This window comes from Aquarana catesbeiana, linkage group LG05 (genome assembly GCF_042186555.1).
Source record: "Aquarana catesbeiana isolate 2022-GZ linkage group LG05, ASM4218655v1, whole genome shotgun sequence".
Taxonomy (NCBI): Eukaryota; Metazoa; Chordata; class Amphibia; order Anura; family Ranidae; genus Aquarana; species Aquarana catesbeiana.
Genome location: NC_133328.1, coordinates 16,434,436 through 16,506,524, shown reverse-complemented (window position 1 = coordinate 16,506,524; position 72,089 = coordinate 16,434,436). Strand labels below are relative to the sequence as shown.

The following is a 72,089-nucleotide window of genomic DNA, read 5'->3' as shown; positions in this document are numbered from 1 at the left end:
GTATAGGATTGTGAACCAAGGATGGCTCGCCCCTGGATTCAGTAGTACTGCAAGAAACTACTGTGCAGCCTGCCAAATCTGTCTCCTGAATAACCCAGGATAGAGAGTAAAAACCCCACGAAAATACCAGGTTCTGGCCCAATTCCCCTTTCAGAGACTGCAAATTGACTACATACAAATGCCTAAGAGCGGCCTTTGAATTTGTCCTCGTGTGTATCGATTTATTTTCAGGTTGGCCCGAAAGCTATCCAGTAAAATCAGCTATAGCAAAAGCCACAGCCAAGAAACTGATCACTGAGTTAATACCTAAGTTTGGTCTTCCTGAAACAATAGAATCAGATAGGGGGATACACTTTACAGGAGAAATCATGCAGAATGTGATGACCATGTTAGGGGTTCAACAAAGTTTCCACACCCCTTACCACCCACAGAGTTCAGGGTCAGTGGAAAGAGTAAATGGGACAATAAAGTTGAAAATACAAAAAGCTATGCAAGAGTTAAACAAGCCATGGCCAGAATGCCTGCCTTTGGTTTTGTTCTTCATAAGATACACTCCAACAGGGAAAACAGGATTATCCCCATATGAAATACTTTTTGGGAATGCACCTAGATTAGGTCTATACTTTCTACAGAGTATGCAATTACAATGTGATAGTTTGACTGCATATGTGATACAATTACAACAACGTCTAACTAAGATCCACAAAAGTGTGTATTCTTCTCTTCCAGACCCTAACTCAATAGCAGGTACACATACACTGCTACCAGGAGATTATGTATATGTTAAGAAACACACCAGAAAGACATTGGAACCTAGATTTGAAGGTCCTTATCAAGTGCTTTTGACCACAGCCACTTCAGTGAAATTGGAAGGAAAAGCAGCCTGGATCCACGCATCACACTGCAAAAAGAGTCTTGAACCGAAAGAAACAGAATGAAGATCCTTCTAACTATGATAATAGTGCTTGAATGTTTTCAAATGTTTGTTTATACATGGACTCCGGGTATCAATGTAACAGTTCATGAAAATAGTACTGATCTTAGATGGGTAAATCAGGATAAGAGTATAACACAATATCATTACTACGAATGGTATTTTGTATCAGTAAAGAAATGGGAAAACACAACAGGAGGATATATACAATGGCAACATTATGGTTTCAATATAAAGATAGAAGACACTCTACCCACCATCTTCGAATCCTCTGTATTAACTCCTATTCCTAGATCTTGCATAAATGTTTCGGTATTACAACAGAAAACAAAAATCAAATTTAATGTAACTTTTCCCCAGCTACCAGAATGTAGGTATCGCCGAGAATGGTATGATACAGTTCTGGGAGCTGCAGGAACTGGAATGGGAATAATGAATGAAATACAGATGGAAATGATACAAAATAAGTGGAAACGTGCAGGAAGTCACATAGCTGATAGTTTAATAATTACAAGCAAATGGTTACCTACAACATTCGAAACACAAATTAGCTAGGTACAATTAACTAAATATCTCAATATTATGGTTAATCACACAGCACTAGTTAGTCTGGAGTTGTGGAAAGCAAATTAGGAGTTCATAAACATTACTCAATGTGCTTTTTCTACACTATCTTATCACATTCAAATTAATAAAGCTCGAGATGAGCTACGATTAGGGAATTATCGCACTTGGATGAACTATTTCAAGGGTTTAAATTTAGAAAGTACATGGTTTGAAGTACCAGGAAAATAAGTTGAATGTGAGGAAAGATGGTGTGCTGGAAGGTTTGATGTATACAAAGTGGAGGAGGTCCAGGTAATGTGTAAGTTAATAGTGATGCTACTCCAGATAGGAAATAATCTACCTGAATTTTGGTATTCTGAGATTTATGGACACTATGTAGATACACAAAACATGACTCATGATCTAAGTTTATGTGTTAAAACTAATAAGGGAATAGTCTGTGGAAGAAGTTCTCCAGTCTATGAACTTTGCTTATTGAAACATCAATCTAACATATGTAAGTTTTAGAGATTACCAGCAGGTGTAGGAAACAGATTTATGGAGATAGGACCACAACATATTTGTTTAGTCACAAATGATCAGGAAACTATGGAAAGTTTAAATAAAACGGCCCCTTTTTCAGGATGCGTAAAGAATGTTAAAATGCTTAAATGGCAAAATGACACTTTCCTTTTTGAACCAGATGCACATAGAATATTTAATCTAGAATGGACGGTAGATAATCTTACTGATACTACTCCTTTTTATAATATCATTAGAGCCCTTACGGCAAATCTTAAATGAGTCCGAAATACTTAGAAAACACATAGAGACACAAGAACATACCCTTCAAAATAATCTAATATCTGCGGTTATAGATAAAGGGAAATTAATACATTTATCCTCACAAATAAGAGATGAAACAACACATCATTGGTATGATGTATTTGCTGGATGGTCACCCACTGCTACGGCAATTTTTAATTTGCTCAATCCGATACTTATTCTAATTTTAGTTTTTGTACTGCTTACTGTGATAAACTGTTGCTTATATAGGAAGATTAAGGCACGAACAGACAGAATGGAAAGAGAAAGGTATTAGGAACTCTAATGACAAAAAGGGTAACTTGACATCACCCCTATTCTATTCTCTTTGCTTATAAGATGCAGGTATGGATTTGAGGGATGAGGGTAAATAAAGAAGACTTATCCTCCTCTGACAACCCGCGGTCAGGGATAGCACTCTTTGAAGTATCGGCTGTTCACTTGTTTGCAAGGACCCAGAATCGTGGAGGGGATGATGTCAAAGGGGGAAAATGATAAGGTTGGAAATAATAGGTTAGAGTTCTACTTAAAATAGATTTTAATTTCTCTACATAATGTGTGCGTGTCAGTATATGTTGCAATAGTAGCTTAAGTTTTTCCAGATGTGTAAGTCTAGCGTCATGTATGTTGAAATTATACTGCTTGTTACCTTATATGGAAATTTGCTCAAACTGATGCTTCTGTAACCAGTCTATAAAAAGCCCCAATAAAGAGCCGACAGGTTCAGTTGACAGTACGGGACCTTTAAGGCTCGGATCTGATATACAGAAACCTATATTCTGTGTCTTATTTCTTTGATAGCTAAATTTGGCAAAGCAATATAAACTAGAAGCAGTTAAGTTGAAAACTGCACCTAACAATGGCATGCTAAAATAATAAAGCACCCTGGTGTTATAAGTGTACCTTTTTTTTTTTTTTTTGTGCTCAGTTTCAATATTTACAATATAACCCTTCTGTATTGTCATAGCTGGTCAAGAATTAACTTTTTTTACAGACACAATCTCTCGCACAGTAATTTGAAATTAAGGAGCACTTTACTCCCTCCACGAGGGGAGGGAGTGAGGTAAACTGCAGGCTTTAATCTCCCTGTGATGGTTTCACGCACTTATTTATTTTTTGCTCAGTCATACTTAGCTATTTTTCTGCTTCTCAAATATTTGTTAAACATTTAGATCACACTTGCGTCTGGTCTAATTCTCTTTTGCTAGACCCATCAGTGATATGGCTATTGGATCACCTTTACCTGAAGTTGCAGCTCCAACTGTTTGGTTCCTATGAGTCCGACCGAGGGTTGTCCCCGAGCAGGCGGCCCAGATGTAGCACAGTCTCCCAGACAATGTTGTCCAGTGGTACCTGAGACGGTGCAGTAATCCAAGACGCCGGCTCCGGTCCAATCCCCATGGGCCATATAGTGCAATGTCACCTGGTATTTTACATATTTATCTGCTTAATACATCGGCTAGCAAGGTGTTGGCTGCCTTACAGAGCGAAGCCATAAGACAATTAAACCAAGTATCTCTTTAAGCTTTTCTAAGGTTTCCTGCTTCTCTGCCAGCTTCCAATCTGTCACTGATAGGCAAGCAGGCTGCAACACGATAGGTTTATAGGTTGGACTTGATGGACTTGTGTCTTTTTTCAACCTCACCTACTATGTAACTATGTAACGAGTTTTACAGGCACACAGAACATGAGATGTGAAGAAAGATGTTTGCTGGTTATTTAAACTCCTATTATCAACCCATACCTTTTTTGATCTTTGGGTCCTAACAATTTAAGTTTATCCACCAAATCCTGACACTTTTACAGTTAGTTTACTATTGAATCCAAACTTCCCTATAAAGCCCTGTGTCCTTAAAGAGGAGTTCCAGTCTCCCACTTGGCACATTAGGAACACAGCAGCCTCATAAGCAGGCACAAAACATTCTTTTACAGAGACTATTCCCCATTGTCAGCGCCAGACGTGTCTCTCATTTACCTATAAAACACTGAGATAGTGACCCTCGGCCCACGGTAACAATGGGAATACAAGAAGAGTAAAAATATCATCACTCCCCACACTATAGGGAGAATCAAAAAATAATTAACTTGTCTCTGCAGTACTGTTGTTTTTTTTTTTTCTTTTCAATAAGGTTACAGCATCAACAGAAAGGTTAAACATGAGAAAGGAGAAACTAAACACACAGAAGAAAGTTAGTCTTGCGATCTTTCTAGATCACTTAAGCGCTTACATCATCGGGCAATCCACCTCCGACGACGACATCAGGCATTCACCCTCTGATGTTCGGTATACCTCAAATCTTTTTTTTTATCTGTCCTGGACAGTGGGTAACGCAATTTTTTACCTTAGACAACGCTCCCAAGTGTCTCTGTCTTCGCACACTGGATTGTTAAGATATTATACAATCAATACCAGTGTCGGCAATTACAACACATTAAACCAGAATCAAACAGAAAGAGAAGAAAAGACTCTTAGAGAGAATTAAGAATAAGTTAAATGATCTTACCTCTCAAACACCAGGAGGACTGGATCACGAAGTTCGGAACCAGACAGTGGATCTGGGTCTCAGGCCCCCGCCCCTATTTCACCACTAACGTTGAGTGGGGGGACCTTTAATTCTCAGGAGCTTTGAGGTCCAATACTCACCAAAGTTTTTGTCGGGACCATCTGACCCAAAATGCACCTATTGGTTCCGGCTCGGAGGACCAAAAATGTTAGGAATACTCTCCTCTTATGATTAGTCGAACTCCAGATGTATTGAAAAGCAGACAATTTATTTCAGATGTGTCACACAAATGGATGATGCTTACAGGCCAAAAGATGCAGTAAGAATCATACAAAGAGATGTACATCCCCCCTCCTAATACCTACAATAATATAGCTATAACGCTTCTATTGGCTGAGGAAACACAGATAGTGTGCCTGGTACAAAATGGTACTTTATTTCGCTAATTAGTGTTTCCTGTACATTCTTGTTCTACCATATATGGTTAAGCCTAATCATCCTACAACTTACTATGGAGTTAGTTAAAGCAAACGATATAGCAAGTTAATACAACAATGTGCTCAGAAGTCATCTTAAGAAAAGTCTCAGGGTTTTTGTTTTTCTAATAGTTTTTCTAATAGTCACACAATAAACATGTAAAACTTTTCTAACACCCTCCTTACATCAGGTGCACCCAGCAGAGTCCCTCCTTACATCAGGTGCCCCCAGCAGAGTCCCTCCTTACATCAGGTGCCCCCAGCGGAGTCCTTCCTTACATCAGGTACCCCCAGCGGAGTCCCTCCTTACATCTGTGTCCCCATTAGCGGAGTCCCTCCTTACATCTGTGTTCCCATCAGCGGAGCCCTTCCTTACATCTGTGTCCCCGTCAGAGGAGCCCCTCCTTACATCTGTGTCCCTGTCAGCAGAGTCCTCCTTACATCTTTGTCCCCGTCAGTGGAGTCCCTCCTTACATCTGTGTCCCCATTAGTGGAGTCCCTATTTACATCTATGTCCCTCGGAAGGTGTTCGGCTCGATGGATTGTGCCACAAAGCAGCTCCAGACCCTGCCAATGAAGCGCCGCGTCTGCAATCTCGTGATTGCATAGAGGTGGCACTTCCCATAGTGCACTGTGTCCGGGGCCATATTTAAAAATGTTTTTTTTTTTTTTGTGACTGCCTGGGTTTCTGTTCTTACTACAGATGGTTCGTGAAGAATTTCTCTCATTGCTTGGCCCTTGAATGAGATGTTGTAGAAGCAAACAGATGGAGAGCCACTTAAAAACCCCTAAAGGAGGAGACAGAAGGCCAAAGGAATCTATCCAGGACCAGTGGACCGTGAAGTGTGAGAGGTCCTTTGAGAAGCTGAAAGGGAGTTTGGTCGAAGCTCCAGTACTGGCCTATGCTGACCCCTTGAAGCCTTATGAATTACATGTGGATGCCAGTAGAGACGGTATTGGGGGAGTGTTGTATCAAGAATCTGAAGGGAAACTCCGCCCAGTAACATATGTGAGTTGCTGCCTTACCCCCCTGAGAAGAATTATCTGGTGCACAAGTTGGAATTCTTGGCTCTCAAGTGGACTGTAGTGGACAAACTTCGAGATTACCTGTATGAAGCCACCTTTGTGGTGAAACAGGATAACAATCCCATGACCTATTTGTTATCCTCTGCTTTGCTGGAAGCCACTGGACATCAGTTTGAAATATCGGGCAGGAGTGGGAAATAGAGATGCTGATGCCCTCTCCCGAAGACCACACGCCACCCATAATGATCAAAGAAGTTGGTTTAATTTACCTCCAGGGGTACGAGCGGTGTGCAAAGGTGTGGAGTATAAGCACAGGGGGGGGGGCAATAGGAGCTAAAGCTGTGGGGGTCACCCCTGGGGGATTACCGAAACATTATTGCAACCTGACCCAAGTACGTAGCCAAGAATTGCCTCAGCTGACTAAGGAAGACATGAGAAGAGACCAGTGGGAGATCCACTAGGAAGTCTAATAATTAAATCACTTTCGACCAAAGACCCTCGGATATTGATGGATAGTCCCATTGAGGGCACCAAGATGATTCACAGAGAATGGGAGAGGATGAAGATATAAGAAGGGATCCTATATCTAAGAGGCCCCTCTGAAGAGGATGAAGGTGTAAGCCAAATGTTCCTTCTGGAAAAACATTGCTTGACTGTACTAACCGCACGTTATGATGACCATGGTCACTTAGGCCCAGATAGAACTTTCAAATTAGTCAAGGACCGATTCTATTGGCCAAACATGAGGACTGAAGTGGAAAATTACTGTTGTTCTTGCGGCAGGTGTATCCAGAGGAAGACTCTGCCAGGCAGGGCTGCCCCCCTGGGTCACTTACAAAGTCAGGGACCTATGGAGTTGGTGTACATTGATTTTCTGTGCCTGGAACCTGATCTGAGCGGTAACAGTAATGTCCTGGTTGTGACAGATCATTTCAACCGATATGCCCAAGCCTTCCCCACCAGGGATCAAAAAGCCAGCACAGTGGCAAAGACTTTAGTAGAGAAGTTCTTTGTTCCCCATTACGGGCTCCCTCAGCATTTAAACTCAGATCAAGGCCGGGACTTTGAAAGTAGATTAGTCCGCAGACTTTGTGAACTTTTGAACATAAAAAAATCGAGAATTACTCCTTGCCACTCTCAAGGTGATCCACAGCCTGAGCGGTTTAACCGTACCCCCCTGATGCTAGGAACTCTCCCACTAGAGAAAAAACAGCATTGGGGAGACCTCATTGCTTAAATAGTCCACGCCTATAATAGTACCTCAAATGATGCTACCGGATACTCTCCTTACAGACTGATGTCTGGGAGAGAGGCTCCCTTACCAGTAGATCTAGCATTTGGGCCTTCCACTGACCATACCCCTCAAGCCTCCTTGAAGGGCTATGTGGATAGGCTAAGGAAGAATTTGAAAGTAGCCTACGAAAGAGCAAAGGAAGCCTCTCACATCAGAGAGCAAACTAACAAAAGGAACTTTGATCTTAAAGTGAGGGTGCAGGATCTGCAACCTGATGATCGGGTGTTGTTACGCAATCTAGGAGTGCCAGGGAAACATAAATTATCAGATCAATGGCATTCACAACCCTACATTGTTTGCCAACGACTACCAGGATTCCCGGTATATCAGATCAGACAAGAAGGGAAGACTGGGCCATTAAAAACTTGGCATCGGAACCACCTATTGCCTATTTCAGAGGCTGTATGGGTACCCTCTGTCCCACATTCCAAGCCATCTCAGCCTCCAGTACTGAGGTCTTAGAAAAGAACACCATGTACCCCTACCTTCCAAGAAGAGGAAAAAGATGATGAGGAAGTACCGTTAGATTGGTTGTGGGTCCACTCAGTGGGAGATGATCCTTTAGATCCTGCAGTTGAACCAGAAGACTGTTTAGAGGCAGGTCCTCGCCTGCCTGATACTGAGGCCATAGCTTCTGGCCTGCTGTTGGAAGCTGAAGAAGTCAAGCTGGACTTCAGTGAAGTACCTGCTCCAGTCGGTGCGCCCCTCCCTCACATTGAAAGAACTGAAGGAGAGGTGACCAGAATCTGTAATTGAACCAGAACCTGTAACTGAACCAGAACTTGAAATGGAACCCGAGTTAGAAACAGAGCCTGAACCAAAAGCTGGATGTAGCCAATTGGAGACAGAACAGGAACCTGACTCTGTGGAAGACATGTCCTCTCAACTGAGACGGGAAATATGTCCCCCAAAGAGGTTTACCTATGAGACCCTTGGAGAAAGCTCTGATGAACTCATACCCACTACTCATCGGCCCACACAAGCACATGCCTCCCTTACTGAATCTGTGGTAGGGGATGACCTTAATCCACCCTTGATCTATGACCTTGACACTACTTGGTGGGACACAGATCTACTTTTGGCCTGTCCTAAACTCAATGTGATTTCATCCTCTACTGATGTATATAGTTTATTATCAGAGGATCCTTTATTAAGCTAGTTATTAGCTGTTACCACCTCTAGATTAGTAGACAAATGACTGACTAGCTCATGCAGTAAAGCGATTGGGTCCTGCCCTGTCTTTGGGGACCAAAGATTTTCAAGCAGGGGGAGGATGTAGTGATGTGAACTGTTACCAGAAAGTTTCATACCTTCCAGTGTTCTGAACATTGTTTGTCCCCATGATTATTCGGCAGCCAGTGACCTCATACCTGTGCGGCTGCAGAGTGCATGATGGGGTGTATAGTCCTTCTGGAATCTTCTGCGATACATTCCTGCACCCTGAGTAGGGATGAGCTGAACACCCCCCAGTTCGGTTTGCACCAGGACCTGCGAACGGACCGAAAGTTTGCACGAACTTTAGAACCCCATTAAAGTCTATGGGACTCAAACGTTCCAAATCAAAAGTGCTAATTTTAAAGGCTAATATGTTATTGCCCTAAAAAGGGTTTGGGGACCCGGGTCCTGCCCCAGGGGACATGTATCAATGCAAAAAAAGTTTCAAAAACTGAAGTTTTTTCGGGAGCAGTGATTTTAATGATGTTTAAAGTGAAAAAAAAAGTGAGGTGATAAGGTCTCATACTTAGACATCAACCACTAAGTAAAAAAAATGCACTTGGTACATCAAAGATGTGATTGAAGTCATCTCTCACTGGGAAATTGGCGTTATGGGTAGATCCCAATGAGGTAGTCTCACCCGGGAGCTGAAGGTGGGACTAGCTGCCAAATGGAAAGTACTCCAAAAGAATGGTAAAGGGGCCAGGAACTATAGCGGCACAGGCTATATCTGTATAAGAATTTGAAAAAAAAGGGGGCTTGTTACCCATTGTCCTGAAGAAGTGAACTTTGTTGCACAAAATGCGTAGAGAGGAGATGTATTAGTGTCTGTTAAATACCATACATTTTTTGTGTTTTTTTTTTTACATGTTATACGTGTAAATTTAAATAATAAAGATGTAAAATAAGGTAGTTTTTTTTTTATATATTTTTGTTACTGTGGTACTTTATTTTGACCCTTCAAAAGTCCCATGGGCACTTGTTTTTTATGTAAAAAGTATAATATCCCAATTTTTTTTTTCCCTAATCATACAGCTCTGTGTTTTGTGATGTGTATATTACTGCATGTAGGGACAATGAGAAGTATACGGAATCAGCTGCCGGCACATTGGGCTGAAGAAACCCAGAAGAAGGATTCGGAGTCTCCGAAAAGTGACCGTTATTTAGAGTTATTTTTTTAACTGAGTCCATTGAGATCTGAAATTGCACTCCATGTGTTTTAACCACTTCCACCCCTTAGGATGTAGTTAGGTGGAAGTGGTTATATCTGGATCATGGTTGCAGTTGCCTTTTTAGCAGGAAAATGCTGATTTAACATGTATGTGAAAAAATGTCAAAATTGGCCTGGTAGGGAAGCGGTTATTTTTTCTCATTTAAACCCCTTATGTGATAGTATGGGCAGGTGACAGGTTCTCTTTCTCCTGTTAGACCCCCAATGTCTCCCTTGCAGCTAATCCAGTACACATAATGGACTGTATAGAGTGCAGTGGTCAGGAACGGGTCATATACAGTTTGGTGTACAGGGGGAGTACTAGGTGCCCCCAATGCCTGGCACCAAAGCTTGGCCCCTTTTCTCCCCAGTCCTGAGACTACACCCTGCTGCACTTCGCTGGTGCCGACTTCTGTCCTCACTGCTGTTCAGGGAATACATGAAATGGATGTTAGTATACAAAAATGTCAGGCACCTGTCTGGACTGAAGGACCCCCCAGCTTCTCCCTGACAACTGCCCTATGTGGGGAGGAACCCAGCAGAAGGAGCAGAATATGCAACCAATCCTGAATACGTGGGAGGAGCCCAGCAGAAGGAGCAGAGAGTGCAACCAATCCTGAACATATGGGAGGAGCCCAGCAGAAGGAGCAGAGAGTGCCATCAAACCTGGACAAGTGGGAGGAGCCCAGCAGAAGAAGCAGAGAGAGCAACCAATCCTGAACAAGTGGGAGGAGCTCAGCAGAAGGAACAGAGGGTGCAACCAATCCTGAACACGAGGGAGGAACCTAGCAGAAGGAGCAGAGAGTGCAACCAATTCTGAACACGTAGGAGGAGCCCAGCAGAAGGAGCAGAGAGTGCAACCAATCCTGAACATGTGGGAGGAGCCCAGCAGAAGGAGCAGAGAGTGCAACCAATCCTGAACATGTGGGAGGAGCACAGCAAAAGGAGCAGAGAGTGCAACCAATCCTGAACATGTGGGAGGGGCCCAGCAGGAGCAGAAAGTGTACCCAATCCTGAACATGTGGGAGGAGCCATCCATGGTAACCTCAGCAGAGGGTGCTCCACACATCCTTCACAAGTGGACAGCAGGATCCAGGTATTCATCACCACTGACCCCAGTACCCACCTCTCCACCCAGCTGCCCCCCAAATACCCCCTTTCCACCCTACTACTCCCCAACTAACCCCCTCTCCACCCCACTGCCCCTCCCCAACTACGCCCTCTCCATCCAATTACCCCACTGTCCACCTGACTACGCCCTCAGTCTACCCCACTGCCCTCCTGTCTATTTCACTGCCCCAATTATCCCTATTATACCATACTGCCCCCCAACTACCCCCTCTCCACACCACTGCCCCCAACTACCCCCTTCTCCACTCCACTACCCCCAACCATCCCCTTTTCCACCCCACTACCCCCCCAACCACCCCCTCTGCACCACACTATCACCTTCACCCCTCTTCCCCCCCCAACTTCCCCCCTGTCCACCCTACTACCAACCAGTCCACCCCACTGCCCAACCATCCCCTTTTCCACCCCACTACCCCCCCAACCACCCCCTCTGCACCACACTATCACCTCCACCCCTCTGCCCCCCCCAACTTCCCCCTGTCCACCCTACTACCAACCAGTCCACCCCACTGCCCCCAACTATCGTCCTCTCTATCTTGCTGCTCTCCAACTACCTCCTGTTCACTCCACTGCCCCTGTCCACCTTACTGCCCTCCAACTACCCCCCTGCCCCCCCTCCACTGCCCACCAGTCCACCCCACTCCCTCCAACTACCTCCCGTTCACTCCACTGCCCCTGTCCACCTTACTGCCCTCCAACTACCCCCCTGCCCCCCCTCCACTGCCACCAGTCCACCCCACTCCCTCCAACTACCTCCCGTTCACTCCACTGCCCCTGTCCACCTTACTGCCCTCCAACTACCCCCCTGCCCCCCCCTCCACTGCCCACCAGTCCACCCCACTCCTCCCAACTACCTCCCTGACCAAACCTATTGTCACCGCATTAATCTCTAGTTCCACCATTGTCCCTTTGTTCTACTGCTGAGCACCAGTGACCAGCTATCCTACCACTGAGCACCAGTGTCCCCCTCCTCTCCACTGACCACCTCTGGCGCTCCCTTGCTCCTCGTTGAGCACAAATGTTCTCTCTTTATTCTACTAAGTAACAATGTCTCACATTTCACTCCAGTGTTTACCAATGGTTTTGTTTTACCACTGATAACAATAGCAGACATTTTTTTCCCCCACTGACCAGAAATTTCAGGCATTTTTCCCACCATTGACCACAGACAGCATTTTTCCTGTACAGTGGCTGATCACTATGATAGCCAATCAAGGGCTCTCATAGTGATCAGGAACTGGTCCCGTGGTGCCCAATCATTAGTAGCGGATCAGGAGCTCAGTCTCTCTGCATGATGCACACTGTGCAGAACGCTGTTAGCACAAACACAGCCACGCATGTATGTGGCCCCACAGATAAAGACTCACTTCCTTGAGGCTGCATATATGTGTACACCCGTGGCCAAAAGTTTTGAGAATGATACAAATATTAATTTTCACAAAGTCTGCTGCTTCAGTGTTTTTAGATCTTTTTGTCAGTTGTTACTATGGTATACTGAGGCATAATTACAAGCATTTCATAAGTGTCAAAGGCTTTTATTGACAACTACATGATGTTTATGCAAAGAGTCAATATTTTCAGTGATAACCCTTCATTTTTCAAGACCTCTGCAGTTCGCTCTTGAGGATTGACCACAAGTTCTCAATGGGATTAAGGTCTGGGGAGTTTCCTGGCCATGGACCCAAAATTTCCATGTTTTGTTCCCCAAGCTACTGAAGGCCCGTACACACGATTCGAAAATTGGATGGAAAAATTTATACGACGAGCTGTCTGCCAATTTTTGGATCGTTAGTATGGTGCTTTCGACAGCCGATTTTCCTTTTTCATCAGACAAAAGCTAGATGTGCAAAATATAAAATTTTTGTCGGATGTAAACTCAACGTCTGATTTTCGTTTCATTAGTACGTTTTTTGTACGAACAAAATCGTAAGAGCAAGATTACGCATGCTCAGAAACGAAAGAATACATACAAAACTATTCAACACACTTCTGACATTGTAATCTGACGAACTAAAATTTTCGTATTGTGAGTAACCTGTTCAATTTTGACATGAGACTAGCATGCCACAAAAAACGAATGTTCGGTCGTATGAAAATCTAAGCGTGTGTACGAGGCTTAAGTTATCACATTTGCCTTATGGCAAGGTGCTCCATCATGCTGGAAAAGGCATTGTTCCTCACCAAACTTTCTTTGGATGGTTGGGAGAAGTTGCTCTCGGAGGATGTTGTTGGACCATTCTTTATTCATGGCGGTGTTCTTAGACACAATAGTGAGTGAGCCCACTCCCTTGGCTGAGAAGTAATCCAAAACATGAATGGTCTCAGGATGCTTTACTGTTGGCATGACACAGGACTGATTGTAGCGCTCACCTTTTCTTCTCCGGACAAGGTTTTTCCCGGATGCCCCAAACAATCGGAAAGGGGATTCATCAGAGAAAATGACTTTACCCCAGTCCTCAGCAGTTCAATCCCTGTACCTTTTGCAGAATATCAGTCTGTCCCTGATGTTTTGACTATAGAGAAGTGGCTTCTTTAATGCCCTTCTTGACACCAGGCCATCCTCCAAAAGTCTTTTCCTCACTGTGTGTGCCAATGTCCTCACACCTGCCTGCTGCCATTCCTGAGCGAGCTCTGCACTGGTGGTGCCCCGCTGCTGAATCAACTGTAGGTGACGGTCCAGGTTCTTGCTGGACTTTCTTGGGCGCCCAGAAGCCTTCTTCACAAATACAGTGGAAATGTTTTTAATGGGAATAAGTTCATGGCAAAGAGGGACTTTGCAATTAATTGCAATTCATCTGACGGAGGCAGCAGACAAATTAATATTTGTGTCATTCTCAAAACTTTTGGCCACAGCAGTACAGTGTGTGGGAAGCGGTTAAGAGAGCAAACACAATTTTGAAGTATCTTCAAACACAATTTGTCAAGTCTTTCTACTGAGAAATTTTGTTTATAAGAACATTTGTTTGAAAATCTACTAGTGTATATGGCCAGCTTTACTCTTCAATGAAACACAGACATAAATAATTGTATCCAGTGAAGTCCTGTATTATCTGACAGATCCAACCATGCTGATTGGTCCCCTCCAATAGCTGAGAGATGTCAACAAAGAACCTTCTTGTTATTTTGTACTTTGGTGAAAATGTTGGGATCGATCTTTGACCACCTGATCTCAATTAGCACATTTAAATCTCCAGGCTAAGTCGGTTCCTTTTTTGGTGGGACCAAAGGAAAAGCCCTTTTCACCTCTTTATTAAAGCTGCTTTACCGGGAAGCAATGAACAGTTTTGGCCTGTTATTTGGGACAGATAAAGGACAGCATTAGGTCCACCATGTGCTCTATAATGATCTTCTTTGGATGGATGTGTTTTGGCAGGTAGTGGCAGGAGGTCATCTGCCAGGCGTCCAGTATGGTAACTGGAAGTCCTGAAAACACGGCCCTCATTGCCGTGTCCAGCTGCAGGGATAACCAGTCGCTGCCATGGATAAACAGAAACCCCGTGTTCCCAGACTTAATTATGACCTTGGTCCTTGGACTTCGCTCCAGTAGCCGGGCCACAGCATCGCGGATAATGATCATCCTTCTCAAATATACATCGACCGGGAAGAAGATAAAATGAGCCAGGCAGTTTATAACGATCACCAATCCGTCGTCTCCTCCTCCCATGCCATCCAGCTCATTGGCGATGTACTTCAGTTCCTGCAGCCGGGTGCGTTTCATGCTAAGGGGTCTCTGGTGTGCCCGCCATTGCAAAAGAAAACCATGTTCTGTATCCGTGGCCAGCAGGGGGCCGGGGGTGTAACTCACATGGAGGTCCACCCTCTGAAGAGCTGCAACCAATACCAAAAGGAAAAACATTATAAAAAAAACAGGATTATAATTATATAGATTATAGTAAAAATTAAATTCTTGTGCAACTTATGTAGAGTTGAGAATCCCTGATGCTGCGGAACCATGATATTTGGTGTCCCTCGAAACTAATATTACACAGTTACATTGACCCAGCTTGGAAAAATGTACAGTGCAAGTATTCATACCCCTTGAAATTTTCCACATTTTGTCATGTTACAAACAAAAATGTAAATGTATTTTATCGGGATTTTATGTGATAGACCAACACAAAGTGGCACATAATTGGGAAGTGAAAGGAAAATGATAAATGGTTTTCATTTTTTTTTACAAATAAATATATGAAAAGTGTGTATTCAGCCCCCTTTACTCTGATATCCCTAACTAAAATCTTGTGGAACCACTTGCCTTCAGAAGTCACCTAATTAAAAATAGAGTCCACCTGTGTGTAATTTTAATCTCAGTATAAATACAGCTGTTCTGTGAAGCCCTCAGAGGTTTTTTAGAGAACCTTAGTGAACAAACAGCATCATGAAGGCCAAGGGACACACCAGACAGGTCAGGGATAAAGTTGTGGAGACATTTAAAGCAGGGTTGGGTTAAAAAAAAAAAAAAAAAGCTTTGAACATCTCACGGACCACTGTTCAATCCATCATCAAAATGGAAAGAGTATGGCACAACTGCAAACCTACCAAGACATGGCCGTCCACCTAAACTGACAGGCCAGGAAAGGAGAGCATTAATTGGAGAAGCAGCCAAGAGGTCCATGGTAACTCTGGAGGAGCTGCAGAGATCCACAGCTCAGGTGGGAAAATCTGTCCACAGGACAACTATTAGTCGTGTTCTCCACAAATCTGGCCTTTATGGAAGAGTGGAGAAAGCCATTGTTGAAAGAAATCCATAAGAAGTCCCGTTTGCAGTTTGTGAGAAGCCATGTGGAGGACACAGCAAACATGTGGAAGAAGGTGCTCTGGTCAGATGAGACCAAAATTGAACTTTTTGATCTAAAAGCAAAACGCTATGTGTGGCGGAAAACTAACACTGCACATCACCCTGAACACACCATCCCCACCGTGAAACATGGAGGTGGCAGCATCATGTTGTGGGGATGTTTTTCTTCAGCAGGGACAGGGAAGCTGGTCAGAGATGATGGGAAGATGGATGGAGCCAAATACAGGACAATCTTAGAAGAAAACCTGTTATGCCCCGTACACACGGTCGGAATTTCCGATAACAAATGTTCGATGGGAGCTTGTTGTCGGAAATTCCGACCGTGTGCAGGCTCCATTGGACATTTTCCATCGGAATTTCGGACAAACAAAATTTAAGATCTGGATCTCAAATTTTCCAACAATAAAATCTGTTGTTGGAAATTCCGATCGTGTGTACACAATTCCGACGCACAAAATTCCACGCATGCTCGGAATCAAGCAGAAGAGCCGCACTGGCTATTGAACTTCAATTTACTCGGCTCGTTGTACGTTACTGCATTCTTGACGTTCGGAATTTCCAACAAGATTTGTGTGATGTGGTGTATGCAAGACAAGTTTGAGCCAACATCCGTCGGAAAAAAAACATGGATTTTGTTGTTGGAATGTGCGATCGTGTGTACGGGGCATTAGAGTCTGCAAAAAACTTGAGACTGGGGCATGGGTTCACCTTCCAGCAAGACAATGACCCTAAACATACAGTTAGAGCTACAATGGAATGGTTTAGATCAAAGCATATTCATGTGTTAGAATGGCCCAGTCGAAATCCAGACCTAAATCCAATTGAGAATCTGTGGCAAGACTTGAAAATTGCTGTTCACAGACGCTCTCCATCCAATCTGACAGAGCTTGAGATAATTTGCAGAGAAGAATGGGCAAAAATGTCCCTCTCTAGATGTGCAAAGCTGGTAGAGACATCCCCAAAAAGACTTGCAGCTGTAATTCCAGTGAAAGGCGGTTCTACAAAGTAGAGGGGCTTTATATAAATGCACATCACACTTTTCACATATTATTATTATACAGGATTTATATAGCGCCAACAGTTTGCGCAGCACTTTACAATGTAAAAGGAGACAATACACCAACAGTACAACTCAAAACAAGAGGGTTAGAGGAGTCCTGCTCCTGTGAGCTTAGGAGGGGGATGTGAAATAAAAGATAGGGATTGTGAGGGATGAACTGATGAGGGGAGTGGAAGATTCGGTTGTTAGCTGGGGGCAGGATAGGCCTCCCTGTAGAGATGAGTTTACAGGGATCGCCTAAAAGTGGACAGAGTAGGAGATAACCAGACAGATTGGGGTAGTGAGTTCCAGACTGGATGGGAGTGGCTCTGGAGAAGTCCTGAAAACGAACATGGAAGGAGGAGACAAGGGAACTAGAGAGCAGAAGGTCTTGAAAATTTTTTTTAAAAAATTGTAAAACTATTTATCATTTTCCTTCCACTTCACAATTATGTGCCACTTTGTGTTGGTCTATCACATAAAACCCCAAAATACATTTACGTTTTTTGGTTGTAACAGGACAAAATGTGGAAAATTTCAATGGGTATGAATACTTTTTCAAGGCACTGTATATCGCTATCATATCTCCTCTCAAACGTCTCTTCTCCAGGGAGAATACGTTTAATCTTTGTAGTCGTTCCTCGTTAGTCATGTGCATTCGTTTTCATCCGAATGCATTTTCGTCCGAATTTCAGGTATTTTCGTTATCGTTTTTTAACAAACGATAACGTGAGTGCAGAACACGAAAACCGAAAGATCCGACATAAACAAATGCTTTATTTTCGTTTTCATTGCGACAACAGTTCAATATAGATAGGAGATTCGACATGATGATGACAATAACAATCTGTGTCTATCGAACCTGTGGTTGAATGTGCCTAACCTTAACTCTATTAGTCCAAGATTATTCGACATAGAGAGAAAAGATTCGACATAGAGAGAAAAGATTCGACATAGAGAGAAAAGATCTCTGCTGGAATTGGGTGGGGGAAGTAAAATAAAAATAATGATGATAATGAATGTTATTGGCCGATTGTAACCAGAGAGGAGGGGCAGTAAAATAGCTAGAACGAAGTACACACGTACAGCCAACTTACTTTCACTTACGATTTGCTAGCAGAGAGAGACACACACACTGAATCATTTCAGAAGACAGTCAATCTTAGCTGGTCCGTTTGTCAGAGAACCTGAATTATTTAGCATTTAAGCATAAGCACAGCAGCAGAACAATAGTGAAGCAAGCTACAGTTCAACTTCACTTTTTCATAATAATCTGCAGCTATTGTGTTAGTGTTGTGAACTTGATAGTGATACTAGTGTTGCTAGTGTTGTGATAGAATCAGAGGCTGCCCGTGTTGTGGGGGGGAGATTTATTATTATAGATTCTATATTATAATGCCATATCAATATCTGACACAAAGTCGGATGCCCGCGCTCGCCATTGCACTTGGAGATTGAGAAACGAATGTGAAAGTTGGCTGACTGTTGGGGTAGAGTAGACCATTCAACATGAACGACGAAGGTTCGACAATGCAACGAAAAATGTACAAACGTCGAATCTGTGGCTTATGGTGTCTGTCGAAAGTTCTAAGAAGATTCGACGGAGCAGCTAAACCGTACGACGCTGCAATCGTACATTTCCGGACAAATGCATCCGCCCATAGGCTATAGAAAAATTCTAATGTTGGTTGACTAGTAAAATATTTAATAAATATAATTATCACTAGTCATACAACATTAGAATTCTACTACAGCTAGCTTGTAGGCGAAAAATTCGACCGGAAATGTACACGTACAGTTTAGCTGCTCCGTCAAATCTTCTTTGAACATTCGACAGACACCATAAGCCTTCAATGACAGATTCGACCTTAATTAATTTGGATTTTCGGACGAATGCAATTTTTAACGAAAAACGAAATGAATAAAAACGAATTTCGGGAGTAACTAAATAAATTTACTTTTCGGACGAAAACAAAATTCTGAAACAAAATATTTCAGTGTGCACATGTCTATTCCTCATAGCTGAGGTCCTCCAGTCTGCTATTATCTTTGTCGCTCTTCTCTGGACTCTCTCCAGTTCCAGAACATCCTTTCTGAGGACTGGTGACCAGAACTGGACGGAATACTCCAGATGTGGCTGAACTCCACTGGTATCCAAAAACATCTGAGCACATTCCAGGTTCTCAGAAATTGCCACAGTTGTCTTCCAGAGAACAGGATAGCCAATGTGATTGTAGGAGATTGGTGATGGTATGTGGAAGCTACTGTATCTCCCAGACAGATATGTGTGTATGGTAACTTAGCAGACCAGTTAGCTGACAAACTGTAGGAAGTGGCAGGATACCCTAAGTTGTGTGTCTGGTGTGAGGGGATGTGGTGGGGCAGTGGGAAGAGTGATTATGCCAGTATTCTAGATCGTAGGATAGCGTGGGAAATGTTAGAAGTGTGTGGGAATCACTGATCCACAACCCTTAGATTGTACCAGTTTGAATGCAAGATTTGTATCTCCCTGTGTGTGTTCAGTCAACTAGATTTGGGTAAATTTCCTTTCAGGTGTGGCCAGCAGCATTGCAGACTGTGATAATTGTATCACAGCAGATTTTACTTTCCCTAAATAAGCTCTCGCCTCATTCCTCCTCCAACAAACAAGGTCCTGGCTCAAGTTAGTGAGTTGCCATGAGCATGTGTCCTTGACAGAAGTTTAGTGTTGGGGTTGAGTGTTGATATTAGAGTTTGCACTGAAGAGAGTGTTAGGGTTGGGTTACAAAAATGTTGGAGTCACAGGTAGGGTTGGTGTTAGGGAGGGGGTTACATGGACTTTTTAAAGGTTGAAGTGGATGGTTAGTATTAGAGTTAAAGGGAGAGTTAGTGTTGAGATTACATGGATGGTTGGGGTTACATAAAGGGTTAGTGTTAGAAATGGAGTTACAGGGAGGGTTAGTTTTTACAGTCGGGGCTACTGGGATAGTTAGTGATAGGGTTAGCTTACATGGATGTTTAGTGATAGAGTTGAAGTACAGGGAGAGTTAGTGTAAGGATTGGGATTACAGGGAGGGTTCATGCTATAGATGGGGTAAACAGTGAGGGCTAGTGTTGGGGGTCACAGGGAGGGTTAGTTTTAAGGTTAGGGTTACTGTCAGGGCTGGGCTCAGCCCTTCCTTCTCTGAGCTGGCCGCTCAGCTGTCCTCTAATTGCCAGCTCCCATCTCTCTCCACAGTTACCCAGCTGTTGTTGATTCTGCCCGTCAGTCCTGCCTACTTAAAGCCGTCCAGCTCACTTGATCTCTGCCTTCGCCTTTGTCAACATCACAGAGACTTTCTCCTGCGTTCCTGTTGAAGACTTGCTCGGCTGATGTTCCTTCTGGCTCCTGATCCTGCTTGCTTTATCTCTGGCTCTCTGGCATTGGCTTGGCTGACTACCCGATCCGGTTACTGAACTCTGGCTTGTTTTGACCACGCTTACTCTGTTTACCTTTTTATTATTATTATTAAACAAGTGTGATTTAACTATACTACTGTCTCGGTCTGATTCATGGTTCCTGATAGTTACATGGGTGGTTAGTGTTAGAGCTACAGTGAGGGATAGTGCTGGGATTACATGGATATTTAGGGTTGGGGTTACATAAAGGGTTAGTGTTAGGGCTGGGGCTATAGGGAGGTTTCGTTTTAGTGCTGAAGCTACAGGGATAGTTAGTGTTACATTACATGGATGGTTAGTGTTAAAATTGGAGTTACAGGAAGGGGAAGTGTTAAGGTTGGGGTAAACAGTGAGGGCTAGTGCTGGGAAGGTTAGTGTTAGCATTACAGGTAGGGTTAGTATTAGAGTTGGGGTTACATGGAGTCAGAGTTGGGGGTACAGAGATATGTAATATTAGTGTTGGGGTTATTGGGAATGTTGAGGCAAAAATCTTATCTTGGGTGTTTTTGCCCACATTGGGAGACCAGCTTATGTTTATGGCAGTGGCAGACACATACTTTCCAGCTGCTCTCAATAGGTGAAATGGTTTTTAAAATCTTGTTTAGTCCTTAGCCTTCTTGCTGAGATACATCAGACCTGGAGATGTTGGCTCATTCTTTTTTCCTCCAAGCTGGAAATATACAAGCTCCAGAGTGCCCCCCCTTTCCATTGATACTTGCCCACCCGACCATCCTCTTATGTAATAAGCGTAGAATAGATGCAGCGCATTGTGGGACCTATGTCAGTGGGAGATACTTTTGAAGAAAGAGCAGTATGACCTGAGAGCCATCACGTGGGAGAAAGGCCTGTGAGGAGGTGCAGCGTGTTGTGGCGGCAGTGAACACAGAGTGCAGTTGCAGAAACAGAACTGTATCGAAGGTAAAGTCCAACAAAGCACAACTACCCGGCGGCAAAGAGTGTAACAGTAGGTCTCGGGTGCACCAACAGCGTCTGTCTTGAGGGATGAAATGCGACTTGGCCAGTCCATATCCTAACAGGGAGGCTTCCAGGAAGGGTGGCTGTCCCTGCTCTTTCCCTACTCATCTGGAACCTCTCCCTGCTGCTAATACTGTCCCTAACAGATGGGTGACCTGTCCCTCACTGCCCACACGCAAAATGCACGCCAACCCTGGGAGCCAGGGTCTTTAATAGACTCTACCTGACCCAAGATGGCCACCTGAGTCTCATGAGGCGACAGCATCAGGGAGGCTTCCAGGAAGGATGGCTGTCCCTGCTCTTTTCCTACTCATCTGGAACTTCTCCCTGCTGCTAATACTGTCCCTAACAGATGGGTGACCTGTCCCTCACTGCCCACATGCAAAATGCGTGCCAAGCCTGGGAGTCAAGGTCTTAAATAGACACTGCCTCACCCAAGATGGCCACCTGAGTCATATGGGGCGACAGCATCCGATTGAATAGTTCCCCCAGTGACCCAGGAAACCATAGAGGAACCATGATCTTCTTGACTTCCCCCCTAACTGCAATGCCGGTGCGGCTGAGCACTAGCCTGCAGTGGAGAAAGTAGACTGCACCTGCCTACAGGTTGAAAGCTCTTCATAGATGACTATAAACATATAGTAAAGTAAGTTTGGGAAATCTAGAAGGAAATCGTGGAAAGTAAAATATTTACTGAACACACGACTTACATGGAACAAAATCCACCAGGTATTCCCACCATTGCCGCAGCGTTGAGTCCCCAAACATGTACACGACTTTCCCCTTCAGACAGGACGTGACGTTAGCAGGTGTGGGGAAATTCCGGTTCCTGCAGACGAGGGAATTCCACTTGTCCTGGTAATAATACCCTGCCGGTTCTGGATTTGATAAGCCAGGTTTACAGATATTTTTGACCTCTGAAACAAATATATCAATAGTATTAATTATTATTGTGAATAAAGAGTCAATCCATACAAAATTGAAACTTGTCTTTTTTTGTGGATGCTGGAGGGGGGGGGGGTTTAAAACCACCTTAGCGTTTCTACTATCTCTCATGTGCTGAGATCTCTGCAGGTCTAGCATCTCACCACAGCTGAGGAGCTCCCACTAGAGTGCCACTGTCAGAATACGTCCCAACGGGGGGGGGGGAGTGGGTAGGTTTGTGACTCCTCAATCCACCTCGCTTGTTGGCCTACTGGCTGAATGAAAATGGCCAGCTTTAGGCTATGACCTGGAAAGTTCTCACAGCTTTTTTGGAAAGAAGTTTGAGTAAACAGACTCGCAGCAGCTGAGAACACTGAGCAGACCTAACTAGTTAAATGCAGCTGCACTGAGTGCAGTGAGAAACTAAATTGACCTAACACAACAATTACAGCCACACTAACTACAGTGTGACAAGCTAAATTTACCTATCAAAACACAGCTCCACAAACACAGTGAGCCAACACTGAATCTATCTATCTATCTATCTATCTATCTATCTATCTATCTATCTATCTATCTATCTATCTATCTATCTATCTATCTATCTATCTATCTATCTATCTATCTATCTATCTAATCCTAGCACCCACCTAGGAGGGTGCTACACACATATACATATATATATATATATATAAAAAAAATATATATATATATATATATATGTATCTATCTATCTATCTATCTATCTATCTATCTATCTATCTATCTATCTATCTATCTATCTATCTATCTATCTATCTATCTAGATATCTATATATATATAGATATCTATATATATATAGATAGATATCTATATATATAGATATCTACTTCTAGATAGATAGATAGATATATATTTTTTTTAACTTTAAATGGTATGTCCACTGATTTATTAATAGAAATTGGAGCTCAGGGGGATCTATTCCCTACTGCAAACATTGGTGGTGGAGAACAATGCTGGGGTCTTGTTCCATCTGCAGAATTCTGCTCTTCGTTGGGTTGGGGTTTCTGGTCTTACCTCTGGTTCTCTTCTGGGGCTGGACTACAAGACCTAGGAGGGCTGATGAAATCACCTTATCGGAGACAGAGCTGTCAAAAATAAAAACAAAGATAGAGTTCAAATGACTGAACCGGCAGGCCAAATATTTGATCTTTACAGCAGGACTCCAGGAATGAACTTTTCTGCAAAACTTACATTGAGCCAACTTGGCCTGACGTACGTATCCATATCTGATATCAGGAGGGCCACTGTGGATGGAGAGGAGAGGTGGATGATGTCACAGTTTCCATGTGGTTCAATCAGAGAACACCTTGTATTCATTGAATAAAAAATACAAGGCGTTCTCTGAATGATTTAGGTGCCAAGTGAGCGACCTCTTTGTGTTCAGTGTGCAGAGGGGAAACAGAGAGGCATCACCCGGAAGATCACAGAGCAGACTGTATATAGCGTGGTCTACTACAGTGATTACCAGCATCCCCTGTGGCCCTCTGGATATCAGATAATGAATATTTACCCCAAGCCTCTTTAAAGTGTGCTGTCAGTGAACTCCACCTATTAATGCATCACCCGGTGCCAGCAGCGTAGCGTGGGGGGTGCAGGGGGTGCCATGGCCCCGGGCGCGACTTTTAGGGGGGCGCCAGTATGTGTCACTACTGGCTGCCTCCTCCTAATTTCAAGTTCCAGTGTCCCCCCTGCGGTCCGACCGCCGGGTTAAGTGTCCGGCGCCCTGTGATTGTGGGGGTCATGTGAGGCGTAGGGCTGGCCTGTCCTCGATCGCTCCTGAAGTCCTGCCTCCGCACATGACCTCTATACGCCCAATCACAGTGCACTGGACACTGAACATGGCAGCAGCAGGAGCGCGGGGGAGAGAAGCAAAAATGTGAGCCGTCGCTGTCTTCTCCTCCTCCTCCGGAACGATGCAGGCCAGGACAAGAAGGTGAGTGAGACTCCCTCGTGAGAGTCGTGTTACTGGCCCGGGGGGGGGGGGGATGGGAGAGAGAGAGAGACTGTAGGTAGGACAGTATAGTGTAGGCTATGTATTATAGTGGTCAGTATAGTGGTCAGTATAGTGGACAGTATAGTGGACAGTATAGTGGTTAGTGTAGTATAGTATAGTATAGTGGTTAGTATATTGGTCAGTATAGTGTAGTTTAGTATGGAGGTCAGTGTAGTGTAGTGGACAGTATAGTGTAGTGTGGTGGTCAGTATAGTGGACAGTGTAGTATGGTGGTCAGTGTAGTGTAATATAGTGGACACTGTAGTGTAGTATAGTGGTCAATGTAGTATAGTGGTCAGTGTAGGGTAGTATGGTGGTCAGTGTAGTGGACAGTATAGTGTAGTGGTCAGTGTAGTGGACAGTATAGTGTAGTGGTCAATGTAATATAGTGGTCAGTGTAGTATAGTGGTCAATGTAGTATAGTGGTCAGTGTAGTATAGTGGTCAATGTAGTACAGTGGTCAGTGTAGTGTAGTATGGTGGACAGTGTAGTGTAGTGGTCAGTGTAGTGGACAGTATAATGTAGTGGTCAGTGTAGTGTAGTGGTCAGTGTAGTGTAGTATGGTGGTCAGTGTAGTGGTCAGTGTAGTATAGTGATCAGTGTAGTGGACAGTGTAGTGTAGTGGTCAGTGTAGTGTAGTATGGTGGTCAGTATAGTGTAGTGGTCAGTGTAGTGGACAGTATAGTGTAGTGGTCGGTGTAGTGGACAGTATAGTGTAGTGTAGTGGTCAGTGTAGTGGACAGTATAGTGTAGTGGTCAGTGTAGTATAGTGGTCAATGTAGTATAGTGGTCAGTGTAGTATAGTGGTCAATGTAGTACAGTGGTCAGTGTAGTGTAGTATAGTGGACAGTGTAGTGTAGTGGTCAGTGTAGTGGACAGTATAATGTAGTGGTCAGTGTAGTGTAGTGGTCAGTGTAGTGTAGTATGGTGGTCAGTGTAGTGGTCAGTGTAGTATAGTGATCAGTGTAGTGGACAGTGTAGTGTAGTGGTCAGTGTAGTGGACAGTATAGTGTAGTGTAGTGGACAGTATAGTGTAGTGTAGTGGTCAGTGTAGTGTAGTGGTCAGTGTAGTTCTCAGTGTAGTGGACAGTATAGTGTAGTGGTCAGTGTAGTGTAGTGGTCAGTGTAGTGGACAGTATAGTGTAGTGTAGTGGACAGTATAATGTAGTGTAGTGGTCAGTGTAGTGGACAGTATAGTGTAGTATAGTGGTCAGTGTAGTGTAGTAGTCAGTGTAGTTCTCAGTGTAGTGGACAGTATAGTATAGTGTAGTGGTCAGTGTAGTGTAGTGGTCAGTGTAGTTCTCAGTGTAGTGGACAGTATAGTGTAGTGTAGTGGTCAGTGTAGTGTAGTGGTCAATGTAGTACAGTGGTCAGTGTAGTGTAGTATGGTGGACAGTGTAGTGTAGTGGTCAGTGTAGTGGACAGTATAATGTAGTGGTCAGTGTAGTGTAGTATGGTGGTCAGTGTAGTGGTCAGTGTAGTATAGTGATCAGTGTAGTGGACAGTGTAGTGTAGTGGTCAGTGTAGTGGACAGTATAGTGTAGTGTAGTGGACAGTATAGTGTAGTGTAGTAGTCAGTGTAGTTCTCAGTGTAGTGGACAGTATAGTGTAGTGTAGTGGTCAGTGTAGTGTAGTGGTCAGTGTAGTGGACAGTATAGTGTAGTGTAGTGGACAGTATAATGTAGTGTAGTGGTCAGTGTAGTGTAGTATAGTGGTCAGTGTAGTGTAGTAGTCAGTGTAGTTCTCAGTGTAGTGGACAGTATAGTATAGTGTAGTGGTCAGTGTAGTGTAGTGGTCAGTGTAGTTCTCAGTGTAGTGGACAGTATAGTGTAGTGTAGTGGTCAGTGTAGTGTAGTGGTCAGTGTAGTTCTCAGTGTAGTGGACAGTATAGTGTAGTGTAGTGGACAGTATAGTGTAGTGGTCAGTGTAGTGGACAGTGTAGTGTAGTGGTCAGTGTAGTGGACAGTGTAGTGTAGTGGTCAGTGTAGTGGACAGTGTAGTGTAGTGGTCAGTGTAGTGTAGTAGTCAGTGTAGTTCTCAGTGTAGTGGACAGTATAGTATAGTGGTCAGTGTAGTTTGTAATGGTCAGTAAAGGAATCAGGTTGGTCAGTGTTGAAATCAAGTAGGTTAAGTGTAGTGGTCAGTATAGGAATCAGGTAGGTCAGTACTATTGTATTGGAAGGGACTCGGGGAGTGATAAACGTCCGCAGGTTAGGGGGGCGCAAATTACTTGCCTTGCCCCGGGTGCTGGCAACCCACGCTACGCCACTGCCCGGTGCCTCTCCACATTCATACTTTTTTTTTTTTTCCAGCAAAAGGTGCTGCTGCCTTCATGTGGTCGTAATCCCTTCCATATACCCAGTGATGTGACTGGCCTCATGTGATACACAGAGATGAAACAAATCCTCCTACATACAGTACCTTGAAAAAGTATTCATACTCCTTAAAATTTTCCTCATTTTGTCATGTTACATCCAAAAATGTAAATGTATTTCATTGGGATTTTATGTGATAGACCAACACAAAGTGGCACATGATTGTGAAGTGGAAGGAAAATGATAAATGGGTTTCAAAATGTTTTTACAAACAAATATGTGAAAAGTGTGGGGGGTACATTTGTATGGCGCCCCCCGGAGTCAATACTTTGTAGAACCGCCTTTCACTACAATTACAGCTGCAAGTCTTTTTGGGGATGTCTCTACCAGCTTTGCACATCTAGAGAGGGACATTTTTGCTCATTCTTCTTTGCAAAATATCTCAAGCTCTGTCAGATTGGATGGAGAGCGTCTGTGAACAGCAATTTTCAAGTCTTGCCACAGATTCTCAATAGGATTTAGGTCTGGACTGTGACTGGGCCATGACATGTGAAGAACAGATAACCTCCAGTTTTCCCCAACCTATTAGACCATAACCTCCAAACCCCCCCAATTACCCGATAAATGACGTAAAAAGGTTTCAGAGTAAAATGGCCTTACGGCCTTTTATTTAACAAATAACGTAACTTAAATAAATAACATTTAAAGTAACCATCAACCAAACTTCTCTATACCTTGGTGGTCTTTGAGGGCAACGACACACAACTTGGTCACTGCGACAAACTTCTTTAAAACTTAGGCCTGCAGTCGCAAGACACCAACTCGGAGATGGTACTCGACATCCGCAGTGAACTACATTTGTACCCTTTCCTGGTTAAACCCCTCGTTAACCGGAAGGTACCCGAGAACCCAAAGCCACAGATGGGTCCCAACTATGTTATATTCCAGCCTTCTTCTCTTCCTCCAAAGACCCACCACTGCCGGGCTGTCATGACAGCCTTAACGTAATGTTGACCAAAACATCGGGAGGGTGGGTGGGAAGCTTCTCTCCTCTCCGCTCAGGACTGACTCCAACTACTTCCTCCTTCCCACAAAACTTCCCCAGGACCCCTCCCAGCCCTTAATCACCCCCCTTTCCTTAAAGGTAGCAACAATTCCTAAACTACACCTGCCTGTCCTACTGTCCACCTATGTCATGCCGTCCCTCCGACAATTCTTTTCTCTTATTTTACTCCGGGACTCCCTTTCTAATGAATATGCTTTGATCTAAACCATTCCATTGTAGCTCTGGCTGTATGTTTAGGGTCGTTGTCCTGCTGGAAGGTGAACCTCCACCCTGGTCTCAAGTCTTTTACATAGTTACATAGTAGGTGAGGTTGAAATAAGACACAAGTCCATCAAGTCCAACCTATGTGTGTGATTATGTGTCAGTATTGCATTGTATATCCCTGTATGTTGTGGTCATTCAGGTGCTTATCTAATAGTTTCTTGAAGCTATCAATGCTCCCACCGCCTGTGGAAGTGAATTCCACATCCTTGCCGCTCTTACAGTAAAGAACCCTCTACGTAGTTTAAGGTTAAACCTCTTTTCTTCTAATTTTAATGAGTGGCCACGAGTCTTGTTAAACTCTCTTCTGCGAAAAAGTTTTCTCCCTATTGTGGGGTCACCAGTACGTTATTTGTAAATTGAAATCATATCCCCTCTCAAGCGTCTCTTCTCCAGAGAGAATAAGTTCAGTGCTCGCAACCTTTCCTCATAACTAAGATCCTCCAGACCCTTTATTAGCTTTGTTGCCCTTCTTTGTACTCGCTCCATTTCCAGTACATCCTTCCTGAGGACTGGTGCCCAGAACTGGACAGCATACTCCAGGTGCGGCCGGACCAGAGTCTTGTAGAGCGGGAGAATTATCGTTTTATCTCTGGAGTTGATCCCCCTTTTAATGCATGCCAATATTCTGTTTGCTTTGTTAGCAGCAGCTTGGCATTGCATGCCATTGCTGAGCCTATCATCTACTAGGACCCCCAGGTCCTTTTCCATCCTAGATTCCCCCAGAGGTTCTCCCCCTAGTGAGTAGATTGCATTCATATTTTTGCCACCCAAATGCATTATTTTACATTTTTCTACATTGAACCTCATTTGCCATGTAGTCGCCCACCCCATTAATTTGTTCAGGTCTTTTTGCAAGGTTTCCACATCCTGCGGAGAAGTTATTGCCCTGCTTAGCTTAGTATCATCTGCAAATACAGAGATTGAACTGTTTACCCCATCCTCCAGGTCGTTTATGAACAAATTAATTAGGATTGGTCCCAGCACAGAACCCTGGGGAACCCCACTACCCACCCCTGACCATTCCGAGTACTCCCCATTTATCACCACCCTCTGAACTCGCCCTTGTAGCCAGTTTTCAATCCATGTACTCACCCTATGGTCCATACCAACGGACCTTATTTTGTACAGTAAACGTTTATGGGGAACTGTGTCAAATGCTTTTGCAAAATCCAGATACACCACGTCTACGGGCCTTCCTTTATCTAGATGGCAACTCACCTCCTCATAAAAGGTTAATAGATTGGTTTGGCAAGAACGATTCTTCATGAATCCATGCTGATTACTGCTAATTAGGGATGAGCTTCGTGTTCGAGTCGAACCCATGTTCGACTCGAACATCGGCTGTTCGATCGTTCGCCGAATTGCGAACGTTATGGGCCGTTCGCGCTAAATTCGTGTGGCGCGTCACGGCCCATAATTCACTGCGGCATCGCAGTGCATTGCTGGCTGATGATTGGCCAAGCATGCACTATGACCCGCATGCTTGGCCAATCACAGCGCCGTCAGTAGAGAGAGCTGTAATTGGCCAAAGCCAGGGTGGCTTTGGCCAATTATGGCTCAGGGGATTTAGTACACACCCCACACTATATAAGGCCGCCTGCACGGCGGCCCTGTGTAGTGTGTGTTCCGGTGTGCTGAGAGATAGAGAGAGAGAGAGACAGTGTCATTTGATTTGAGTTAGATAGATTAGGCAGAACAGTCAGTCAGTTAGCTGCACTTACAGTGTATTGTGTATATATATGCATCCCAGGTGTTGCATATATATATATACACTGTATTCAGTTTAGCTAGATCCGTTCCTGTTATCTTCTATCTAGACTATTTACATTTAATGCAGTGCGTCCTGCTCACAGTGTTCAGCTAGATCCGTTCCTGCTATTTACATTTAGTGCAGTGCGTCCTGCTCACAGTGTTCAGCTAGATCCGTTCCTGCTATTTACATTTAGTGCAGTGCGTCCTGCTCACAGTGTTCAGCTAGATCCGTTCCTGCAATTTACATTTAGTGCAGTGCGTCCTGCTCACAGTGTTCAGCTAGATCCGTTCCTGCTATTTACATTTAGTGCAGTGCGTCCTGCTCACAGTGTTCAGCTAGATCCGTTCCTGCTATTTACATTTAGTGCAGTGCGTCCTGCTCACAGTGTTCAGCTAGATCCGTTCCTGTTATTTACATTTAGTGCAGTGCGTCCTGCTCACAGTGTTCAGCTAGATCCGTTCCTGCTATTTACATTTAGTGCAGTGCGTCCTGCTCACAGTGTTCAGCTAGATCCGTTCCTGCTATTTACATTTAGTGCAGTGCGTCCTGCTCACAGTGTTCAGCTAGATCCGTTCCTGCTATTTACATTTAGTGCAGTGCGTCCTGCTCACAGTGTTCAGCTAGATCCGTTCCTGTTATCTTCTAGACTATTTACATTTAGTGCAGTGCGTCCTGCTCACAGTGTTCAGCTAGATCCGTTCCTGCAATTTACATTTAGTGCAGTGCGTCCTGCTCACAGTGTTCAGCTAGATCCGTTCCTGCTATTTACATTTAGTGCAGTGCGTCCTGCTCACAGTGTTCAGCTAGATCCGTTCCTGCTATTTACATTTAGTGCAGTGCGTCCTGCTCACAGTGTTCAGCTAGATCCGTTCCTGCTATTTACATTTAGTGCAGTGCGTCCTGCTCACAGTGTTCAGCTAGATCCGTTCCTGTTATCTTCTAGACTATTTACATTTAGTGCAGTGCGTCCTGCTCACAGTGTTCAGCTAGATCCGTTCCTGCAATTTACATTTAGTGCAGTGCGTCCTGCTCACAGTGTTCAGCTAGATCCGTTCCTGCTATTTACATTTAGTGCAGTGCGTCCTGCTCACAGTGTTCAGCTAGATCCGTTCCTGCTATTTACATTTAGTGCAGTGCGTCCTGCTCACAGTGTTCAGCTAGATCCGTTCCTGTTATTTACATTTAGTGCAGTGCGTCCTGCTCACAGTGTTCAGCTAGATCCGTTCCTGCTATTTACATTTAGTGCAGTGCGTCCTGCTCACAGTGTTCAGCTAGATCCGTTCCTGCTATTTACATTTAGTGCAGTGCGTCCTGCTCACAGTGTTCAGCTAGATCCGTTCCTGTTATCTTCCTACTGACAGGCAGGCTTGTCTGGTTACAGTATATAAAGCTACCTGAAGAAAATTACAGGTGTTCTATTTGATCCTATTAGTACCACGGTCAGGCAGCTAGACTATTTACATTTAGTACAGTGCGTCCTGCTCACAGTGTTCAGCTAGATCCGTTCCTGTTATCTTCCTACTGACAGGCAGGCTTGTCTGGTTACAGTATATAAAGCTACTTGAAGAAAATTACAGGTGTTCTATCCCAGCTTAGTGCAGCTACAGGCCATTAGTATGTCTGGAAGGCCAAGAAGGAGAGGCAGACAGTCACAAGCCAATAAGAGAGGGCAAGCAGGCTCTGTGTCTAGTGCTGGTCGTGGAGACGGTGCATCCTCATCAGCACGTGGCCATGGGACACGCTTGGCCTTTTTTTCGGCAGCTGGCCGTGTTGAGCCGCAACATGCGGAAGACTTGGTCGAGTGGATGACCAAGCCGTCCTCATCCTCCTCATCCTCTCTCACCCATGCCCAGGGTGCTTTGTCTGGCAAAGCAGCGGCCTCTTCCCTCAGCTCAATGTCATCAGTGACTCCTTCCCTAGCTCCACCATGTCCTCATGAGGATTCCCTCGAACTGTTTGACCACAGTGTTGGGTACATGCTCCAGGAGGATGCCCAGCGTTTGGAAGGCTCTGATGACGATACTGAGCTCGATGAAGGCAGTAACATGAGCACGGACAGAGGGGGTGCCCAAGAAGGACAGCAATCTGGCAGTCATGCTCCCCCTGCTGCAGCATACTGCCAGGTTTGCTCCAGTGATGAGGAGGGAGGGGATGATGAGGTCACTGACTCAACGTGGGTGCCTGATAGGAGAGAGGAGGAGGAGGAGGAGGAGGAGGAGGAGGAGGCGGCGGCACATCACCAACGAGGCAGGATGCCCTCCAGGGGCCAGCCTAAGGGCAGCACATTGACTGCATCACACCCCAAAGCTCCACATGTGCAGGGCGCTGCAGTCTCTGCGCGTTATTCAAAAAGTTCTTTGGTGTGGGCCTTTTTTGAGACGAGTGCATCAGATCGCACCGCTGCTATTTGCAACATATGTCTCAAGCGTATCTCGCGTGGCCAAAACATCTCCCGCTTGGGTACCACATGCTTGACCAGACATATGTTGACCTGCCATGCAGTTCGTTGGCAAGCGTATCTAAAAGACCCACACCAAAGAACAAAGAGGATCTCTCCTTGCTCCTCATCAGCTGAGATTTCCAACCCCACTAGACCTTCAGTCCTCTCTGAGACCTGCAGTGAGAGGAATGAAGGTGTAGAATTAGGTGTGTCACAGCCAAGTACTTGTGGGCAATCTGCTTTTGGTACACCGACGTCAGATTGTACCAGGCAAATTTCCCTGCCCCAGCTGCTGCACCGCCGAAAGAAGTTTGCTCCCAGCCATCCACATGCCCAGCGGTTGAATGCTAGCTTGGCAAAATTGCTAGCACTTCAACTGCTGCCTTTTCAGTTGGTAGACTCTGCCCCCTTCCGTGAGTTTGTGGAATGTGCGGTTCCTCAGTGGCAGGTACCCAAACGCCACTTTTTCTCACGGAAGGCGATTCCGGCTCTCTACCGGCATGTGGAAGGCAATGTCCATGCCTCGCTGGACAGGGCGGTCAGCGGTAAGGTGCATATTACCGCTGACTCATGGTCCAGCAGGCATGGACAGGGACGTTACCTAAGTTTCACGGCGCATTGGGTGACTCTGCTGGCAGCTGGGAAGGATGCAGGACAAGGTGCAGTAGTGTTGGAGGTTGTTCCGCCACCACGCCTCCAAAATGCTGATTGTGACACACCTCTCTCCTCCACCCCCTCCTCTTCTTCTTCCTCTATGGCCTCTTCCTCGGAACCAGCGGTGCTCCGTAGGCGTTCAAGGGGCTACGCAAGTACGCAGGCCAAAAGATGCCATGCGGTGCTTGAGCTGGTGTGCTTGGGGGACAGGAGCCACACTGGGGCAGAGGTTTTGTCAGCTCTGCAGGGGCAGGTTCAGAGGTGGTTGACGCCACGCCAACTTAAGGCAGGAATGGTGGTTTGCGACAATGGCACCAACCTCCTCTCTGCCCTCCGACAGGGACAAATGACCCATGTGCCCTGTTTGGCTCACGTCCTTAACTTGGTGGTGCAGCGGTTCTTGGGCAGGTACCCGGGCTTACAGGATGTCCTGAGGCAGGCCAGGAAAGTCTGTGTGCATTTCCGCCGGTCATATAATGCCAGTGCTCGGCTGACGGACCTCCAAAAGGAGTTTAACCTGCCCAAGAACCGCCTAATCTGTGACATGCCCACCAGGTGGAACTCAACGTTGGCCATGCTGCAGCGGCTGCACACGCAGCAGAGGGCCATCAATGAGTACCTGTGCGACTATGGCACCAGGACAGGGTCAGGGGAGCTTGGTTTTTTTTCCCCACGCCAGTGGGCCATGATCAGGGATGCATGCACTGTCCTGTCACCATTCGAGGAGGCCACGAGGATGGTGAGCAGTGACAGTGCATGCATCAGTGACACTGTCCCCCTTGTCCACCTGTTGGAGCACACGCTGCGTGGAATAATGGACAGGGCACTTGAGGCAGAACAGAGGCAGGAAGAGGAGGACTTCCTTAGCTCTCAAGGCCCCCTTTATCCAGACAGTGTTCCTGCGTGCCCGCCGATCACACAGGAAGAGGACGAGGAGGAAGAGGAGGAGGAGGAAGATTGTGTCAGTATGGAGGTGGAGCCTGGCACTCAGCATCAGCAGCAGTCTTTAAGGGATCAGTCCCAAGAAACACATGGACTTGTACGTGGCTGGGAGGAGGTGGCTGCGGACCATGTCGTTCTTAGTGACCCAGAGGACTCCGGACCGAATGCCTCAGCAAACCTACGCTGCATGGCCTCCCTGATCCTGCAAAGCCTGCGTAAGGATCCTCGTATTCGTGGTATCAAGGAGAAGGACCAATACTGGCTGGCAACCCTCCTTGATCCACGTTACAAGGGTAAGGTTGCGGACCTTATCTTGCCATCGCAGAGGGAGCAGAGGATGAAACATCTTCGGGAGGCCTTGCAGAAAGGTCTGTGCAACGCGTTCCCAGAGACTGGGAGGTTACAAACTCCTGTTTCTGGACAACGTGTTGCTGAGGCTTCGGTAAGTCAAAGAAGGAGCGGTGGAGAAGGTGGCCGTCTGACCGATGCGTTCAGACAATTTTTTGGTCCGCAGCCCCAAGGTATGATCGGTTCCAGCAACCATCGCCAGCGTCTGTTTTATATGGTGCAGGAATACCTAGGGGCAAGATCAGACTTGGACACCTTTCCCACCGAAAATCCTCTGGGTTACTGGGTCTTGAGGATGGATCACTGGCCAGAGCTTGCACAGTATGCAATTGAGCTACTGGCCTGTCCTGCATCCAGCGTTCTTTCGGAACGCACATTCAGTGCTGCTGGAGGCGTGGTAACCGATCACAGGGTGCGTCTGTCCACCGACTCGGTCGATCGGCTGACCTTCATAAAAATGAATGAGTCTTGGATCACCACCAGCTACCAAGCACCTGATGCTGATGTAACCGAATAATTTTTTTTGAAATCTCAGATCCCTTCAAAGACTGCCTATGCTGATGCTGAGTGACTATCCCTGAGTAATTATCCTCTTCCTCCTCAATCATCACGCTGATAGCTTGTAAGAACATTTTTGGTTCTGGGCGCCACCACCAGTGCCTAAGGCCCAATTTTTCAGCCCCTGTTTAACAGGGGCGTGTAATTACAATTTTTGATGTAATACTTTGCAGCAGGGCTCGTTCCTGCATTCCAACTAGAGTGTCTGTGAGGGGTTGCAGTGTTGTGGCACCAGCACCAGTGCCTAAGGCCCAATTTTTCTGCCCCTGTCTAACAGGGGCGTGTAATTACAATTTTTGATGCAATACTTTGCAGCAGGGCTCGTTCCTGCGTTCCAACTAGAGTGTCTGTGAGGGGTTGCAGTGTTGTGGCACCAGCACCAGTGCCTAAGGCCCAATTTTTCTGCCCCTGTCTAACAGGGGCGTGTAATTACAATTTTTGAAGCAATACTTTGCAGCAGGGCTCGTTCCTGCGTTCCAACTAGAGTGTCTGTGAGGGGTTGCAGTGTTGTGGCACCAGCACCAGTGCCTAAGGCCCAATTTTTCTGCCCCTGTCTAACAGGGGCGTGTAATTACAATTTTTGAAGCAATACTTTGCAGCAGGGCTCATTCCTGCGTTCCAACTAGAGTGTCTGTGAGGGGTTGCAGTGTTGTGGCACCAGCACCAGTGCCTAAGGCCTAATTTTTCAGCTCCTGTTCAACAGGGGCATGTAATTACAATTCTTGATCTAATATTTCACAGCAGGGCCCTGTGAGGGCTTACAGTGTTGTGGCCACAGCAATACCTAAGGCCCAAATTTCTGCTGAGTATATAGGGCAGGACCCTACTTTCAAACATCTAACTTACAAATGACTCCTACTTGCAAACGGAAGGAGACAACAGGAAGTGAGATGAAATCTACCCCTAGGAAGGGAAATTCTCTCCTGTAAGAGTTAATATGGGAAAACAATTTCTCCTTTCCACTGATGCTTTCCAATCCTTGTTCCACAAAAAAACCCAAATTTTCAAAAAACATTTTTCATTGGGACAAAAAAGTGAGGTGAAATCTTCTGAAGAGGAGGAAAGACAGCAAAACAAATGTCACAGGGGTGATAACCCTTCCCTATGTTTTCCAAAAAGCTTAGAAAAGATTTTTTGGCTGGAGCTAAACACGTTAAAAATGTTCAAAATTACAAACAGATTCTACTTAACAACAAACCTACAGTCCCTGTCTTGTTTGCACTGCTGTTCAGAGTATATAGGGCCTGGTGGCCCCACACCTTTCCTTATTTTAATTTGGGTGCGGGGTTCCCCTTAATATCCATACAAGACCCAAAGGGCCTGGTAATGGACTGGGGGGTACCCATGCCGTTTGTCTCACTGATTTTCATCCATATTGCCATGACCCGACATGACATTAAACCCGCAAGCAGTTTTAAATGAGATTTTTTCCTTTAAAAATGACATTTGGTGCAGGGACTGTTCTAAACATGGGAAACACGCGTCACTTTACAGGCATACTATAGACACCCCCCAGGTACGATATTTAAAGGAATATTTCACTTTTTTTTTTTTACTTTAAGCATCATTAAAATCACTGCTCCCGAAAAAACGGCCGTTTTTAAAAGTTTTTTTGCATTGATACATGTCCCCTGGGGTAGGACCCGGGTCCCCAAACCCTTTTTAGGACAATACCATGCAAATTAGCCTTTAAAATGAGCACTTTTGATTTCGAACGTTCGAGTCCCATAGACGTCAATGGGGTTCTAACGTTCGTGCGAACTTTCGGTCCGTTCGCGGGTTCTGGTGCGAACCGAACCGGGGGGTGTTCGGCTCATCCCTACTGCTAATGATACCGTTCGTATTACTAAAATCCTGTATATAGTCCCTTATTATCCCCTCCAAGAGTTTACATACTATTGATGTTAGGCTAACTGGTCTGTAATTCCCAGGGATGTATTTTGGGCCCTTTTTAAATATAGGTGCTACATTGGCTTTTCTCCAATCAGCTGGTACCATTCCAGTCAGTAGACTATCTGTAAAAATTAGGAACAATGGTCTGGCAATCACCTGACTGAGTTCCCTAAGTACCCTCGGATGCAAGCCATCTGGTCCCGGTGATTTATTAATGTTAAGTTTCTCAAGTCTAATTTTAATTCCGTCCTCTGTTAACCATTGAGGTGCTTCCTGTGTTGTGTCATGAGGATAAACACTGCAGTTATGGTTACTGAAGCCCCCGATTCACTCGTGAAGACTGAGGAGAAGAATAAATTCAATACCTTCGCCATCTCCCCATCCTTTGTAACCAGATGTCCTTCCTCATTCTTTATGGGGCCAATATGGTCTGTCCTCCCTTTTTTACTGTTTACATACTTAAAGAATTTCTTGGGATTTTTTTTGCTCTTCTCCGCTATGTGTCTTTCATGTTCTATCTTAGCTGTCCTAATTACACCCTTACATTTCCTGTTGCATTCTTTATAAAGTCTGAATGCTGATGATGATCCCTCAACCTTGTATTTTTTGAAGGCCTTCTCCTTTGCTTTTATATGCATTTTTACATTGGAGTTAAGCCATCCAGGACTTTTGTTCGCTCTTTTAAATTTATTACCCAATGGGATACATTGGCTAATGCCCTTATTTAATATGCTCTTAAAGCAAACCCATCTCTCCTCCGTATTCTTTGTTCCTAATATTTTATCCCAGTTTATGCCTTTTAGTAAGGTTTGTAGTTTAGGGAAGTTGGCTCTTTTGAAATTCAGTGTCTTTGTATTCCCTTTATGTTTCCTATTTGTGTGATTTATACTGAAACTAATTGACCTGTGATCGCTGTTACCTAAATTGCCCCGCATTTCCACATCCGTGATCAGGTCTGTATTGTTGGTAATCAGTAGATCCAGTAATGTTTTATTTTTAGTTGGTGCGTCTACCATTTGACCCATAAAATTGTCCTGCAAGACATTAAGGAACTGGCGAGCCTTAAATGAATGCGCGGTTCCCTCCGCCCAGTCTATGTCTGGATAATTAAAATCCCCCATTATGATAACACTTCCCATCCTTGCTGCTACTCCAATTTGTGATAGGAGATCCGTCTCCACTTCCTCCCTCAGGTTAGGGGGCCTATAGCATACTCCCAGTATTATTTTCCCCTTAGCTTCATCCCTTTGGAGCTCTACCCATAAGGATTCCACCTCCTCTCTAGCTCCCTCAGTGATGTCATCTCTCACATTCACTTGTACATTATTCTTGATATATAGGCATACCCCTCCCCCTTTTTTACCCTCTCTATCCTTGCGGTATAGGGTATACCCTTGAATGTTTGCCAGCCAATCATGAGAGCTGTTGAACCAGGTCTCTGAAATTCCCACAAAATCCAAATCCTCCTCGTACAACAGTATCTCTAGTTCACCCATCTTGTCCGCCATTCTCCTGGCATTGGTGAACATGCCACATAGTTTAGACCGGTCGCATATTGTCTTCGTATTGGGTGTTTCGAGATTGTAACTAGGACTTGCTACTATACTCACCTTGTGTTTTTGTGCTTTGGTTAACCTACCACTAATGCCCCCAATACTACCCTCTGGAATATCTTCCGCGCTGCTTTTGCAGACTCTAACAGATTTTCTTCTAAGATTGTCCTGTATTTGGCTCCATCCATCTTCCCATCAACTCTGACAATCTTCCCTGTCCCTGCTGAAGAAAAGAATCCCCACAACATGATGCTGCCACCACCATTTTTCACAGTGGGGATGGTGTGTTCAGGGTGATGTGCAGTGTTATGCCCTGTACACACGATCGGACATTCCGACAACAAAATCCATCTGATTTTTTCCGACGGATGTTGGCTCAAACTTGTCTTGCATGCACATTGTTGCACAAAGTTGGTGGGAAATTCCGAACGTCAAGAAGGCGGTGACGTACAACACGTACAACGAGCCGAGAAAAATGAAGGTCAATAGCCAGTGCCACTCTTCTGCTTGATTCCGAGCATGCGTGGCACTTTGTGCGTGGGAATTGTGTACACACGATCGGAATTTCCGACAATGGATTTTGTTGTGGGAAAATTTTAGATCCAGATCTCAAACTTTGTGTGTCGGAAAAAGTTCGATGGAGCCCACACACGGTTGGAATTTCCCACAACAAGCTCCGATCGCACATTTTCCGCCGGAAAGTCCGACCGTGTATACAGGGCATTCGTTTTCCGCCACACATAGTGTTTTGCTTTAATGCCAAAAAGTTCAATTTTGGTCTCATCTGACCAGAGCAACTTCTTCCACATGTTTGCTGTGTCCCCCACATGGCTTCTCACAAACTGCAAAAGGGAATTCCTATGGCTTTCTTTCAACAACGGCTGAAAAAGTAGCGTGGCTGCCATAACACACGCAGCACGCATGCTCGGAAGCGCGGCGCATCTTGGTGACATCATTGGCCTACGCCGCTCTGCTCTCTGCACACCAAGCCTCATTTTGGGATCCTCCATCGCACGGCCGTCTTTACCATCAGCGGAGAGCAGCGAGGACCCTATGCTCTGCAGCATCACCAGCGGAGGCTTCTAAGGGTTCACCGCCCTCACCCTTTGGTATATCTTTTACACAGATGTGCCTGTTATACTTCATTTAAATGTGAGTTGCCATTTGGATGTTTTTAATAAAATTGCCTTTACTCCTACACTTAGAGGCGCCTCTTCCCTTGTTTACTTCCAACATGACTGCCCACCAGTGCACAAAGCAAAGGCCATAAAGACATGGATGAGCGAGTTTGGGGGTGGAGGAACTTGACTAGCCTGCACAGAGTCCTGACCTCAACCGGATAGAACACTTTTGGGATGAATTAGAGCAGAGACTGCGAGCCAGGCCTTTTCGTCCACATCAGTGCCCGACCTCACAACTTGCGCTTCTGGAAGAATGGTCAAACATTTCCCATAGACACACTTCTAAACCTTGTGGACGGCCTTCCCAGAAGAGTTGAAGCTGTTATAGCTGCAAAGGGTGGGCCAACTCAATATTGAACCCTACGGACTAAGACTGGGATGCCATTAAAGATCATGTGCGTGTAAAGGCAGGCGTCCCAATACTTTTGGTAATATAGTGTATCACCGTGTTAACCCGTTTCTCTCAGGTATACTCATGAAAAAAAGCACACAACAGACTCCAGTCAGTGTGTTGCTCAATAGCTCTTTGGCTCGTTTTTGGCAATCATGGCTGATTATATAGTGTACTCAACTGTAAGCAGGGAATTTCCATGACTTCATTGAAGAGAAAATAATTTGTGTAAACAGGATCTGATCTACGTTCTTTGTCTATCATACAGTAATTTATTTTATTCTAAGCGTTAATAATCCAGTAAGCTGATCAATGCCCATCAGATATAGTTAATTGATCAAAGTTCTAAGGTGTGACTGCAACTAATTTCATCTTCATAATTTCTAACAAGACAGTGAATACGAGAGACAAAATGTCACAGTCCTCACAGTACCTGTTTATCTGCAGTCTTCTCTTCTCTACACCCGTTCAAAGTGCAGAATTTTTAAGGCTTGTCCGAGCTTTTAGAACGCAGTCGGCGGGGAGCTGAAGCTACACTCTGCGGAGCTCAGTGAGAGCTGATTGGAGGGAAGGGACATATGATGCCCAGTCAGGATAACTGAACCACCGCTCGGCCGTCATTCTGCTATCGACCGGGCGGGAAGTGGTTAATCCTTCCCAAATTATATTGTTGGTGGCCTTTACAATGCGGTAAATCCATAACCCATAATACTGCTTAGTTCAAGCAACGAAGGAGAAATATGACAACAACTAACAGGTTGTCAAATGAGGCTAATACACTCTATAGGAGTACAGTGGAACCTTGGATTACGAGCATAATCCGTTCCTGGAGAATGCTTGTAATCCAAAGCACTCGCATATCAAAGCGAGTTTCCCCATAGAAATCAATTGAAACGAAGATAATTCGTTCCACATTGACTTCAATTGCATGCAATACCGCATGTGGCCAAAGGTGGGGGGGGGGGGCGCCAGAGAGACATGGAAATACTTGGAGACCGCTCGGATGCACTTGGAAACCCTCGGAAAGGCTTGGAAACACCTGGGAACGGAGTATTCCCGAGTGTTTCCGAATGGCTCCGAACGGCATCGAGTGTCACCGTCACCCCCGCACCTCTGGCCAAATGCGGTACTGCACATCGCAGAGGCTTGAATCCTGCTCGTTTTGCGAGACGATGCTCGCAAACCGAGCCAGAATTTAAAAAAAATAATTGCTCATATTGCGAAACGCTCGTTAACCGCGTTACTCGCAATCCGAGGTTCCAGTGTATTTCCATTCACCCTATGAAAGGGTTATCTATTCTATCAGTGAGCAGACTTCTAGCCTTCCAGGCAAACAATCCTCTTCAGACTCTTCCAAAAAGAAGATACGGATGAGCATCACAGTATAAGCGCTGCTGGTTCAAGCAGCCAGGGATCAAGATGTTGACACCTAATGGGTTGTCATCACATTCTAAAGGAGTTGCTTTCACTCAGAACCTTCTCAGGCAAATCAACCCTTGTCAAATTTTTCCAAGGAAGATGTAGATAAATATGACTGTATGATTCCTACTTTGTTCAAGCAGACAGTGATTAAGATGATGTTGACCAGGTTGTCACAATTAATTAAGCATGTGGTCAAGACACTCTAAAGCAGTGCTCCACTTTTTTTTTTGGGGGGGGGGCAGCAAAACCGCCCCCCCCTCCCCTTCCCCGCGATAGGTAGGTAGGGGTAGGTCAGTCGGTCACATCCCCCCCCGTCGCTCAAACGTCAGTCCATCCAGCCCCGCACTTACACCATCTAGGTCGCCAGCAGCGCATCCTCCTCGACGGCATAATCCAGCATCTCCTCCTCCTCGGCTTCATGGCGGCTTTCCCTCCTCCTCCTCGGTGGCCAATACGAGGGTCTCAGGACCCGCTTCCTGATTGGAGGAGAATCAGGAAGACAATAGTGAATATTAATTCACTATTATCGCACAACTGGGTTGGCTCAGGGGGGCAGTGCAGTCCAGTCCAGTCTTCCTTTCAGGGCCATTGAAACTGGTCTCAGAGCCTCAGTTTGGCTTCCTGCCTCAAGATGAACGTCTGTTGAGGTAAATAAGACCGACGTTCAAGAGTCAGTTTCCACGCCCACTCCAGAGAGGTTAGCTTGTGCATTTCTGGCTGGGAGTCCAAGAAAAACTGGAAAGCCAGCACATGTTCCAAGATGTCAGCGAAGAGCTCCATGTCAGGATGCTTTCTGGTATTTTGGGGATTATGCCACCCATACATGTTTTATGGTCATTTGGTGGCTCCTCTTTGGACATAGGCACAGCTTTGTCCAAAGAGGCAAGCATTTCAGGCCATATATGGGTAATCTTTCATCCTTCACATCTGAGATTGGGCTGAAGAAATCGCCTCCCTCCAACAGGTCAGGTAGACTCAGTTGAACTTTCAAGTCAGGTTTCTGGACCAGTGGCAGTCAAAGGGCCTTGGTCAGAAGATATGGATTATGCCCTGTATGAAAGCGTGCCTAAACTTGTGGTTGGAGACATAGAATCTTCTGTGATATCATTCCCTTCTGATGGCTGGTAGTGCAGTCAGACACCTGCAAAGTAGTTGGGAAGCCATATTTTAGGAGCAATGAGCTCAGGGCCAAAGTCTTTTTTCAAAGGTCCAAGATGGTTTCCAATATCTGGGAGTTGAGAGCGGCATTTCCTGCTCTCCTAGCCTTTGGTCACCTCATCCGGGGTGGACCTGGCCTGGTGGAGTTAGATAGCACAATGACTATGGCCTACATCCGATAACAAGGGGGGCACTCAGTCTTTCCCTCCTGAAGGAAGTTTCTTTGATCCTAGAGTCGGTCCAAGTCAATCTTCTGCAGCTATCTTGGGCCTATGTGTCCTGTCAGAAGAATCTTCATGCACACTATTTGTCCAGGACAATCCTGGATGACAATAAATGGTCCAGACTGTCGCAAGTCTTTCAAGAACTAACAGAGCTTGGTAATTTCTTCCAGAGGTACACTTGTTCACATCCCCAGTCAACACCAAGTTGCCAAAGTTCTATTCCAGGGTCCAGCATCTGCAAGCAATCTGGGTGGAGGTGCTGATCACAGAGTAGATCTCCAAGACAGCTTATGCCTTTCTGCTGCTTTCTCTGATTCTCAGCTTCCTGCTGAGGCTGTGGTGGGGGAAGGTGACAGTTCTGGTGATGATCCCAGATTGGCCAAAGGGGCATTGGTACTATCTACTCCTCCTAATCAAGGATCCACTCCCTCTGCTGGTAAGATCAAATCTTCTCCAAAGTCCCATTCGTCCAGCACCCAACAGGCTCAAGCTGTTGGTTTGGTTGTTGGTTTAGAAGGGTCTCAACCTTGTGAGTGCAAGCAGGCCGAGTGTTCCAAGAGACAATCTGCAAGGCAGCTAAGTGTGTGTCAATATATATGTTTATGGCTCATTACTGTATAGAAGCAGCCTTAATGAAAGTTGAGTTTGACAGAGGCATTCTGGCTTCTGCTTTTAGCTAGAATTAAGGAGTGTGTAGCATCACCCCTCCCCTTCCGCCAAGCTCCATGCAAGTACAATTCCCAGCCAGCTTGGTAGGACTAGTTACAGAACGCCGAGGCTGCAAGTGGGCTCGAATTTATGAGTTAGGTCCTGGAAGCATGGGGGGGGGAGGGGGCATTTGTGGTTCCTCATGAATTCTTTGCACCTTCCTGACTTCCATCCTAATCTGCATTCATAGTTACATAGTCAGGTTGAAAAAAGACACCAGTCCATCAAGTTCAACCAAATTCACTTAGTGAGCCAATTATGTGCCACTTTGTGTTGGTCTATCACATAAAATCCCAATAAAACACCTTTACGTTTTTGGTTGTAACATTACAAAATGTGGAACATTTCAATGGTATGAATACTTTTTCAAGGCACTGTATATGTTCTATACAGGGTACAGATGCACCACTTTACAGGCAGACTAAAAGGGCCCCCCAGGCACTATATTTAACCACTTGCCGACCAGACGCCGTCATTATACTGCGGCAGGTCGGCACGATCTCACGAGCCATCGTAGCTGTACGCCGGCTTCTTTAAGTGGGATAGCAGGCGCGCGCGCACATGCGCCCCGCTGCACTGCGGGGATGCCGACGCTCGTGTCCGGCAATCGCGGGCACGAGAGGCAGAACAGGGACGTGTGTTCCCTGTTCTGAGAGGAGATGCAAATCGTGAGTTCCTAATACCTATGAACCACGATCTGTCATCTGCTATAGTCAGTCCCCTCCCCCTACAGTTAGAACACACAGTCAGGGAACACAGTTAACCCCTTGATCACCCCCTAGTGTTAACCCCTTCCCTGCCAGTGACATTTTTACAGTATTCAGTGCATTTTTGTAGCACTGATCGCTGTATAAATGACATTGGTCCCAAAAATGTGTCAAAAGTGGCCGATGTCTCCGCCATAATGTCGCAGTCATGATAAAAATCGCAGATCGCCACCATTACTAGTAAAAAAAAATTATAATAATAAAAATGCTATAAATATATCCCCTATTTTGTAGATGCTATAACTTTTGCGTAAACCAATCAATATATGCTTACTGCAGGGTTTTTTTTTTTACCAAAAATTTGTAGAAGAATACATATCGGCCTAAACTGAGAATAAAAGGGGATATTTATTATAGCAAAAAGTACAAAATATTGTGTTTTTTCCAAAATTGTCGCTCTTTTTTTGTTTATAGCGCAAAAAATAAAAACCTTTTTTTGTTTTTTGTGGGAAAAAAAAAGGACGTCACTTTTTTTGGGTGTGGCGTCGCACGACCGCGCAATTGTCAGTTAAAGCAACGCAGTGCCGTATCGCAAAAAGTGCTCTGGTCATCAAGCAGCCAAATCTTCCGGTGCTGAAGTGGGTAATTTTTTTTTTTAATTTTTCATTTCTATTGTTTCACATTACGCATCATTAAATCACTGCTTATTTGAAAATGATCTTTTTTTAAAAACTTTTTTTGCATTGATACATGTCCCCCAGGGCAGTATCCGGACCCCATACCCTTTGTATGCCCAATTACTTGCAAATAAGCCTTCAAATTGGGCACTTTTGACTTTTTAAGTTTGGGTTCCATAGACTTTAATGGGCTTCGTTGTTTTGCTCCGAGCTTTTGCTATGCTCGAAAGTTCTGCCGCAAACCGAACGGGGGGGGTGTTCGGCCCATCTCAAATGGCGATATTGGTCTGTGTATTTAATGTATGGTATAGATAGTAAAGGTTTAAGGTTATCATATTTGTTTTCAAACCCAAATAAAGGGACCGGGCAATCATTTTCCACACTTCAGTTTCATGGTTTCCTTTACTATCATGATTGATCAGACGGTTATGGTGGTGGGGTGAAATCAGGGTGGATGTTTGTAGGGTTGCACAGTCTCATGACTTTGAACAAACCTAAGTGGGAGATCAGACATTTCTGCCCCAAAGTGTATCTAAACCAAAGATGAAAAATCAAATAAATTGCAGGTTACCATTCCTTAGATGTGCTGACTGTTATTTTATTTTTTTAGACCTTTTCCTTTATTTTCAACTAACTATCCTGTCAATAACCCAATTCTTCGTTCCTAGGGTGACAACACTTACTCACTGTACCGTCACCCTAGAACAGGACTACAAAACACTTTCCCCTCTCTCCTCGTATCCATAATAAATGTAGGGGGAGATGTTCTGTAGCTAACAGAAGATAATTGGGTAGAGCTGATAACACTACTTGAGATAGCCCTGCAGAGTGAACACAAAAGAGCTCACTGGATTTCTGGCAGAATCAAAAAGTACTTTTTTTTGCTCGATTGAACAGATACAGTATAACAAAATACTTTCAACTGTATACAGTATTGAATAGACCAAAAGGGAGAAAACAAAAGAAGTTCATTGTTAGGGTTTACATACACTTTAACCATAGCTCCCAACTGTCCCTGATTTTGAGGGACTGTCCCTGATTTGGAACAAGGTTCTCTGTCCCCTTTTCTTTCTCATTTGTCCCTCATTTTGGCCTGATCTATATAGTTGTATATAAAATGCACTTTTTATCTTTCAAAAAGTGTTTCCCAGTGCAAAACCTTTCATCCAATTTCCAAATTGCTGCATTTGTACATTTCAAAAGCCAGTATGAAGGAATAGTAGTGGTAAAAAAAGCATTTGTGGGTTTAACTAATCTTTTCTTTGTATAGTTCTTCTTTAAGGGGGGTGGGGCAGGGGGTGTGTCCCATGACTACATACGTTTGCTAATAGGTGTCCCTTGTTCCCTTCTCAAAAAGTTGGGAGGTACGGTTTAACCACTTGACCTCCAGACAGTTTTACCCCCTTCATGACCAGACCATTTTTTTGCTATTTAGCACTGTGCTACTTCAACTGGTAATTGCGCGGCCATGCAACACTGTACCCAAATTACATTTATATCATTTTTTTACACAAATAGAACTTTCTTTTGGTGGTCTGGGTTTTTTCATTTTCTTGCAATACAAATGCAAAAAAAAAATAAAATTTTTGAAAAAAAACCTCAATGTTTTCCACTTTCTATTATAAAACATTTCCAATCAAGAACATAAAAAAAATCTAATTTCGCCATACCTTTTGGCCAAATACATGTCTTTGGTAAAAAAAAAAAAATCCCGATAAGCGTATATTGATTGATTTGTGTGAAAGTCATATCGTCTACAAACTATGGTATATACACTGGACTTTATCCAGCTGAAGAAGTAAAAGAAAATAGGAGCATAAAAACCCGCCACAAAATTATGAAGACTGAAAGCGTTAGCCTTGTTTTATCGTCTAAGGTGAGAAAAGAAGGAGAAAATACTGCGCTAAACCCAATATGTAAAACAATAATAAAATGCAAGCAGCTAACACCCAAGCAAAGTTCAAACAACATGTGGAAAAATAAGTGCAGCGTTCAGACTTGTACTCATGTGAGTGAGAACAAGAAATAAAGTGACAAGATATGATACACCTAAATGAATGGTGATACTAATCTTACAATAATGATGAATATAAAGCAATCAATACGCAGAAGTGGAATATTGTAAACTGTAAAATATATAAACACTGAACAGTGCTAGTGAAACACAACGGGATGTAGGACATGTGATGAGTGTAAAGAAGATGGAAAAAGTTCTATACTCCATTTCCGGATGGAATGGTTGATATATGGTCCCGATGGACCAGCTGGTAAACCTATAGACACTTCAGAAAAATGGGATGGAAGAGGTAGGGTACTCTTACCAGCAATGATGGACCCGCCTACCGTACGGGCAGTGGGTCAAACGAGCTCGTAATCCTTCAGAAGATGTCGCGTTGGATGCGATGGTCGATGAGCAATCCCAGATCGCAGGACCGGAGGGAACCAACATCCGGCAACCAGATAGGTCCGAAATCCGTCCACAAAAGAATGATGAATGGATGAACAACAGTATCAAAATATAAAGAAAAAGGTGCTCCATATGGTGCAGATCAACCAAGCATGGTTTATTTGGGCATAAAAAAAATCTTACAAAGATAAGCAAGATCTATCGTATAAAAGTGATCACAAAAAGGAAGAAAAATGGGTAAAAGCAATGTGAGAGGCAAAAATGAGCAAGCCCGGCGCATTTCGACTACAAAGGTCTTCAACAGGGGCATCATCTTGCCCCCCCACATTGCTAAAGTAATTATTTTTTTTTACAAGAAAAAGAAAGCTAAAGTATTTATAATGTTACAAATGAAGAAGAACCGCCCCCATCCTGGCGGGACCGGAAATGGGCAAATCGGTGTGTGTTACAAGCCTCTATACCAATTCCCCTCCATACATCCAACAAAACATGAACTATAAAACTCCCCTAATGGCGCCATAAATCTCCATCTACACCGTAAGCGAAGAATAGGATATAGCATCCGAACAAACACATGCATGTACCAGGAACGGAACATTATAAAGGGAAGGGGGGCGGACCCATGGCGCTCTAAGCCTCGCAGTGAAAAAAACCCGAAATGGGGCAACCAGGTCACTTCCGGCCAAAGGAAATGAAACTCACAGCGCTCCAAGCCTCGCAGTGAAAGCACCGCGGGAGGAGCGTCAATGTCATTTCCGGAAATCAGGCGGATCACATGGCGTCCGCTCCACCAACTCCCTTTGTTCTTGGCATAGACACCCTCATGATGTGCGCCACACGCACTCCAGCTTCTATAGCAGGAGCGGAGTTACGCCACAACATCATCACAAAAGGGGATGGACCGGAATATCCCATTCTATGCCCCTGGTCACTGATGCACAGATACTGGGAATGGATAAGCCCGGAGCAGACTAGTAACTTGAAAAAATGGGAGTGGAAGCTCAAAACATAAATGGTCCAAAATTAAGAGCCTCAATGACTAATACAAAAATAATCCTCTATAGTGGATAGTAATATACACAAAATAATAAGGAGGACAATGTTAAGGAAATGAAAAAACTGCTGGACAATCATACCACTTACAGTGTACTTTCCAAAGATCCCACCAGGGACTACAAAAGGGCTCTATCCGAAATAGTAGATGAAGGTTTTTCTTTGTCCATATTGAATAAGGAGAGAGATTTTCTCATTCCTTTGGCCCCTCACATTCCAACAATCTATTATTTACCAAAGGTACACAAAAATCCCGTTAACCCTCCCGGTCGCCCGATTGTTAGCGGGATTGACTCGGTGACCTCTAGGATTGGACAGTACATAGATTTTTACCTTCAACCACTGATTAAACTTGTTCCGTCTTACCTCAAGGATACCTGGGACACCATTAAGCTGTTTGAACAGGTTGAATACCAGGATGACCTGTTATTGGTCACAGCGGACGTTTCCGCACTTTATACGTCCATTCCACATCATTTGGGCCTTGAGGTGGTTGAGCTGTTTTTGTCCAGGAATTCCACCCTTCCTCTGATTCTCAGGAATTTCATTATGGAGTTGTTGTGTTTTGCCACTGGACATAATTATTTCTGGTTTCAGAGTGTGTTCTATTCGCAAATTAGGGCTGTGGCCAAGGGGGCTAAGTATGCCCCCAGTTTGGCCAACCTATTCATGGCCCAGTGGGAGGAGGATGTTGTCTATGCCCTCAAGAGACCGGAGCTGGTCCTGTGGGCCAGGTACATAGACGACATCCTCCTCCTCTGGAGGGGTGACCAAAATTCCTTGGACAATGTTATGTCTATATTGAACACCAATGACCATGGTATCGTTTTGAAATACGAGGCCAGTCTCACCACCATCAATTTTTTGGATTTAGAGATTTCGGCTACCAAACGATCGCTTGGTGTTCAAGACATACTTTAAGCCAACCAATAGAAATGGCTACATTCCGGTGGACAGTTGCCTCCATAGCCAGTGGCTGGATTCCGTCGCCCGAGGCCAATTTCTTCGCCTCAGGCGAAATTGTACTAATGGTAGTGACTTTCTTCTTCGTCTCAGACTCTCAAGGAGAGATTTCTGGAGAAAGGATATAGATCCACTAAACTTGATGCTGACATCCAAGACGTTACTCAGGTTGATAGAGTCTCTTTATTGACTGACCGTCCGAAAGCAGAAAAAGAGAACAAATTTAAATGGTCTTTTTTTTACCTCCTATTCTATACAACACAGAGAGATCAAAAAGATTTTTAATAAGCATTGGAAAGTATTGTTGAACGACAAGGTCCTGGGACCTTCTCTCCCTGATCGGGCTGGCATCATTTATCGCGGTGTTCGCTCTATTCAGGGCGAGATCGCCCCCAATACTTTGGATCCCCCACATGTTGTCTCCTTTTTCCAAGAATGTAAAGGGTATTTCCTGTGTAGAAAGTGCAATGTGTGCCTGCATAACATTTGTGGTAGACGCAGATCTACCACTTTTGTTTCTACGGTTACTATGCAGAGCTACACCATGAAACACTTTACTACATGTGCCACTAGATTCATAGTGTATTTAATTACATGCCCATGCAAAAAAACAATATGTGGGTCGTACAATCAGAACCTTTTCCACCAGAGTTAATGAACACATAGCCAAGATAAAACAAGGCTGCATCTAACACAGTGTTCCACGCCATTATTTGGAACACCACAACAGAGACCCTACCGGCACTCAATTTTAGGTTATAGATAAGTTTGTCCCCCATTGGAGGGGTGACTCATGCCTTCGGGGGGTGTCACGGCTTGAGACATATTGGATCTATGAGCTCAAGTGTTACTCACCCCATGGTATGAACGTCGAATGGGACATAAATTGTTTTATTAACCGGGCTTGAGTTTCACTTGTGCTGTTATCTGTCCTAGTCAGTCAGTCACTCATATGTCTTTGACCTATATGCTTTGCCATCAGATGTGTTTGTATATGGCTGTTTGCTTATCTTTATCGCTAGCCTTGATTTCAATGGTGTCCCTAGGGGGGGCCAGAGGGGGCCCTGACCCCCCCATTATGCTGTGCCCCACCATGTGCCCCCCCCCCCCAATTAAAAAAAAAATTTTTTTTTTTTTTTTTTTACAAAAAATCAATGTCTAAGAGGGAGAGAGTCCCCAGTCAGCTCCTGCTGGTGATTCCTCCCCCCTCCTTCTGCTCGCTGACACTGCATAATGCGAGCGCTCACACAACCACAGCCACCCGATCTGCTCCTTCCCCTGCATCCTCATTGGCAGGGAGAAGAGCGAGTTGCAGGAAGGACTCCACCAGGACTCTCAGTTACTGAAAAAACAGACTGATTTCTCCCATCCTTAGGACAGGAGAACCAGCTTGTAAATTCCAAGAGATGCCAGACCAGAGCAGTCAATAGCAGGGGCAGGACAGCAAGAGGAGGCTGGGGAACCCCACAGTGGCAGAACACCAGGGCCCGGTGGCAAGACAACCTTTGCAACCCTGATAGTTCTCCCACTGCTTTGGATCCTTATATTTTCTTGGTATGCTGGTGACATATATCTCTTGTTTTCTGCCACCCTGGGGGGGTGCCCCAATACAGTAGGAAGGGAGCTCACTGCAGAACATGTGAAAGGGCCATTGTGGGGTCGTAGTAAAGGGCCCCAGAATATATATATATATATATATATATATATATATATATATATATATATATATATATATATATATATATATATATATATTTGCATTTTATAGTTGCCCCCCTACTTTTGTCCCTGTCCCCCCATGTGCCCCCCCTAAATATGAAAGCTGGAGACACCACTGATTGATCTACCTTGTGTTCATTATTACACCACAACCTAATTTTCCAATATTTTTGCTGGGGACTTTTTTGTGTATATTACTATCCACTATAGAGGATTATATTTGTATTAGTCATTGAGGCTCTTAATATTGGACCATTTATGTTTTGAGCTTCCACTCCCTGTGGTTTCAATAACCTATGTTCCTAATATACCTTTTTACAACAGCGCTGTGGCGTTACTTTTGCACCCTTTTGAGTGCTTGGGAGCGTATGATGTGCTGTGTATTGGGTATATGCCATATAGTGGCGTTTTTTCAAGTTACTAGTCTGCTCCGGGCTTATCTATTCTCAGTATCTGTGCATCAGTGACCAGGAGCATAGAATGAGATATTCCGGTCCATCCCCTTTTGTGATTACGTTGTGGCGTAACTCCGCTCCTGGTATAGAAGCTGGAGTGCGTGTGACACGCATCATGGGGGTGTCTATGCCAAGAACAAAGGGGGTTGGTGGAGCGGACGCCATGTGATCCGCCTGATTTCCGGAAATGACGTTGACGCTCCTCCAGCGGTGCTTTCACTGCGAGGCTTGGGGCACCGTGAGTTTCATTTCCTTTGGCCGGAAGTGACCTGGTTGCCCCTATTTCGCGTTTTTTTCACTGCGAGGCTTGGAGCGCCGTGGGTCCGCCCCCCTTCCCTTATAACGCTCCATTCCTGGTACATGCATGTGTTCGTTCGGATGCTATATTCTTTTCTATGCTTACGGTGTAGATGGAGATTTATAGCCCAATTAGGGAGTTTTATAGTTCATGTTTTGTTGGATGTATGGAGGGGAATTGGTATAGAGGCTTGGAACACATGCCGATTTGGCTATTTCCGGTCCCGCCAGGATGGGGCGGTTCTTCTTCATTTGTAGCATTATAAATACTTTAGCAATGTGGGGGGGGCAAGATGATGCCCCTGTTGAAGACTTTTCTAGTCGAAACGCGTCGGTCTTGCTCATTTTTGCCTCTCACATTGCTTTTACCCATTTTTATTCCTTTTTGTGATCACTTTTATGTGAAAGATCTTGCTTATCTTTGTAAGATTTTTTTTTTTATGCCCAAATAAACCATGCTTGGTTGTCCTGCACCATATGGAGCACCTTTTTCTTTATTTTATATTTTGATACTGTTGATCATCCATTCATCATTCTTTCGTGGACGGATTTCGGACCTATCTGGTTGCCGGGTGTCGGTTCCCTCCGGTCCTGCGATTTGGGATTGTTCATTGACCATCGCATCCAACGCGACATCTTCAGAAGCTCGTTTGACCCACTGTCGTACGGTAGGTGGGTCCATCATGGCTGCTAAGAGTACCCTATCTCTTCTATCACCATTTTTCTGAAGTGTCTATATTTTTACCAGCTGGTCCATCGGGACCATATATCAACCATTCCATCCGGAAACGGAGTATAGGACTTTTTCCATCTTCTTTACACTCATCACATAGACTATGTCCCACATTACGTTGTGTTTCACTAGCACTGTTCATTTTACAATATTTCACTTCTGCAAATTGATTGCTTTATATTCATCATCATTGTAATATTAGTATCACCGTTCATTTAGGTGTATCATATCTTGTCACTTTATTTCTTGTTCTCACTCACATGAGTACAAGTCTGAGCGCTACACTTATTTTTCCACTTATCGTCTAAGGTGCCACAACCTTTCTAGCTACTTACCTGTTTAGAAACTCTCGCTCAGCAGAGGTGAGTATTTCGCGATTGCCGCTGCTGGAATGCTCAAGATATGAGCTGCAGGGAAAACCTTGTGGACGCACACAGAACCACTCCTCCCCTGTATGTAAATCACGGTAAGAACACACGTCCTGTCCAGGGGGCTGAGCATTACACTCCACTATGGCTTTTTTTCTTTTATAGTGGAAATATCCGGCGTAATACACCTGAACATTGAAAACTGGAATTTAGAGCGCTGAACATTTTGGGCAGATACCAAATCTTCATCACACTGTCAGATTTTTATAACACCGGATCCTAATATTAGCAGATCATAATTGACACGTGTTGTTTGGTCACATGCAGCACCTGCAATTCCCAGTATTACAGTAGATGTAAGCCCTCCCCAGATGACCTTTATTTAACTAAAGCCCTGTGGATTATAAACAAATGCATTTTTCTCCATAAAATACTGTTTTTATCTATTCTTCATGCTATTTAGTGCTTAATCGAAAGGAGCTACTGTTTTCTCTGGTTTCCTGTTCCCAAAGCCCACGACACTCTACCCAGCACCACATTCTCTGACACACAAGGGTTGAAAGGTGAAAATGTTTTGTAAACATATATATATACAGTATATATATTGTGACAGTAGGAGATGCTGTTACAGTAAAATTAGTAGTTTGGAGGACACAAGGTGTGCACATTTGCTTGGTGCAAGACTGCAGAGCATAGAAGTGGACTGGAGAAGACTGCTTTCACAGCTTTCTCCAGGTTTTGGTAGTCCGTCATGGGGCTCTGTAGTTTGGAGATTCCACAGTGTCTTGGGTGGGACGGGATCTCCAACCCTGTGTCCAGATTTTGTAAATGGCCAACAGCCCTTATAATGAGTTTATGGGAATACCTCAGGGCTCCCAGTTGAAGACTGCTCCACACCAAGAGACAGGAGGTCTCCAGGAGTCAGAGGGGCTGCAGAAGGTAGCCAGAACACGTGTGACTGCAAGAGGCAGTGAAACGGCCCGAGGACTAAAGCCAGAGCGGACCTGTGGGCGCTAAAGTAAAGCCGTCCACACTGAAGGATCCAGTGGTCTGTGTGACCAGGATAAAGAGCAGAATTACTGCTACAGAGAGCAAGGTGGGCTAGCATTTTCTGTTGTGTGTATTTGCAGGAGAAGAACCCCTGCGTGGGAAACCGTTATGTTATGGACTTTTATTTGCCTTTTTAATAAAAATGGGCTACCATGCCCTAAAATACAGTTCCTGACTGGAAAGCATCTACTATGAAAGCTAAACAACCCCCAACTTTACTAATATATAAATATATATATATATATATATATATATATATATAGCATCCTGATGTTTAGGCAGGGTTGCTAGTAAATTTACTTGCCAAGTGTAGTTGCCTTGGCCAATTGATAGGAGATCAATTGATTCCACCCTAATTGGGCAGGGATTTTATTGGGTCCCTTTGCCTGCTGGGAGAACCTATTTATTTGGGTAAGGTCAAGCGATCTGTGTTCAGTGCCACCTGGACGGCTGTCTGGGTGGACATGTGTTGTATTGCCCCGGTCTGCTAGGCCAGAGCCTAATGCCGCGTACACACGATCGGACTTTCTGGCATACTTGGTCCGGCACACTTTCCGATGGACTTTGTCCGCCAGGTGCACCAGACTTTAAAACGGACGGACTTGCCCACACACAACCGGACTTTCCGGCAGGCTAAGTCCGCCCGTCTTTCCAACGGACTTTCGCCGGAGTTACGGTGGACTTTCAGAATGAACGGACTTGCCCACACATGGACAAGTCCGTTCATTTTGAACGTGACTCAGGTGCGATGGGACTAGAAAAGGAAGTCAATCTTGCTGCTTTTATCGGCGAGATTGACACCTTGCGAGCCCCGTCGCGGGTCATACCAGACCCTTAGGTCTGGTATGGATTTTAAAGGGAAGCCCCTACGCTGAAAAAACGGCGTGGGGTCCCCCCTAAAGTCCATACCAGACCCCGATCCGAGCACGCAGCCCGGCCGGTCACCCGGTGACTACGCCCCCTAAAACGTCACAGTCCCAGCATGCCCAGGGACTGTGACATCATAAGGGGGTGGGGTCTCCACCTATATAAGTCACAACAAAGCCCTCAGAGAGCAGTCCAGCCGGAGAGAGCATCGTGTCAACATCTGGAGAAGAGAAGAGGGAAGAAGACAAGAAGCCAAGAAGCCCAGAAGTTCGGAGAAGAGGCCGGAGAGAGCGGAGAAGAACCAACCGGACGCCGGGAGAAGAGGAACCGGAGGGACCCCAGAAGCCGGAGGAAGACCCCCCGGAGCTGTTTAATAAATTATTTTAAAAACCTGTGTAGTGTGTTTTATTATTGACACTTTTTCAATAGGTGAATGGGTAGGGGTACCATGTACCCCATACTCATTCACATAGGGTGGGGGGCCAGGATCTGGGGGCCATCTTATTATAGGGGGCTCCCGGATTCCGATAAGCCCCCCGCCCGCAGACCCCGACAACCAACGGCCAGGGTTGTCAGGAAGAGACCCTTGTCCTCATCAACATGGGGACAAGGTGCTTTGGGGTGGGGGGGCCCCGCGGGGCGCCCCCCTCCCCCAAAGCACCCACTCCCCATGTTGAGGGCATGCGGCCTGGTACGGTTCAGGAGGTGGGGGGGCGCTCGCTCGTCCCCACCCCCTTTCCTGACCGGCCGGGCTGCATGCTCGGATCGGGGGTTTGGTATGGATTTTAGGGGGGACCCCACGCCATTTTTTCGGCGTAGGGGCTTCCCTTTAAAATCCATACCAGACCTAAGGGCCTGGTATGTCCCGCGCTCGCCGTAATAGGAAAATTTGTTTTTCCTACTGCATCGAGCGCGAAATGCAATACCCTGCCCTTGCGTCGCATCTGGTCCGTTGGACTAGCATACAGACGAGCGGCCTTTCCGTCGGACCAGCACACAGACGAGCGGACTTTCCGCCAGAAACTGAGTCCGACGGAAAGATTTAAAACATGTTTCAAATCTAGGTCCGGCAGGCTTTTGGGAAAAAGTCCGCCGGAAAAGTCCGCCGGAGCCTACACACGGTCGGATTGTCTGGCAGACTCTGGTCCGCCGGACCAAGTATGCCGGAAGGTCCGCTCGTGTGTACGTGGCATAAGGCCTATCCCGGGGACATCTGGCTGCTAGGCTGTCTGAGGACCTATCAAGAAGCAAGAGATCAGCGCAGGGTTGGGACTGCGGCTTGCAGTCCAACCAAAAGTGACGGTTCTGCTGGCCGGAGAACCTGACATGGTTGGAGGTAGAGGGGAAGCTGTAGCCACTAAGGGACCATCCACCTTGTTACCAGGGAGCACCGTGAATAGCTGAAGTACCAGAGCAGTATTCTCACCAACCAGGGGCGGTGAAGAATTGGGAAACTTCAGCAGGTGTCAAGCCAGGGACCCAGCCAGCAGAGGTGACGCTTGCAGAGCAATCTTGTGTGCCAAGCCAGGGATCGGGCAGGCCAGTGGGGTGACGCTTGAGGAGTATCTGTGAGTGCCAAGCTAGGGACCCAGCAGGGGCGCTTGAGGAAGATACTCAATGATAAGATTGGAAGAGCTGAGGAGATCTAGTGGCAGTGGATCAGCGGGTGTAGGTGATAGACTGGGAGCTCAGTTGAGTGAAGATCTAAGAAGGAGATTGTGGGGAAAGTGAAAGAGTTCATTGAAGACTTTGTTAGAAACTGTTCAAGATTGTTGCCATAGGAGACAGCAGGTCTACACGTGCAGATGTGGTGTCCAGCTGGGTGCCTTTCCCTGCATGGCTGTCTACCTGTAGAAGTCTCGAAGTCTGCTAATTAACATTGCAACTACTAAAGGGTGTCCTGGCCCTAACCCTCTCTTCCACAGTTCTGTTCAATAGAAAATAAATCTCTTTGCATTCAAGAAGTGTCTGGCTCCCATTAATCTACCTTACATTGCACTCATCATGCCTCGTAATCCACTCTACACAGAAGGATGTCAGCTGTACCTAACTCTGGAGGTTTCCATTAGGCCTGGAGAGGCCCGGGCCTTGGCTATATATATATATATATATATATATATATATATATATATATATATATATCACCCTCTAGTGTGCAACTAGGGTGGGTAAATTTATTTTGTGACCCATTGTAGTATGGTAGTTGAGTCTGTAATTGGGTCGGGTTACTCTAGGTCAGACTAGAAGGCTCTACGGGGCAAGTCTCTGGTACCCCCCCCCCCAGTTATAGAAGCTTCTGGAAGCTAGTGGTGGAGGTTAGGAGATCCTGATCTGTATTTTTGAGGGAATCTGACCAATCCCCAGGCAAAAGGCCCTGGCAGGGCGGCTGGATCAACCCTTAAATATCGTGGAGCCTGGCCAGCAGGGGAATCGGGTGGAAGATGGAGTGTTCATTAGCAGGGGGTGTTACTTACTATCCTTGTGCTGAGGGCTCAAACTTACTTCTATAATCCCCTGTCCTCTGGTGTGGCTGGGGTTAATAGAGCCTATGGACCTATGATAGGTGGTCATCAAGAGTTCTAACTATGCCTGCCCCCCCCCCCCCCCAATTATAGCCATTACAGCTTCTATTAATGAAATGTGATCTATGAATCGAGGACAGGTGGATAAATGAGAGGGGCGGAAAAGGCAGACATAGATGGCACTCTATGGTAGATTACATTGCGGCAGCGTGTGTGTGCTTGAGGGGGGGGTATCAGAGGATGAAAATTTCAACTAGTGCAGGAGGCATCAGCACAAGGGACACATCAGATAGTAATGTACAGTCAGGTCCATAAATATTGGGACATCAACACAATTCTAATCTTTTTGGCTCTATACACCACCACAATGGATTTGAAAAGAAACGAACAAGATGTGCTTTAACTGCAGACTTTCAGATTTAATTTGAGGGTATTTACATCCAAATCAGGTGAATGGCGTAGGAATTACAACAGTTTGTATATGTGCCTCCCACTTTTTAAGGGACCAAAAGTAATGGGACAATTGGCTGCTCAGCTGTTCCATGGCCAGGTGTGTGTTATTCCCTCATTATCCCATTTACAAGGAACAGATAAAAGGTCCAGAGTTCATTTCAAGTGTGCTATTTGCATTTGAAATCTGTTGCTGTCAACTCTCAATATGAGATCCAAAGAGCTGTCACTATCAGTGAAGCAAGCCATCATTAGGCTGAAAAAACAAAACAAACCCATCAGAAAGATAGCAAAAACATTAGGTGTGGCCAAATCAACTGTTTGGAACATCCTTAAAAAGAAAGAACGCACCGGTGAGCTCAGCAACACCAAAAGACCTGGAAGACCACGGAAAACAACTGTGGTGCATGACCGAAGAATTCTTTCCCTGGTGAAGAAAACACCCTTCACAACAGTTGACCAGATCAAGAACACTCTCCAGGAGGTAGGTGTATGTGTGTCAAAGTCAACAATCAAGAGAAGACTTCACCAGAGTGAATACAGAGGGTTCACCACAAGATGTAAACCATTGGTGAGCCTCAAAAACAGGAAGGCCAGATTAGAGTTTGCCAAACAACATCTAAAAAAGCCTTCACAGTTCTGGAACAACATCCTATGGACAGACGAGACCAAGATCAACTTGTACCAGAGTGATGGGAAGAGAAGAGTATGGAGAAGGAAAGGAACTGCTCATGATCCAAAGCATACCACCTCATCAGTGAAGCATGGTGGTGGTAGTGTCATGGCATGGGCATGTATGGCTGCCAATGGAACTGGTTCTCTTGTATTTATTGATGATGTGACTGCTAACAAAAGCAGCAGGATGAATTCTGAAGTGTTTCGGGCAATATTATCTGCTCATATTCAGCAAAATGCTTCAGAACTCATTGGACGGCGTTTCACAGTGCAAATGGACAATGACTCGAAGCATACTGCGAAAGCAACCAAAGAGTTTTTTAAGACAGTTGCAGTAGAGGCCTGGCAGAGCATCACCAGGGATGAAACCCAGCGTCAAAGGATTTACAACCAAGTATTAAAAAGTGAAAGTTTGATGGATGATTGTTAATCTGTCCCATTACTTTTGGTCCCTTAAAAAGTGGAAGGCACATATACAAACTGTTGTAATTCCTACACCGTTCACCTGATTTGGATGTAAATACCCTCAAATTAAAGCTGAAAGTCTGCAGTTAAAGCACATCTTGTTCGTTTCGTTTCAAATCCATTGTGGTGGTGTAAAGAGCCAAAAAGATTAGAATTGTGTCGATGTCCCAATATTTATGGACCTGACTGTACCTTGGTTGATGTTTGTTCTTTTTTTTATACTAAACTTAGGCTTTAAACATAAAGTCGGCTCTCACTTTATCAGGACGAGTCTCCCTCTTATTCCTCAGGATGGCGATGGCTTCACTGGAATGGACGAGTGAGATAGAGATGTTACAGATTCCGGGCCACAGAAGGAGAAAGGTGGCGGTGTAACTGCCATTTCTGTGGTCGGTGATGGAACCGGTTACTCCAGCTTTCAGCTGTGGAGAATGCAGCTTAGCCTGGAAATAATCCCCCCCATAGGTCTTGGGGTGATCATAGTGGTCTCGAGCTCTGATGAAAACCTTTACATGCTCCCCCACGTGGTATGTAGTACGTGGATCCAGCCAAGAGCACTCTGTGGTACTGGGGCTGGTAGATGACAGGAAGCTGGTGGAATTGGGAGGCTCCGGCCATTCAAGAAGTTTCATGATCTTCTGGATCTCTTCAGCTTTGGGATTAAAAAATTTGTTTAGGGATGGGGTTGCTTCATTGGAATGATAACTCTTGGGGTAAGGCTGATACCATCTGTCCTTTGGTGTTAATGAGCTTAATCTATACAAAGCCTGAAAAGAAACAAATTAGATCAGCAGGACATATATATATATATATATATATATATATAAAAAAATAGGACTAAAGTGGTTGTAAACCTCTGAATGAAAAGTAAACAAAGCAGCAATTTTTTTTGGAAAAAATTACTTTAATGAATTAAAAAAAAAAAAACAGTAAAGTTAGCCCCAATTTTTTTTTTTTGTATAATGTGAAAGATTTTACGCCGCGAGAATTGTGATCTTTTTATTCTAAGCAAAAAAATTTTGATTCTCATTTTGACCAGAATCGTGCAGCTCTAGTGTGTGTGTGTGTGTGTGTGTGTGTGGTGTGTGTGGGGGGGGTCCCATTCACCCCCCCACTCAGATCTCAGATTACACTCAGCTGTGTGCTCTATGCTGTGCATTGTTTAACCACTTTAGGGGGATTTGCCCCCATAATGACCAGGCCTTTTTTTGCAATACGGCACTGTGTTGCTTTAACTGACAATTGCGCGGTCGTGCGACGCTGTACCCAAACAAAATGTATGTCCTTTTTTCCCCACAAATAGAGCTTTCTTTTGGTGGTATTTGATCACCTCTGCGGCTGTTATTTTTTGCGCTATAAACAAAAAAAGACCGACAATTCTGAAAAAAACAATATTTTCTCTTTTTGCTATAATAAAGATCCCAAAAAAACACAAAAAAACGAATTTCTTCATCAGTTGAGGCCAATATGTATTCTTCTAAATATTTGTGTTAAAAAAAAAAATCGCAATAAGCGTATATTAATTGGTTTGCACAAAAGTTATAGCGTCTACAAAATAGAGAATAGATTTACGGCATTTTTTTTATTATTATTTTTTTACTAGTAATGGTGGTAATTTGCGATTTTTAGCGGGACTGCATCATTGCGGTGGACAGATCGGACACTTTTGACACTTTTTTAGGACCAGTGACATTTATACAGCGATCAGAGCTAAAAATAGCCACTGATTACTGTATAAATGTCACTGGCAGGGAAGGGGTTAACAGTAGGGGGTGATCAAGGGGTTAACTGTGTTCCCTGGGTGTGTTCTAACTGTAGGGGGGATGGGCTACCACTGATATGGCAGATCACTGTTCCCGATGGCTGGGAACAGAAGATCTCTGACATGTCACTAGGCAGAACGTGGAATTGTCTTTTTTACATAGGCAGTTCCCCATTCTGCCTCTGTACACCACAATCGCGGTTTGCTGGCAAGCATTGAGTCCGCGGGACCCGCAGGCACGCTCCCGCGGCGCTACCCTCCCTGCACAGACCGGCGTACACCTAAGGCGATTTGCGCAGGAGAGCCGACCTACTGCAGTATAATGATGGCGGCTGGTCAGCAAGAGGTTAACATCAGATCTCTGCCCCTGCTTTCTGCCTTGTTCCGTGTACTTTAAAGTGGTTGTAAACTCTCCCCGACAACCTTGTCCCATGTAAATCAGCATAAAAAACCCTAATGAACACTGCTTGTAGATATCTCCTTACTTGCTTAGTATTGTTGTAATCCTTTTTGTTCTTTAGAATGACTTCACTGAGCATGCCCATATCTCCCCTGATTTATGGCACACTCTGTGTGCTTGTCTGTCTATTATCAGATCTTCCTACGGCACAACTCTGAAATCCCACGAGACTTGCATAATCACTCAGAGCTTCATACTACACCCCATGTGACCATGTGACATCACATGCAGTGTAAACTTGGGCATCGGTCAGGATTACTGCAGCCTTATCAGCTGAAGCTGATAAGACTGACACAGGCAAACACTAGATAATAGGCACAAGTAAATACTATGAAATAAAACAAGTCAGCTATGAGCAGTGAAACAGGGTTGCCATAGAAGCGTTGGATTGAGAAGGAGGCTTGGTTAACAGTACAGGAAGTGCTCAATGTAAGGGCGGAAATACAATTTACTGTGGACTCAGAAAACAATACTTAAGATGGCGCTGCCTTACCCCTGGAAACAAGTTTTTTAAAGTTTCTTTAAACAGTAAGTAATATGCGATTTGGGCTGGACTACAGTGGCTATAGTTTGATAATTACTTATTATAATGGACTAAATGAAAAGCAGCATCAGAGTTGGGGAGTTTACTTCCTCTTTAAACAGCTCTAGAGGAGAGATCTCTGCAGATAAACAGGTGCAACGTATGTAGGTGGATTTGTTTAATCTCTGTGTATCACCTGAGGCAGTCACTTCACTGGGTATATGAAAGGATTTACAACCATTTTAATTGCAGATATTTTGCCATGCAGAACATGCAAATGCACAGGCTCAAGCAGGGCAAGCCACTTAGTAGTAATATAAAAACATTAACTATTAAGAAAAGCAAAAAAAAAGAAAAGAAAAGGAACATAAATTTCACACATATGCAAACATTTGGTATGATGTTTGTTCTGATGTTTCTTGAAAATATCACTCAGAACTCCTCTCAAGAGCTCTCAGCCCTGATGCAAGCAGCGGGCTGGATCTTGGAAGGAGCTATGCAAATATACAAATGCTTTGCTGGCTGGGTGTGAGCTAGAGAAGTGGTGCATTCTAAGCAGACTGTCTTTGCATGCAGACTGACCCCGGTGCAAGACACTCTGTGATTGGGAGAGGGGAGATCATCGATGTCCGACCACCCCTCCTCCAATCACAGAGAGCAATCTGCTGTGATCTTAGCACTCCGACTGGAACTATAATGCAGCAGCCTAGACACATGGGACACACACATGATTATTTATACTACTAAAAATGTGTCCATTCCAGATTGGGCAAGGTGAAAGTATTACAAATAATGAAGGGTGAGACGGCATAGGCAGCGGAAAAGGGCAGTGACAACATGTGCAGGAGGGGAGTGCAGAGGGTTATGACAGTATGGGTAGGCAAGGAGGGTATGATGGCATGTGCAGGAGAGGAGAGCAGAGGGTATGATGGCATGTGCAGAAGAGAAGAAGAACAGAGGGTATGACAGCATGTGAAGGAGAGGAGAGCAGAGGGTATGACAGCATGTGAAGGAGAGGAGAACAGAGGGTATGATGGCATGTGCAGGAGAGGAGAGCAAAGGGTATGACAGCATGTGAAGGAGAGGAGAGCAGAGGTTATGATGGCATGTGAAGGAGAGGAGAGCAGACGGTATGACGGCACATGAGGGTGTGGAGAGCAGAGGGTGTGATGGCATGTGCAGGAGAGGAGAGCAAAGGATATGATGGCATGTGCAGGAGAGGAGAACAGCGGGTAGGATGGCATGTGCAGGAGAGGAGAACAGCGGGTAGGATGGCATGTGCAGGAGAGGAGAACAGCGGGTAGGATGGCATGTGTAGGAGAGGAGAGCAAAGGGTATGATGGCATTTGCAGGTGAGGAGAGCAGAGGGTATGATGGCATGTGAAGGAGAGGAGAGCAGAGGGTATGATGGCATGTGCAGGAGAGGAGAGCAGAGGGTATGATGGCATTTGTAGGAGAGGAGTGTGGAGTGTAGGATGGATGTAGATTGATGTCTAGTAATGGTCATACAAGAGTTCCTATTTCAAGGAAATATTTATTGAATTCATTCTTTGTAATAAATCCCTAATAAAAAAACAAATCTTCATACAGAAGGAGATGTGACTTGCAGTGATTCATTCATCACACACAAACAGACACACTTACCCCGGTCATAAAGAATATAGCGAGGGTCCACAGACACAGGGCACGGGCCCCAGTCCTGCTCAGGGCCATGCGTTTCCCCCCGAGATTTCCAGCAGATAAAATGGAACTGCAAGCAAAGTTCTTTTGAATAACTTCATAGGAAAGGAGATCTATCTCCCGCAGAGGGAAGAGTGAAGGATAATGTGTAGAACGTATTAAATATTAACTAACTGGGTGCCATTTAGTTGTGCACTGTGTATCATAAACAATACTGTAGTTATTTTTTATTTTTTTATGATTATTCATTATCATCATCATAGACCTTTCATCCATTCACAAAGAATTATTTTTCTGAAAGGCAGTAGATACACAGAGCCCAGTATTTTGTTGTGGTGGGAAGCTCTGCAGAAAATAAATGTTATAGGGGCCAGAACACTTTTAGTGCTCTTATCCTCTCCCATCCTCTTCATCCAGCACCTTATACTTAGTTATGGTCTCACTACCTTGTGGATTAGAAATATGTGTTGTGTGATGTCAAGGACGCTCTGCTGACAGCCACTTCACACACACACACCGCAGTTTTAGCTACTTTGAAGAGGAGTATCGTTGTTATGGCAGCAGCTAGCTACCATAACCTCAGTATCCTCTTCTTCAGCGGGCGGTTCGCTATCGGATAAAAGTGGTCTCTGCAGCGGATTCGCAGCGAGATCACTTTTATCGGCGGCGGGAGAGGGCCCACCGCGCTCCAGTGCCCTCCGCCGCTTACCGGAGTCGTCGGTAGCAGCGGAGGCGATCAGATCCTTCTCCTGGCCTCCACCTGTCTCCATACCATTTTTTTTTTCAAATGACCAAAACATTTTTTTTTTTGCATTTACACCTAAGACCTTGTAACACTAACGAGTCACATGACACCGGGGAGAGAAAATGGCTAATTGGGCCCAATTTGGACATTTACACAGCTGTATTCTCTGTCCTGTGATGCTGAGCTGTATATTCCTGACACTATAGGTGGAATACAGAGGACGGAGTGGGTGGATTGTATAAGGGGTGGGGCTTATGGGAAGTGGGAGGGGTCAAAAAGGAAGGGCGGGGTCTGGTGCCCCCCCATCCTTAAACTTCACCAGCCACCACTGCCAGTATTCCAACATGATAACGACCCCAAACACACCACCAAGACTATCACTGCCTTGCTAAAGAAGCTGAGGGTAAAGGTGATGGGCTGGCCAAGCATGTCTCTAGACCTAAACCCTATTGAGCATCTGTGGGGCATCCTCAAACGGAAGGTGGAGGAGCGCAAGGTCTCTAACATGTACCAGCTCTGTGATGTCATCATGGAGGAGTGGAAGAGGACTCCAGTGGCAACCTGTGAAGCTCTGGTGAACTCCATGCCCAAGAGGGTTAAGGCAGTGCTGGAAAATAATGGTGGCCACACCAAATATTGACACTTTGGGTCCAATTTGGACATTTTCACTTAAGGGTGTACTCACTTTTGTTGCCAGCGGTTTAGACATTATTGGCTGTGTGTTGAGTTATTTTGAGGGGACAGAAAATTTACACTGTTGCTACAATGTAAAGTAGTGAGTGTACAGCTTGTATAACAGTGTAAATTTGCTTTCCCCTCACAAATAACTCACAACACAGCCATTAATGTCTAAACCGCTGGCAACAAAGTGAGTACACCCCTAAGTGAAAATGTCCAAATTGGGCCCAATTAGCCATTTTCCCTCCCCGGTGTCATGTGACTCGTTAGTGTTACAAGGTCTCGGGTGTGAATGGGGAGCAGGTGTGTTAAATTTGGTGTTATCTCTCTCACTCTCTCATACTGGTCACTGGAAGTTCAACATGGCACCTCATCAGTGTTGCCAACCACCCGTAGATTTACGGGCAGCCCGTAAATTTACTCCTATTTTCGGAGCGCCCGTAAATGTCCATCACGGACAGCGGTGCCAATGGTCGCAAGCCGACCATGTAACAGAAGGGGGTCTCTAGTCACCAGAGCAAACCCCCCCCCCATTTTCAGAGTTCCCCCTTACATCATGGTCTGCAACATTCCCCTTTACACAAGAGTTCCCTTTCACTGTAAGGGGAAATCCTGGAGCCTCTGATGTAAGGGGAAACTCTGTGCTGGCCGGGTATAGTAACCTGACCTTCATGTCAATGGAGAAATATGTTTTTTTACGTTTGTTTAACTTAAACACATTGCTAATAGCACTAGCTATGTGTTTATAGTTCACATATTGATATTTGCACTGTTTAGCACAGAAAACTGTCATTTTAGGTACTTTTTTTGCAGTGGCAGTAAAAAATGTTGTGTTGTCAGTAAATTTCACGATTTCTGTCAGTAAAAAAGTTGGTGCCGTTAGCAAATTTTGGCGTCCTGCCAGTAAATTTCACTTCGGGGGGACAGGTTCCACTCAGAACAGGCCTCGCCATGGTCGACCAAAGAAGTTGAGTGCAAATGCTCAGCGTCATATCCAGAGGTTGTCTTTGGGAAATAGACGTATGTGTGCCATATGCAGGGCAGTAACTAGGCATGGATGGAGGAGAAGCGACTCTGTATAGATGCAGGACGGAGGAGAAGCGGCTCTGTATAGATGCAGGACAGAGGAGAATTGGCTCTGTATAGATGCAGGATAGAGGAGAAGTGGCTCTGTATAGATGCATGCGCGGAGGTGAAGTGGCTCTGTATAGATGCAGGATGGAGGAGAATCGGCTCTGTATAGATGTAGGATGGAGGAGAATTGGCTCTGTATAGATGCATGGACAGAGGAGAATTGTCTCTGTATAGATGCAGGACGGAGGAGAAGCGGCTCGGTATAGATGCATGGACGGAGGAGAAGCGGCTCTTTATAGATGCAGGACGGAGGAGAAGCGGCTCTGTATAGATGCAGGATGGAGGAGAAGCGGTTCTGTATAGATGCAGGACGGAGGAGAAGCAGGTCTGTATAGATGCAGGACGGAGGAGAAGGGGCTCTGTATAGATGCAGGACGGAGGAGAAGCGGCTCTGCATAGATGCATGGACTGAGGGATGAACTTGGAGTTGGAGCAGCTCATCCTCTCAGTAACAAGTGTAGCGCTGGTAGATTTTTTTCAATCTACCGCCAATAGGTAAATTCAGTGGGTCATCTGTGCTGTACATTGTTTAGATTTAATCTAATGTTAGTTTAGCCTCTGTTCCAGCTTGGCTGTGTTGAGTGCAATTCCGCATTGTGCCTGTGGGTGTCGTTGTTATCGTAGGTCAGTGTTGGAAAGCAACAAGCTGAAGTGTATGGGTGCTCTTCTGTCCCGGAGATAACTCGGTGGAGGTGGTCCTCCGAGTTGCATTCTGGGAGAGGGTATCTATGGGACAGACGCCATATTTCGGGGAGCTTTTTGCCTCGTGGCCCTCCTGGCCTAGAGGTATGTGTCAGTGAGTGCTATCTCATGGTCTTCCGGCTTGGAGGGTTGCATTGCTGCAGCCGGGCGGGTAGACCCTGAAGCCTGTCTTGGGCCTGCTATGGCTGGGATGGTCCTGTGCTGTCTGTCCTGCGGGAAGCCAGACAATCGGGAAGATCCAGGGGAGGACCCATCTTGGAAGAGATCATGCAAGGCAGGTCTTAAGAAGGGCCTGGTGACTCGATTGGAGGACATATCCTAAACTACACTACCGCACAAGTACTGCCGGGTTGGCTTAAAGGTTCTGGTACTATGTTTGCTATTCATCGAAAACTACTACATCCTGTGGCAGAGGATCGTATGAGTTTGTTCCACCTAAGTCTGTGGCAGAGACTTTTTGTTCGTGCTGCGTTCCGGCTGCTAGGTTAGTGAGAGAAACCTATCCGGGTGGGCAAAGATTTAATCCTAAGTTGAGGATACATTCATCCTAAAGATTTAAATTCCTTGACGCTACGCCAAGAAAAGGTATTTGAACATCCCTGCAACTCTCCTTCTACCTCTTTCCTGCTACTTCTTCCAGTTATCCCCATTAAAGCATTGGAAAAGTACTTAAGTGACTGGTGCCTACATTACCTCATAGTAAGCTCAACGGGAACCCCTAGACCCGGTATTGGTGAAATTACAGGTAACAAGGTGACAGTAACAGCCCGCTTTAAATCAGCAGCTCCACCGTGAGTTAGTGCTACATGTGGGGGCTCGTCCGGGATTGTTTGCCGTTACCCTAAGCAGCCCTGAGAAGTATTTTCACCGAGAATCAATACTAGAAGAGGTTTCTGGACGTTTCTCACTTTTTCCAGGAAAAGAAGGGGTTAAATTGCAGGACTTTATTTCTGACTGCGTAGGCTGCGGATGAGAAGTAAAAGCCCGGGAGCTACGTGATCAGAAGAACAAGTGGGAGGAGCCACATCTACTTGTTGCCGCGTGGGACGCCTGTGTGTGTGTTTGGCACCAAGGGAGAAGAGAAGTCTCATGATCGTGTTGAGAGGATCGGAGTGCAGCCATGTCTTCTTTCCCATTGGTACCCTCAACTATGGGGTCCAAGATGTTCCCTACGAGTACCGCTGCGGGTGCTATGCTGACCGGAACCCAGATACTGGCATTCGTTTAAAGCTGCAGGGGCGGTTCGTACTATACACAGTTGAAGATATCGAAGGGCTGGGCATGCTTTGCCACAAGTGTGAAGGACTGGCCATACATCTCCGTCCATTTGTCCGATGTTTGCAGTGCGGAGAATATTTGTTCACAGTGGAGCAACCTATGACGCCCCGTGCTTATCGTGTGGATTGAGCTACAGGTATTGCCACAGTGAAAAAAAACTACTGCCATTGCTGCTGGAGAGCAACAGGCCGTGATCTCATCTGCTACCGAGAGTGTTTCGGAGGGAGATGTCGCTATTACCGCTTCATCAGCGGACATCACCTTTATTTCTACTTCTACCACACCTATCCCCGTTGCACCTGTCCAGAGGAAGGTGGGATATGTGAAGGCTTCCCGCGGCCGTGGTCGAGGCCTACCCCAGAGACTACCCAAACTGGAGCCGGAGAAATATATGGATCCGGAGGAGTCCACGTCAGGAACGGGTGAGAGATCAAAGGGGAACATATCTGGGACTCTTTGTAAATATTTGCCTGCAGAAGAGTTGAGAGACTCGGAGATAGATTCTATGTCCGATCTCTCCGGTGATGATTATTTGTTTGAGACAATGTCACAGGAACTATTGTGGGCCCAGGGTGAAGACGTTGCTTCTGCCCTGACTTTCTCAGAATGGATAGCTATGGATTCTTGGAATACATCACCTTGTGTGGAGCTGCACAGTACTACCAAAGAGACATTGTCTAAAGTTGCTAGTTTGTTGGAGTTTGAACCGACACCCGTCAGATCTGTGGTGCGTAAATCACCGAATTCTTGTGTGCCTCCTAGTTTGGGGAAAAATAGAACTTTACCTAGACTTGCCTGTTTACAGAGAGTGCTCACCAAGCGAGTTGCCACAGAATATGGTCTGGAATTTCCTTATGTTACTCAGGAAATTATGCAGGAAATTGAGACCAATCGGGAACAATGGTGCCGTGAAGCTGTTTGGGACTATTTGTCGGTGCCAAAACCTTTCCGGAAAGTTGGGTATTCTGTTGCCATGGATGAACGTTTCAATGGATGTTTGCTGCTTTGGAACTATGGTCGGCACATCTAGGCTGATAAGGTGGTCATTTGCAGACCAGGAAAAGATGACATTGTGTACTTTATCACTACCGTAGATAAACTAGGAAGGAAACTGACATTGCCAGATCCCCGGTTTTATTGGTGATTATGCAAAAGAACTTTGGGGTGTATAGTTAGATAGTGTTGGTGTTTAGAGATCTCCGTGGTCAAGAGATTATATTCATCTCAGCGTCTTCAGATCCAAAGATTTTTGCTGACTGGATTTTCTTTATCGAAAAGATACGATTTGCCCAGAGATAGGGATGGACTTTTCAAGTTATTTTTGTTTATGTCCAAAAAAAAAAAATCTGTGGGAAGAGAGTGTCATTCTTCTGCTGGAATGAGGCTTTGCTCCTAACCTGTTTAGTGATGATACTGTATATTTTTGTGTGTGTCTAACTTTGTTTCTTTCAGGAACCATCAGATCACCTATCAAGCTGTTAGGCTTTTCAGCTAAATAGATAGTGAGGGTTTGTGACATGTTTTATGTGAATATGTTATTGTATAAATGTTGAAACTGTAACATTTCTATACTGTCTTTTCCTCTTTTCCATCCAAGTTCTAAGTTCAAATACCTACTTTCAGGCTTGAGAGTTATATTTTGGCAGATGTTGGGGACAACATCTATTGTAGTGGGGGGAGTATGTAGCGCTGGTAGATTTTTTTCAATCTACCGCCAATAGGTAAATTTGGTGGGTCATCTGTGCTGTACATTATTTAGATTTAATCTAATGTTAGTTTAGCCTCTGTTCCAGCTTGGCTGTGTTGCGTGCAGTTCCGCATTGTGCCTGTGGGTGTCGTTGTCATCGTGGGTCAGTGTTGGAAAGCAACAAGCTGAAGTGTATGGGTGCTCTTCTGTCCCGGAGATAACTCGGCGGAGGTCATCCTCCGAGGGTATCTATGGGACAGGCGCCATATTTCGGGGAGCTTTTTGCCTTGTGGCCCTCTTGGCCTAGAGGTATGTGTCAGTGAGTGCTATCTCGTGGCCCTCCGGCTTGGAGGGTTGCGTTGCTGCAGCCGGGCGGGTAGACCCAGAAGCCTGTCTGGGGCCTGCTATGGCTGCGATGGTCCTGTGCTGTCTGTCCTGCGGGAAGAAGCCGGACAATCGGGAAGATCCAGGGAGGACCCATTTTGGAAGAGATCATGCAAGGCTGGTCCTAGGAAGGGCCTGGTGACTCGATTGGAGGACATATCCTAAACTACTCTACCGCACAAGTACTGCCGGGTTGGCTTAAAGGTTCTGTTACTGTGTTTGCTATTCATCGAAAACTACTACATCCTGTGACAGAGGATCGTATGAGTTTGTTCCACCCAAGTCTGTGGCAGAGACTTTTTGTTCGTGCTGCGTTCCGGCTGCTAGGTTAGTGAGAGAAACCTATCCGGGCGGGCAAAGATTTAATCCTAAGTTGAGGATACATCCATCCTAAAGATTTAAATTCCTTGACGCTACGCCAAGAAAAGGTATTTGAACATCCCTGCAACTCTCCTTCTACCTCTTTCCTGCTACTTCTTCCAGTTATCCCCATTAAAGCATTGGAAAAGTACTTAAGTGACTGGTGCCTACATTACCTCATAGTAAGCTCAACGGGAACCCCTAGACCCGGTATTGGTGAAATTACAGGTAACAAGGTGACGGTAACAGCCCACTTTAAATCAGCAGCTCCACCATGAGTTAGTGCTACACAAGCAAATGCAGAGAAGTAAATCTTTCACTCACTCCCCTGATAACAGCTCATTGTACACTGGGCTCAGCCTTATTTATTGCAGGAGAGACATTGATCTTCCCCTGTGACAGGTTGCCCCTTGGAATGCTGCTATCTTCAGTTATCTCACTGTTTGGTCTCCAGTTATGGAGTTATTCTGTCCCTGCAGTAAATATGTCTGACCTGAGTGTGCAGTGAATGTTATCAGGTGAGGAGGTTAACCCTTTACTTCCCTGCATTTGTTTTGTTGGTTTCTCTTATTACCTACTGGAGGTAGGGAGGGTATGAGCCCAGGTTCAGACTACTGCCATCTAAGACATGGCATGTGATTTGCACCCGCACTGCAGTGTGAATCACATGCGATGTCTGTGAGATGCGAGTATAGCCATATGATTGTATACAATTGTATGGCTGAACTTGCATTAGATTCGCAGGAAAAAAAAGTGCAGGGATTTGTTTTCCCACACACTGAAATCGGATCGCATGGGTGTCCTCACCTATGCGATGCGATTTCTGAGCGAGTTCACAGTTCACACTGCAAACCGATCTGGTGGGTGTCATTAACATTGTGATGGCACCTGCAGCGGTTCACAGAGGGCGGTGTGAACTGTATACATAGCTGTATACAGGACAGATGATGTATATCTGCAGTCAGTGATGATGGAGGAAGGTCTCTATATACAGGAAGGAAGGTGGGTGTATATAGCTAGCTGTATACAGGACAGATGATGTATACCTGTATACCTGATCTGTGCGGCTGAGCTGTATACCCTGATCTGTAATGCTGAGCTATGATACCCTGATCTGTGAGGTTGAGCTATATACCCTGATCTGTGAGGCTGAGCTATATACCCTGATCTGTGAGGCTGAGCTATATACCCAACAAAATCCGTTGTCGTAAATTCTGATCGTGTGTACACAATTCTGACGCACAAAGTTCCACGCATGCTCGGAATCAAGCAGAAGAGCCGCGCTGGCTATTGAACTTCATTTTTCTCTGCTCGTCGTACGTGTTGTAAGTCACCGCGTTCTTGACGTTTGGAATTTCCGACAACATTTGTGTGACCGTGTGTATGCAAGACAAGTTTGAGCCAACATCCGTTGAAAAAAAACATAGATTTTGTTGTCGATCGTGTGTACGCAGCATAAGTGTGTTCTAGTGTGCTATTCTGATTCTATTGTCGATGTAGAATGTCAAATTAGTGTGCATCTAGGGATAGTTCATTGAGAGTGTAGTGTGACCATTCATCTTTATATTAGTGTGAATGTAGGGATAGTTCAGCCAGTGTGAGTGTAGTGACCGTTTAACACAGTATATTTTATTGCGTTATTGCAAGTTTATTTTAGTGCGTTACGTGCCATTTAACACAGTACATTTCTGTGCGTTAGTGCACGCTTAACGCGGTATATTTTAGTTGCATTACTGCAAGTTTAACACCGTACAGTTAAGTGTGTTATTGCAAGTTTTATGCTGTATATTTTAGTGCGTTAAGTGCCATTTAACGCAGCACATTTCTGTGCGTTAGTGGACGCTTGACGCAGTATATTTTAGTTGCGTTACTGCAAGTTCAGTGTGTTACTGCAAGTTTAACGATATATAGTTCTGTGTGTTACTTCAAGTTTAACGCTGTATATTTCATTGCTTTACTGCAAGTTTAACGCCATATATTTAATTGCGTTACTGCAAGTTTAACGCCATATATTACATTGTGTTACTGCAAGTTTAACGCCATATAGTTCTGTGTGTTACTGCATGTT

General features: G+C 45.0%; 1 protein-coding gene across 1 annotated transcript; it reads right to left on the bottom strand.

The window, feature by feature from the left end:
- Positions 1 to 14,140: 14,140 nt before the first annotated feature.
- LOC141144098 (NXPE family member 3-like) lies at positions 14,141 to 63,306 on the bottom strand. The gene is made up of 6 exons (XM_073629476.1): positions 63,018 to 63,306; positions 58,886 to 59,395; positions 52,567 to 52,787; positions 23,372 to 23,442; positions 22,101 to 22,307; positions 14,141 to 14,989 (listed from the first exon to the last, which is right to left on the bottom strand). The coding sequence occupies exons 1-6, from the start codon at positions 63,084 to 63,086 to the stop codon at positions 14,454 to 14,456; spliced, it is 1,614 nt and encodes a 537-aa protein (XP_073485577.1). The 5' UTR covers positions 63,087 to 63,306; the 3' UTR covers positions 14,141 to 14,453.
- Between the last annotated feature and the right edge of the window lie 8,783 nt (positions 63,307 to 72,089).

Bases quoted from the DNA above. Each gene is read 5' to 3' on its own strand.
- LOC141144098 (XM_073629476.1), bottom strand. From the start codon at position 63,086: ATGGCCCTGAGCAGGACTGGGGCCCGTGCCCTGTGTCTGTGGACCCTC. The intron at 59,396-63,017 runs GTAAGTGTGTCT...GTTTCTTTTCAG, and splicing joins CTATATTCTTTATGACCGGG to GCTTTGTATAGATTAAGCTC. The intron at 14,990-22,100 runs GTAAGTCGTGTG...TATTGGTTGCAG, and splicing joins CCTGGTGGATTTTGTTCCAT to CTCTTCAGAGGGTGGACCTC.